This window comes from Aotus nancymaae, unplaced genomic scaffold (genome assembly GCF_030222135.1).
Source record: "Aotus nancymaae isolate 86718 unplaced genomic scaffold, 86718_ANA_hifiasm-v0.15.2.pri h1tg000065l, whole genome shotgun sequence".
NCBI classification, from domain to species: domain Eukaryota; kingdom Metazoa; phylum Chordata; class Mammalia; order Primates; family Aotidae; genus Aotus; species Aotus nancymaae.
The window spans coordinates 9,169,589-9,241,251 of record NW_026988480.1 but is presented as its reverse complement, the minus strand read 5'-3'; the positions used below and the strand labels follow the sequence as shown (position 1 = coordinate 9,241,251).

The window sequence follows — 71,663 nt, the reverse complement described above, 5'->3', positions numbered from 1 at the left end:
GGAAACTGATCCCTCTCCTTGTTTAGAGAATGAAGCTGCATTGGTAAGACAAGATTAGACTCATGGTAGGGGCTTGAACTTTGCTAAAGAATAGGCATCGTTAACAGTGACCTGCCGTTGCTTAGTTTATTTTACTATAGGTTGCTTCCTTCCCCAGAGTTGTGCAACCAGGGGTTGCAGGATTTCTAACTTCTCCAGGTACTTCTATAGAGAACATCACTATTGTGAAACCTAAAGAATCGCTCTTAGGCCGGGCGTTGTGGCTCACACCTGTAATCCCAGCACTTTGGGAGGCCAAGATGGGTGGATCATTGGGGGTCAGGAGGTTGAGACCAGTCTGGCCAACATGGTAAAACCCCGTCTCTACTAAAAATACAAAAATTAGCCAGGTGTGGTGGCAGGAGCTTGTAATCCCAGTTACTCGGGAGGCTGAAGCAGGAGAATCACTTGAACCCAGGAGGCGGAGGTTGCAGTGAGCCGAGATCACCCCACTGCACTCCAGCCTGAGCAACAAAGTAAGACTCCATCTCAAAAAAAAAGTTGCTCTTTAAGATAGTTTTCAGGGCCGGGCGCGGTGGCTCACGCCTGTAATCCCAGCACTTTGGGAGGCCGAGGCGGGTGGATCACGAGGTCAAGAGACCGAGACCATCCTGGTCAACACGGTGAAACCCCATCTCTACTAAAAATACAAAAAATTAGCTGGGCATGGTGGTGTGTGCCTGTAATCCCAGCTACTCAGGAGGCTGAGGCAGGAGAATTGCCTGAACCCGGGAGGCGGAGGTTGCGGTGAGCCGAGATCGCACCATTGCACTCCAGCCTGGGTAACAAGAGCGAAACTCCATCTCAAAAAAAAAAAAAAAAAAAAAAGATAGTTTTCAGATCTAGCATTTCAGTAGACAAAGATATACCACCTGGTCCGGGCATCACCTCCCCTCCTGGGAACTGACTCAGCTGCACAGACGGTTTTAGCTGCCCCTGTGATTTCATCCCCACCCAATCAATTGTCTCAGTTCCGCAGCTCTCTGCCTGTCGAAGTACTCATAAAAAACCCTAGCCTCTGAATTCTCTGAGAGGTTTCAGAAGTGTCTCCCATTCTCCTTGCTTTGCTGGCCCTGTGATTATTAAACTCTTTCTTTGCTGCAACCCCTGCTGTTCTCATTAGTTTTTTCAAGACAGCAGGCAAGAAGGACCTATTGGACTGTGACACTATCTCACAGGGTTGGGAGAAGGGATCACGAAGAAAACTCATCCAGCTTTCTACCCACAAATGTTTACTGAGCACCTACTTTGTGTATTATACTCATTGCTGGAAATACTGAAATTAATCCCTCCAGAAGCTCACCCTCTAGCAGGCTTTGCCTTTGCCCCTTAAGAGTTGAATGGCCTTGGGCAAGTGGCAGCCTCATCATAGAAATGGAGGTAAGAGTAGAAACCTACCTTCTAAAGTTTTGTGAGGATTTAGGGAGTTAAAGTTTGCACAGCATGCCAGGAGCTCATTGCTGGCTGCTGTGACCATCAGTGACAATGACAGATGTTATCAACAGGTCCTTACAAGGGCCGGCAGGATGTGCTGAGATGGAGAGCCAGTGACACAGGACCCCTGAGATCCAGGAGGGGTCTCCATGGAGGGCACAGGGGACACTTTGAGGGGGACACTTTGAGCAGTTAAAACTAGAGAGGCAAATCGATACCATGTGTGGAGACGGGGCCTGAGAGAGCACCCAAGTGTGGGAGGTGAGAAGGGTCGTGAGGCTTGAGATGGCCAGGGGTGGTGTGCAGAGGAAGGCTGGGCAGGTCGTGGAGGACTCTGGACCGTATTCAGGGTATGGACTTCCCTTTGTAGCCTATGAGGAGCTGGAGGGAACCTCTACATAGGGGGTGTGACATTCTGACACTTGAGTTTAGGAAGCCAGCATCAGTTGCGGGTGAAGGATACATACAAGATGCAGATGTCAGAGCAGGAGATGAGTTAGGAAGTGGGATCTGAGTTACACTCAGGTGGGATGCTCTCTGAAAACCTCCCAGAACATTTTGGTTTGTGGCATGCGGCGAGGGAGTCCCTGAAAAACCAACGGAATTTTTTTCCACCTGTGAAGACTCAATTTGTGGGTGGGTGGGTGGGTTTGTAGAATGCTCATTGACACCACTGGGACCCCAGACCAACCAGTGCAGACACTCGACCAGCCCACAGAGGCAGGTGCCTGAACCAGGGCCAGTGGGTCTATTTACAGTGATAAATAGGACTGCCAAATGGCCTGCATGCTGGACCTCAGGCCAGTGCAGCCCATCCTAGGGGAAAGTCCAGGTGGAAGCCAATGCTTCCCAACTCACCATGACTGGGGAATGAAAGCCAAGTCCAGGGAACAGGTGGGGCCATGGCCACAGCCAGGGTCCCTGAGTGGCTGCCCAGTCCTGGGGAGCTCCACTACGGGGATGGGCCTGCTAAGTGATCAGCTGTCCACCAGTTCCCACAGGCTGGCTCACCCCAAGGTCTCCTGCCCTAAAACCCAATGGAGACAACTCCCTTTGCTGTTCACCATAAGAACATTCCCTTCTATTTCTACTTTGCTGAGAGTTTATCATGAATGACTGTTGAGTTTAGTTGTCCACAGCTATCTGAAGTCCTACCTTTATTCTCTGAATGTGGTGATTGACATTGATTGATTTTTAAGGTAAAACCAACTTTGCATTCCTGGGATCAAACCCACTTGGTTAAGGTGTATTATTCCTATATATTGCTGGATTCAATTTGTTAACGCTTTGTTAAAGACTTTGCACCTGTGTTCATGAAGAATATTGATCTATAATTTTCTTTTCTTATAATTTCCTTGTTAGGTTTTGGTATCACAGTTATGCTGGATCTATAAAGTGAATTTAAAAAATGTTCCTGGGTGGGCCACAGTGGCTCACGCCTGTAACCCCAGCACTGTGGGATGCTGAGGCAGGTGGATTGCTTGAACCCAGGAGTTTGAGATCAGCCTCGGCAACATGGTGAGACCCTGTCTCTAAAATAAAAAAAAAAAAATAAGGCTGGATTTGGTGGCTCACACCTGTAATCCTAGCACTTTGGGAGGCAGAGGCGGGCAGATTGCCTGAGTTCAAGAATTTGAGACCACGCTGGGCAACATGGTGAAACCGCATTTCTACTAAAACGCAAAAAATTAGCCAGGCATGGTGGCAGGCACCTGTAGTCCCAGCCACTCAGGAGGCTGAGGCAAGAGAATTGCTTGAACCCTGGAGGCAAAGGTTACAGTGAGCCAAGGTATCTGTCTCCAATAATAATAATAATAATAATAATAATAATAATAAGATACAAAAACATTCTTTCCTCTTCTGCTGTATTAGTTAAATAATGGTGTTATTTCTTTCTTAAAATGTTTGATAGAATTTACCAGTGAAGCCATCTGGCTCTGGAGTTTTCTTTCTAGGAAAACTTTTTATAATAGCTACAGGGCCATTCAGCATTCAGATCTACTATTGCTCCTTTTTTTTTTTTTGGTCTTTTTTTGACATGGAGTCTCCCAGGATGGAGTACAGTGGTGTGATCTCAGCCCACTGCAACCTTCACCTACCACTAACCAGCTGTGTGGCCTTGGGGATGCTGCCTAACCATACTGAAGCCTGTTTCCTCATCTGCAAAAAAGGAGTAAAAATAGAATCTGCCTCGGAGATTTGTGGTGAGATTACAGCCTCTAGGACACTTGCATATGATTCCCAGAATGCAGTCCACACCCAGGATTTGCTATCATTGGTTCCAGGAAGCCAGGGTTCCAAGTTCCTATTCTAGCAACTTCATTGTCAGGAAACCCTTTAATTTCTGGTTAAAGATGCTGCCAAGATCCCTTTCCCGTCCCCAGACCTCCAGCACACGTATCCTTCTTTGTCCCTCCCTGCAGGCCCAGGCTCTCAGCCTGCTCCCCTCTCCTGAGCCACCTCACTTCCTCCATGGTGGGAACCGGCTGATAGGAATGGAAAGCTATCTTCCCAGCCCCACTTTCTGGTGTCTTCCAAATGTGTCCCATGGATTGAATAATTCATTTTTTAGAAAAGGAGCAAGAAAAAGAGAAAGAAGAAAAATTGTGAGTTTGGAATCTCCCCAGCTGCTTGGCATCTTTGTCCCTGACTCCTGAGCCCCTTCCAGAGGGTCCTGCTGCTGGCTTCACCTGAGGCTGATTCGGGTCAGGTAACAACTGGGATTAGGGGAGTCCTTCATCCCTTTCTGACCTTGGTTCCTAACCTCTACAGCAGGTGCTTAGGTCTCAAAAAGAATGTATCTCTGTCCACTGAGGTCTTCAATTGTCATTGGTATTTTAGTCATTTACTCTTTCTTTAAAGAAAAAAAAATGTAGCCAGGTGCAGTGGCTCATGCCTGTAATTCCATCGTTTTGGGAGACCAAGGCGGGCAGATCATTTGAGGACAGGAGGTTAAGACCAGCCTGGCCAACATATTGAAACCCTGTCTCCACTAAAAAGTACAAAAACTTAGCTGGGCCTGGTGGCACACACCTGTAATCCCAGCTGCATGGGAGGCTGAGGTGGGAGAATCACTTGAACCGGGCAGGTGGAGGTTTCAGTGAGCTGAGATCATGCCACTGCACTCCAGCCTGAGCAATAGAGCAAGGCTCTGTCTCAAGAAGAAGAAGAAGAAGAAGGAGAATAAGAATAAGAAGAGGAAGAGGAAGAGGAAGAGAAGGAGGAGGAGGAGAAGGAGGAGGAAAAAATATTATGAGCAGCATCCTTCACAAAGCTTCTGCAACTAATCTTTATCTATTTAGTGTATGGCTCCTTATTTCTCACCACTAGGTACGGGCCATGACGAGGGGCAAGAAACACTCCCTCTCAGTGTTCAGGATTCCAGAATGGAGCCCATTTCTCATGTACAGCCCATCTATCCTGCTGTATTACTGAAGAAGTAAAATCAGAGAGGCACAGTGACTTGTGCTAAGGTACCCTACCAGTTGGCCATGAGGGGGCCCAGAACCTGGTGGTGGCAGTGGAAGTAAGAGAGGGACCCTGCTCTGGCTAAACAGCCTCACTGTATCAGCCCCCTAGGGCTGCTGTAACAAATACCACAGACATTTACTTTCCAATGGGGCTGGAGGCTGGAAGTCCAAGATCAAGGTGTCAGCAGGGCTGGGTCTCCTGAGGCCTCTCTCCTTGGCATGTAGACAGTGTCCTTATATGGTCTGTGACCTTATATGGTTTTCCCTGTGGATGTGCCTGTGTCCTCATCTCCTCTTCTTATAAGGATACAGGATTGGATTAAGACAAACCCTAATGACTTCATTTTAATCACCAAATATAGTCACATTCTGAGGTCCTGGGAGGTAGGACTATAATATATGAATTTGGTTGTGTTTCCAACCAGATTCATATATTGTAGTCCTACCTCCCAGGACCTTCCCCTCCCTTTCTTCCCTTCTTCCTTCCCTCCTTCCTTCCCTTCCTTCCTTCCTTCCTTCCCTCCTTCCTTCCTTCCCTCCTTCCTTCCTTCCCTCCTTCCTTCCTTCCCTCCCTCCCTCCCTCCCTCCTTCCTTCCTTCCTTCCTTCCTCTCTCTCTCTCTCTTTCTTTCTGCCTTTCTTTCTTTTCAGACTGGCAGATAACCACATTTCCTATCACTGCACCTTGACTTCAGCATACATCCTAATCTGTTGTATTTCTTTCTCAGGAAAAGGATCCATCTTTTATTCAATCCTTTAACCCAGAGTCGGAGAATAATACACGACTTCTCCCTCTCCCACATTCCACACCCATGCAGTACCCAAAGTTTATTCTTTCTACAGCTTTAACCCTTTCTTTCTTTGTTCCTTTGGCCACTGGGCTAGTTTAGAAACAGGAGTCATTCTGATTTTTTTCCTTTATACTAAGCTCAATACCTAGGATATTTAAGTGTCGATAGGGATTATTTTATTGAAATAACTTTTACGCATGTGAAGAGATGTTCAATCTCATTAAAACAAGAAATATACAATTTAAACTGTATGAAGATGCCATCATTCTTCACTGATCAGATTGGCAAGAGTCTAAAGGTGTGATAATACGCTGTGCTGGGGAAGGTGCAAGGAAAAAGGTACTCTTATATGTTGCTGCTGGGGGTATAAATTGGGACAGTGTTTGTGGAGGGCAATTTGGCAGTATCTGTTACACAACATTGGGGGCCAGGTGCAGTGGCTCATGCCTGTAATCCCAGTACTCTGGGAGGCGGAGGCAGGAGGATTGCTTGAGCAGGAGTTTGGGACCAGCCTGGGCAACATAGGGAGACTGCAACTCTACAAAAAACTTTAGCTGGGCATGGTGGTACATGCCTGTAGTTCCAGCTACTCAGGAGGCTGAGGTGGGTGGATTGCTTGAGCCTGGGAGGTTGAGGCTGCAGTGAGCCGTGGTTGCACCACTGTACTCCAGCCTGGGCAACAGAGTGAGACCCCATCTCAAAAAACCCTCAAAACCAAAAACTAAACCACAAACAAAAACCATTGAAAATGAGTATACCTTTGACTCATCAACTTCACTTGAAGAAATTCATCTTATTGATATACTTGCACATATATATCTGTAAGGATATTTATTGCAGCAAAAGCTAGACAGCAGCCTAAATGTTCAGGAACAAAATTCTAGTTAAGTACAAATGCAGTGTGGTCCATTCAATGTGTGTTGAGTGGGGACAGTCTTCCTGGTGTTATTGGGTGAAAAGTCCCAGGTGCAGATGCTTCATGGTCCCTCCTAGACTCAGAGAGGGGACAGATGCCTGGGTTATGGGAATACTCACTCTTCGTGACATGCCTTTTTGTAGTCCTTGAATATTAAACCAGGTACATGCATTATCTATTCCAAAAATAATAAATATTTAAAAATATGTTGCTAAATCCTATTGAATTCCCCTAATAGCCCTCCCCGACTGCTACATTCAATGTCTTCAAGTCCTATTGATTCTTCCATCTAGATTTTTCTTAAATGTGTTCTCACCCTGTCTCCATCCTCTTTCCCATCTCTGCCTCCTACTCTGCTGCAAAGCCCAATTTAAAGATTTCCTCATCTGTAAAGTCTCCCTGACCTCCTCCCACCAGTATGAGTTCTGTTCTAGACACGTTAGGTTTGAGGTATATGGGGTTCACATCTAAATCTGGAGCTTAGGTGAGAGATTTAGGCTAAGAGCTAGATGTGGGAATCATTAGGTACACTTTGTGACTGCACTCTTGAGCACTTGAGTTGGCAGGTGGTTACTAGAAATGAGAGGACTTTTGCCTGGGACTGAAGAGTAGAAGCTGTTGTTTTTGGGGTACACTCTGTTGGGTGTAGCTGCTCCCAGAACTTCAATTTGATATTGGTCTTCCAAACAGCTGCAGGAGCTAGAAAACACACCAAGTTACATCTAGCAGGATTTCCTGTTCCTGCCCATGGGGCCACACTACATGTGATTCCCCTAAAGTTAAAGGATGTTATCCTGGAAGCCCCACCCATGCCTGGCAGCATGCAGGACTTGGCAGAGAGGAAGGCCATTGGAAGAAGGTGGGTTTCCCTTCATTGTCTCCTGGGACGGTCCCAAGAGCTTTCATTTGAAAATTGTCCACTCATGACGCAACTGCTGTGTGATCCCCGCAAAGGTCAGCTTGGACTGTGTAGGCAGCAGCTTTGAGGGAAAGCTCAGATGATCGTCTGACCTGGTGCCTTCACTCTGTGTGGCTCTGATGTCTTGACGTAGGAGAAAGCTTGGCACTGCCTGGGGATTGGCTGAAGGCCTGAGAGGATAGTGGTGTTTACAAGTTAAGGTGGAGCCATTCTGGGCATGAATTTTGAATGGAAAGTCCTCAGATTTGTCCTGCAGGCTTACCGTTGCTTCATGTGATAGTCATACTTTCTGCCCTCGGAATGAGAATGAGTAGAAGCCCTGATATCTGAAGCATCAGACTGAGGACTGGCATGGGAAGCGCTGCTGCTGAAGGAGTGCCGAGAAGCCACCTGTCTTGGGCCATTTGCTCATTTGGTTTCCTCCTTCCTTCCCCCCGGCCTGATTAACAGCTAATCCTCCTGTTCTGAGCTCCTCGCCTCCCCAGAAAACCTGACAAGCCCAAAGTCTCCTGTTTCACATGCCCCTTGTAGCATGAAGGACACTGGTGGTCGCTCAAAACGTTAAGCCAATGCATGTTTACTTCTTCCCAGTCATGTAGACACGTGGCTTCCACCTACTGATTTAATAACACTCAGATGGTGGGTAGGACACAAATGCCATTGCTTGGCTTTGAGTTTTGAGACTGACTAGGATTTCTAGTGAGGCCAGAGTCTGGCATGCCAGGCTTCATTGTGCTGGGACAGGGAGGTAGAAATTTCACACCTCCCGTTTTGTGTGGAGCTTGGAGGTCTGAGGACACAGGGCATGATATGAAGAAGGGGAAATAGGAACAGAGGACTCAGACACCGGCAGACCCTGGCAGATTGCCCTGTATGACCCCAGTCCTTCCCCTCTTTCTTCCCCGCTTGGGAGAGAACCCCAGGCTGGTGGTAGGAACTCATGGATGGGACTTTTGTTAAGTGTGGTGGAGTAACATTCATTTCACCAAATTCCACTAAATGAACAGAGAAGGAACGTATGAGGACAAAGAGAACAAAAGAGGGAATGATAGCCAAGGAGAGATGTCAGCAAGATTTTGGGAGACAGAAAGTGGCTGGACTTTGCAGAGTGAGGGAAGGTGAGACCTACAAACCTGGGTGGGCCAGTGGGGAGCAAGCCATGGGGCCCCAGGCCCCAGAGAGGCTTGGAGCTGGAGGGAAGCGAGGATGCTGGCCCAGGTGGACTGTGGGCTGGTTAAGTCCCTGAGCGCTCTCTCACCCTACACGACACCTGCTGCGGTGGATGGTGAATAAATGAGACTGTGGAAGGTGAGGCTCAGCTGCTTTTCCTGCTGGGATTCTAGAATTTTCCATTCCTCCATGTACAGACTGGAAAATCCCCCTCCCCACACTGAGAAAACTGACTGGTTCAGAGGACACAGCCATGGATGCTGCGCTCTGGGGCTCCCCTGGGAGGTTGTGGGGCAGGGTGTGATTGCCCCATCCAGCCCCTGGGGGCCCAGGCCCTGTCCTGTCCTGGGGAGCCTCCAGCCAGTGTTCTAATGTTTTCCCCTTAAATATTCGCATTCAGCCAAGGATCGGCTGACTTCAAGGAAAGCCTCCAAACTGAACAATAGAGGTGGAAGCAAACAAATCAGACTGCAGTAGCAGCACCAGAACTGCTTTCTTTGCGGGGCAGGAGAACACATCACATCCAAATGAGCAGAACGTCTTTGAAGCGGCATTCAGAGGACAAGAAAGAGATCATAAAAATGAAATGCCAGGGAGAGCAAACACATCCAGTTGAAGAATTGAATGTGAACACTCTCCCTTTTGTGGCTGTCCCCAGTGCCCGTGACCCCATCTCGCCGCTGCTGTGTGTGTGGTGAAGGGGGTGCTGTCAGCCGCCGAAGGAAGCAGAGCTTCCCCACACTTCTCAGCAGGCTCGGCAGCTGCCCCATCCTCATGAGCATTTGGAAAGAGGGGATATTTATGTTTCCCAGGCATCACAATGGAGGTAGATAAGGGAATGGGAGTGAGTGTTGGGTCCATCAACCATCAATCCTGCTGCACAGGCCTACAGGGCCTTTACTCGGCCATTCTCCTCCCTTTATCATCATTGACCTGGGCTGTGCTCAGTGCCCTAGGGCACAGTTAATCCTGGGATGAGCAGCATCCTCCACAGGCGTTTGAGTGGAGCTCTGTGAGAGTCTCTTTAGGATGTGTACCCAGGAGCTGAATTCCTTAACTTGCTGAATGCTGCCATATTGCTTTCCCAGATGGCTGAACCAGTTCCCTCTCCTCTTGATGGGGAGGAGGATTCCTGCTTCTTCACATCTTAGCCAGCATTTGGTATTATGTGCCTTTCTAGGTTTTTTGTGTGGGATTCTATAGGGTATAAAGTGGCTCCTCACTCTAAAAGTGATTATCGTGTTACTAGTAACTGTGATTTTTCTTCATATACTTGTTACCATTTAGGCTTCCTTTTCGCAGTTGCCTGTTCATCACCTGACTTTTTATTATCCGTTTACAGGAATTACTAATATAGTCCCAAAAGTCCAGATTTTACTCTCTTGTCAGTTTTAGATAAGGTTGTCACCTATTAATTTACAAATGATGTTTTTCACAGAGCCCTACTCCTTAATTTTTTTTTTTTTTGAGGCAGGATCTTACTCTGTTGCTCAGACTGGAGTGCAGTGGTGCAATCATGGCTCACTGAAGCCTCAATCTCCCTGGGCTCAAGTGATCTTCCTGCCTCAGCCTCCCAAGTAGCTGGGACTATAGGCACGTGCCACCAGGCCTGGCTAATTTTTGTATTTTTTGTAGAAATGGGGTTTCACCATGTTGCCTAGGCTGGTCTTTTTTTTTTTTTGTGATGGAGTCTTGCTCTGTTGCCCAGGCTGGAGTGCAGTGGTGCGATCTTGGCTCACTGCAACCTCCATCTCCCAGGCTCAAGCAATTCTTCTGCCTCAGCCTGCCAAGTAGCTGGGACTACAGACACCCACCACCATGCCCGGTGAATTTATTGTATTTTAAGTAGAGATGGGTTTCACCATATTGGCCAGGCTGGTCTTGAACTACTGATCTTGTGATCTGCCTGCCTCAGCCTCCCAAAGTGCTTGGATTACAGGTGTGAGCCACCATGCCCGGCCTTAGGCTGGTCTTAAGTTCAAGCTATACACTCACCTTATACAGTGTTACAGGTGTGAGCCACCATGCCTGGCCCATAGTCCTTAATTTGAATGTTGTCAAATCCATTTTTCTCTCACCTTATGGTGTGTGCCTTGATCATTTCATTTAAGAAGACTTTCTTTATTGTGTTGTTTGATTTAAGAAGACTTTATCTCTAATCACAAAGACAGATTCTTCTCATGGTTTTGTTAGCCGAAAAGTGACTGAGGTAGGTGTCTCAACTGATAGAAGTTTATTTAGCCAAAGTTTAAGTATGTGCCCAAGAAAAACACAGATCACAGGAGCATCTGTGCCCTTTGCTTTCCAGAGGGAGTTTGGGAGTATTTCAAGGGGAAAGAGAAGCAGGAGGAAAAGGGGGAGGGAAGGTAGAAGTGACACAAATGGTTATTTCTTGTGAGGCTCTCATTAGCGCTCAGTAAATCTACGTTTCACACATGAAAGGAGGGAGTAGAGGAAAAAGTCAATAATGCCTTCCTCTCAGGGTAAGTGGAGGGATGATTTCTGGTCTTTTTCCTGTACCTGTGAAGATAAGCTGGTAACTGACATTGTCAGGGTGAGATTTCAGAATTCAGCTTTAGGGCTATTTTACAGGGAGGGGGTATATAACCCGAAAGAGTGAGGGGCTCACAAGGAATTTACATGTGGGCAATTGTGAGGGAGGCCACCTGGGGAGATACGTGGCCTTCCATCCTTGTGGGAACCTGGCTTATGAATGAGGCTATGACACAGGGTTGTGAAATTACAGCGATCTGTTTGGGAACAAAAGGAAGTCTGTGTTGTATGACTCAGACCCCAAGCTCAAATCTCTTTTTGGCATAGTGAGTTTGAGGTGCTGAGATTCTATTTTCTTTCTCGTTTTTATAATTGTACTTCTCCTATTTCATCTTGAATTCTTATGGCATCCACCTCTGTAGGTGGTGTCATGTGTAGAGTCAGGCTTTGCTTATCTCAGGAGTGATTTCCCCATTGCCACCTGTGGAGCTGTCCTCTCTCCTCTGCTCACAGCATCTCTTGGCCTTACTCCGAGCTCCCCAGCCACCTGGGTCTCCTCCTTGTCTGTTCTGAACCCTGGAGAAGCTGCTCTCACTAAGGAGTTGAAGTGGTTGAGTGCCTGGGGGAGTGAGTCCTCTCCGCTCTTCCGTTTCAATCTGCAGATCTTTCTTGCTCCAAATGAACTACAGAAAAAGACTGTTCAAATCCTTGACAAATCCCCGTTGGAATTTTGTGAAGGTTGGTATGAATTTGTGGTTTATACAATTGCAGGTTTACATGTACTCGTGTGATGGTTTGATGGGTCTTACCTTCTGTAGTGGACTGAGCCCAGGAGGGCCAGGGATGTGTCTGCTTCCTACATCCTTGGCTCCTGAGCATTCACGCAGCATGTGGGTTGCAGAAGTAGCTTAACAACGATTTGTTGCTGAAAGCTGCCGAATTGAGTGTGGAATGATGATGTCTGTGACAGTACTCAGCAAACCAGGAGGTGGCTCAGAGAGCGGTCCAAACCACCTGCTCCAGCACCAGCTTGGGTTCACTTCTGTTTTTCTGGCTTCCCGGGAGGTGGGGGCCAGGCTCCCTCAGCCACATCAGGAGCTTTTGGGAGGCTGGACAGGGTGGTGCCAGAATGCAGGGAGCACTGTGTGTGTCGCTCCCAGTGCTATTGCTGGAGCCTGCCGGGAAGTAGAGGATGCTAATTTCACTTAGAAAACCACCTCCTTGATGGCTGATGCACATCTGCTGGCAGGGCCACCCCAGGCGCACTCCACATGCTTTGTTTGCCATCTGTGTTAGCTCAGGCTGCCTTCTCCCTGTGTCTTCACATGGGGGGAGAGGGAAGAGGGAGAGAGAGAAAGAAGGGGAGGGAGTGGAAGACAGAGGAGAGAGGACGGGAGGGAGAGAGAGAGATGGGAAGGGGGGAGAAAATGAGAGAGAGAGAGAGAGAGAGAGAGAGAGAGAGAGAGAGAGAAGATCTCCTTCTTTCTCTTCTGATAAGGGCACTCATTCTATCAGATTAGCACCCTGCCCTGATGACCTCATAATTTAACCTTATTTAGCTCCTGAAAGCTCCGTCTCCAATACAATCACACTGGGGGCTAGGGCCTCAATGCCAGAGTTTCGGGGGACACCCTTCGGTCCACAGCACTATCCTATAGCACAGGACACAGGAATGGAAATGTGTCCCTGTCAGTTTTGCCAAAGGAGGTGAGGGACTGCATGCACAGCAGAGAGAGGGTTGGAGCCTGTGCTGCTTCTCGCCCTCTCACACTCACGGAGAGCCCGATGAGCTCCTGCTGTTTGAGGATGCTGTGCTGGTGGAGGACCTGGGGAGTGTCCTCACTTGCTTCAGGCACTGCCTGGCCAGAGGACAGCAAGGCAGTGCCTGTCCCACGCCTTCTACCTGCATGCCCGCTGCCTGCAGCCTGGACAAGCTGGCAGCTCCGGGAAGCGAGAAGGAAGCCGAGCACCAGCCTTCGCGCTGCAGGCGGTGCCCACACAACACCATGCAGGGCGTGTTTTGGTTATTTTGATGGACCAGCCATGTTCAAGACTGGGGACTGTTTAGGACTAGTGTGACTTTTGTTATCTGAGAGTGACCAGAAAAGTGAGGGCCTGCCTCAGTGGGCCTCTGAGGGTGAGGCAGGGGTCCGGCTGGAGGGGATGCAGGGCAGTGGGGCAAAGAGAGGCTGAGTTTCCATTGTGCCCACACACTCACCACCCAAATGACTGCATTCCTTGTCTCCTCGGTGGGAAGTGCTTGTTGCCAGGGATCTGTGCAGGAGGGCTCTTTCCTGGCAGCTTTAGGAGGGTCTGAGCCATAGAGTTTCTGGGAGCCAAAAAGTCTGGTCATTTGGGGAGGTGGGTGTGTGGGTGCGATGGAAACTCAGCTTCTCTCTGCCCCATGGGGATCTGGCCAGCATCTCACAGCCCTTGGAGGGCCCCGCACACACCTTCACACCTGGCTGGTCATGAGTGACACCGGGAGCCTCTAAGCCGTACCAGCAAGTGCTCCCAGGCTTAGAGAGTGGGGATCTGGGCCCACACCTGAACTCCAGGAAGGAGTGTTCAACTGCTTTTCAGCGAGGGTTACCCTGTGGACGGCGCAAAGGAGGAGCTGTTAGCATCCTAGAAAACCACAGCAGAAATGGGCGCACCCTCCTCCTGTGGCAGAGGTGGGGAGGCTAAGGATCAGAGAGCAATGTGTTTAGGTTGGTACAAAAGTAATTGCGGTTTTGACATTACTTTCAAGGGCAAAACCAGCAAGTACTTTTGCACCAACATAATAGCATTTTCCCAAGTCCCATGGTGAGCTGGCGGCAGAGCTGGGACCAAAACTCCTACCCTCTGGGGCCAGCTCGCCTTGAGCCCACTGCCCTGACAGGGCCTGGCCAGCTCTCACTGGATACTATCCTTGTGCCCAGCAGGAGAGCAGCACCTGTCCACGCTGGGGGACTGTCTGGCCAGTTGGTGTGCTGGCCCCTCCCATGGCCAGTCCTGCCCGCCTGGCTATACTGAGATTCAGGGCTCCCCGCCTGGCTTCTGCCTCTTGCCTCCAGTTGGGGGATTGCGCTGCTGGGGAGAGCTGGGCTGAGCCTGAGGAAGTGGTTCAGTTTCTGGATGACGTTAGGGGTAGGCTAAGATATGCACCAAAACCTGAGGAATTTGGTCTCTAGGAGACCAAACAGAATGCACAGTGGAAAGGAACAGGAAAAAAGGTGGGGGGCTAGTGGGACAAATTCTGGAAAGAGTTTTTATGTCCATGTCCATGGGTCTCTCTCTCATCGGCGTGGGGTCCCTTGGAAGGTGGTTTTGCGCTCTGTCCTCACCCTCATGGTACCCCTGATGCCGAGAATGGGAACGTCTCCCCACGCCCGCAAGCACAGCAATACCACTTCTTAGAAAGTAGCCTTGCTTGACATAGACATACTGTAAGAACAACAGTTTATTCCAAACTTTGAAACAAAGATTATGGGAGTCCTCCATGCCACAGCGTTTTCTGTAAGCCCCACTTGGGGAAGGGAGGTAACTGATTAATGAAGGCCCAGAAGTCACAAAGCCTTGTGAGGTCAAGGGATCCCTGAGGAAATGATAGCTGTGTTAGAGTTTTGCTTTTTAGAGAAGCAAAAACAGAAAAGAGACGATCTCTCCACAGGTTTCATTATTTTTATTACCCTGTAGCGAATTGTCCACACTGGTGGTTAGTAAACACGGCGTATTTATCAGTCCTATAATATCTTGTTTTTAACTTGGCAAGACTGTTTTGACATTTCTGACTACAAACTTTTGTTTTTCAAATGCTCCTTAATCTTTTCTTGTCTTTATGTTGGTTCTCTTACTAATGAGTTACAGCAAAATTTGACAAGTGCTCCTAGATGCAATTGGATAAGAATTATTCTTCTCACTAACTTGAGGGTTGTGGATTTAATGTGAGGATTGGTTTTGAGACAGGACCTCACTCTGTTGCCCAGGTTGGAGTGCAGTGGTAGGGTCATAGCTCATTGCACCTTTGAACTCTCAGACTCCAGCCAGCCTCCCTCCTCAGCCTCCTGAGTAGCTGAGACTACAGGCATGCACCACCACTTCCAGCTAATTAAAAAAAAATTTTTTTTGTAGCGATAGGGTCTCTCCATGTTAGCCAGGCTGATCTCAAACTTCTTGACTTAAGTGATCCTCCCACCTCAGCCTCCTAAAGTTCTGGGATTACAGGTGTTAGCCACTGTCCCCTGCCTGTCTTCCCTTCTCAGCACCCACAGGACTGGATTCAGGCATTGATGCCGCTTCTATGTAACCCTGCTGTTTCTCTTTGATCCAGCTCACATTTCTGGGGGGGCCTGTATTAGTGTTCTATTACTGTCATAACCAATTACTGAACACTTGGTGGCTTAAAACAACACAGATTTATTATCTCACAGTTCCTGTGGGTCAGAAGCCTGGCACAGCGTGGCTCAGGGGTTCCTCTGCTCTGGTCTCAGCCACCTGAAGCAGAGGTGAAGGCTGGGTCATGTTTCTCCCTGGAGGCTCTCAGAAGAATCCTCCTCCAGACTCACTCAGGTCCCTGGCACGATGCAGCTCCTTGGGGGTGCTGGCCAGAGGCCAGTGTCATCTGAGCCGCAGCAGGGCTGCTCTTTGCCCTGGAGGCTGGTCTCTAGCCCTTGCGAGTGACGCTGCGCCTTGGAACCAGCCAGGGTACCTCAAACTCTCCCTACGCTTGGTGTCTCTCCTGCCTCTCTCTTTTCTCTCTCTCTCTCTCTCTCTCTTTTTTTCGGTTTCTATTGGGCCCACCTGGATAATCCAGGATTATCTTTCTATTTTAATATCAGCAGATTAGTGGCTTAATTACACCCACAAGTCCCTCGAAGCAACAGTGCCTAGATTTGTGTTTGAATCACCAGGGCGGCCTGGGAGGCTTCTTTAGATGTCCTGCATGGAGACATCGGCAGCATCTGGTGCCCCCAGCTTCTTGCTGAGGTCTGTGAGTGGGGGTGTGGGAAATGGGAGGGAGGGGGGATCATTGTGCCCTCTCCCCCATCTGCCTCCTGTGCCTGAGGTCCTGTCTCTGCAGACCGGCCTCTCCCTCTGGATCCAGCAGCCGCTCCCTACCCCCGACCCTCTGCCTGGCAGTTGCTCCCTAGGGCTCCCCTATACCTTGCCACACATTGGCCTTTGTGGAGCCTCCTCCCACTGCCCCCAGTTGTGCGTGCGTCTAGTCTGCTAGCACCCTGGCAGGGACATGTTTGCATCAGGCTGCTTTTGTCGTGAGCATCTGTCTTCTGTCTTATGGGGCTTCCAACCGCTCCTCCTGAAGCTTCCCCAGCCCTACCAGCCACCACCATCTGCAGATGTCCATGGGTCAGTTCCTGGCTCACTTGCTCATCCTCCCAGCTGCGTTCAGTCAGCAGGTCACTGGGATTCACCATGGGTTCGCAGACACTCTTTCTGTTCCTTGTTCTTCCTCATCACCAACTGAATGTGGGTCACTCAGAGCTCAGACGTCGGAGAACAAGAAATAACTGGGTTCCTGGCATTTTTTTCTCTTCTCTGTTACTATGAACTTGTAATTTCTTTCTTTCTTTCTTTTTTTTAAATTGTACTGTAGGTTCTGGGGTACATGTGCAGATCATGCAGGATTATTGCATAGGTACACACATGGCAATGTGGTTTGCTGCGTCCGTTCCCCCCATCACCTATATCTGGCATTTCTCCCCATGGTATCCCTCCCCAACCTCCCTACCTCCTGCTGTCCCTCCCCTATTCCCCACCAACAGACCCCAGTGTGTGATGCTCCCCTCCCTGTGTCCATGTGTTCTCATTGTTCAACACCCACCTATGAGTCAGAACATGCTGTGTTTGATTTTCTGTTCTTGTGTCAGTTTGCTGAGAATGATGGTTTCCAACATGAACTCATCGTTTTTTATGGCTGCATAATATTCCATGGTGTATATGTGCCACATTTTCTTTGTCCAGTCTATCATTGATGGGCATTTGGGTTGGTTCCAGGTCTTTGCTATTATAAACAGTGACGCAATGAACATATGTGTACATGTGTCTTTATAATAGAACGATTTATAATCCTTTGGATATATACCCAGTAATGGGATTGCTGGGTCAGATGGAATTTCTATTTCTAGGTCCTTGAAGTTGTAATTTCTTTGAAAATTTAGCAGATAGTTAAGGGTCTTCCAAGGACTATTCAAGGACTTAAAGCCAACTAAGGGTACTGGAAATTATACTGAATCTGACCTGGAAGCCCACATGCTGGCTGCTGATACCACGACTCTGTCAGAAAAGTGGCTGTGGGTCCCCAGCACAGTGTGGCACCGATAAGAACCAACGAAAACAAAATAAAGACATTAGTGAAGATAATTCCAGTGCGATTGAATATGTGATTACTTTCTCGTGGCCCTAAACATTTCAAAAATGCTAATGACTCATAAAATCAGAATAGGAAATGTAAGCAGTTCAAATTAATTAGATTTATTAAGAGAAAAGAAACACAAACTTGCTTTGAATTATATTCTATTAATACACTGTGTTATGCTAACGGAAAAGACAAATATTTTTTATATCAAAATTATCAAACCACATGAACTGTGATGTGAAATATGAAACAAATTGTTATTATTTTGGTAATCCTTGTATAATTCTCCTATGTTTTTGGAATGACACTAACACTTTTTAAATCTTGTTTAAAGGTCTTAGTATCTTAGGCTTCTTAGAGAGCTTTCCTTTGAACTCCTAACTGCGTGAAATTGCATTTCCTGGCTTCTTATCCTGTAGCTTAGCAACAACATCTAAATTCACGGGTGGTTGGCGGTGAGTCCAATTCCATTTGCCCCTGCCTGAGATGGAGTCTTTCCCATCGGCAGCACTGAGAATTTTTCTCAAAGAGTCGGCATATTTAAATTTAAAGCTTTAGGAATACTTTTTTTTTTCCTTTTTAGAGTTATTATATAAGTACCTACTAGGATCTATTAAGCAATAAAAATAGATATGCCTTTAAAGTTGAGAGGCTTATTGATCTCTGCAGGCAGTGGCCCTGTCCTTTGAATAGAATCTTCTGGGCAGTCCCTGTGCCTGGCTAATGGCTATGGGCACAGATTCACAGTTTCCAACCCGCCACTGTCTCTCTGGAAAAGAAACAATTTCACACTTCTAGAAACAGACCTGCAAAGGAAAGCAGGACACAGATACTTCCACCAACAGCCCCTGCCGTGGAAAACCACTGAGAAGGGTCCTGCAGGAAACATATTCCAGGGTTGGCAATTGATGCTTAGTTTATTTTTCAGTGATTATTCTTGCAGGAGTGAATGGGTCCAGGCCCACCTCCCACCAGCTCATGAGATTCCTTTACAAACCCAGTGACCAGCTCCTTTGGGCCAGGAAGCCCAAAGTCCCTCTCTCTGGGGTCTGTCACCCCAGCCAGAAACCAGGGCTGCCTTCCACTGTGGAATCCCCGGTGGTTACAAACAAAATTCTCCTTGGAATACCTGGTGAGTAGTTGTCAAAATTTTATTTAATTCATCAACAAGCAACAGGCCGGGTGTGGTGGCTCATGTCTGAAAAACCACCACCAACAGACGTTCCTCTGAATGCTGCAGGAAAAATTGTAAAATGATGGCAAGTAACATACACCCTCTGTGTGTGTTTCTGACAAAACCACATGCCTTTGCAAGGACTTCCCTTCCAGGCCATACAACAGCTGCCACATCCCTTTCTGCGAGCCTGACCTCTCAGCTGCCGTTCCCTTGTCCATCAGCCTCCTTGCTTCTGCACTGAGCAGTCATGTCCCAGACCCAGATCATCCTGGCTGCTGCAATGTGGGGCAACCTAGTTCAGCGCAGGGGAGGTGGCACCGGTACTTACAGTTGCTCTGGTCACAGACCGTGGAGTCATAATGCCTCTCTTTCTCTCTCTCTTTCAAACACCACATTTTCCAGTAAAGGCAGCTGATTCCACCTTTAAAACATATCCAGAATCCAGCCACAGCAGACAACCTCCATGGCCACCTCGTGGTCCAAGCTGCCTTCCCCTTTCCTGGGCCTTGTGCTTCTTCTGGGTTGCCCTTCATCAGGTACCCAATTCATTAAAAATAAAAGCCACCGTCTGGCCCTGTGGTCTCTCCCTGACTTCACCTGCCCTCCCAGGCTCCCTTCACCCCAGCCACACCCAGCCTTCTTGTTGTTCCTTGAGCAGGCAGGGCCTGTCCCAACCCCAGGGCCTTTGCACAGGCTCTTCTCTCTTACTCCAGTTATCTGGTGTGGAATGAGATAGAATGGTGTTACTCTGGTTCAGACCTCTAAAATGTGGTTGAGAAGCCATCCTTAGAAGGACTACCTGCACGGCTGCAACCCTGCCAAACAGGAGCTTGCTTGAATCTTTGCATTGGGTCCCACAGACACAACCATAGCATCCTGGAGAATTTGCCAGCGCTGCGACTCCGGAACAGCGACAGCCAACGAACTGTGGACTCATGTAGTACGCCAGCTGCCTGCACCAATGGCAATTCTTTCAAAGCAACTTGTGTAATCACCCTCAGTGTCCTTTTCAAAATCCCTACTCCCCTTCCTCTCCTGAGAACAGTTTCGTTTCTAGCTGAATCCGTGTCTCCTGAATGCCAATTCCTGAGACCCCCAAACACACCTTGTCTTACTGCTTTGCAGTCTGGTCCTTTGCTTCTTCTCGGTTGACAGGTGGCTTTCTCCCTGAACAATTCAGGTCTCTGCTCAATTTCACATCATTGAGGCCTTCCCTGAGTATCCCATTTATTACAGCATCTGCCCCTACTCCCAGGCTGTATCCTCCAATCTCATTGTTTTCTCTCTGGAGCACTTCACAGCACCTGATATGCTGTTTATCTTTACTTACGTATTTTGCTTAAAGACACTTTCATGTCCATTAGAAAGCCATTTCTGGGAAGGCAGAGAACTCTATCTGTTGTCTGGGATAAACCCAGTGCCTAAGACAGGGCCTGGCTCTGAGTAGGTGCTCATTAAAATTTGCTGAATGACTGAATGATCCTTGTGCTGTGGTGCAGCCTTGTACATTTCCTGCAAAGAGCAGAGACCTATGCAATGGGGGTGTTGGTAGGGAGCCTGTTTCCTCAAGAAGCTGAGGTGTCTCAGCTGGCCCTGAAGATTGAGGTGTTACTTGATTTGTTGAGAAGCCAAAAATGCCCAAATAGCAAACATGTCTGATAAAAAAAAGATGATTGCCTTCATCTTGCTCCAGTGAGTCCCTTTACTCTCTGGAAATTCCCTGCCTGCTTCCGCTGTTAGAAAAACAGGAGCCTGGGAGGGGCAGGGTAATGCCATTTTAAGTTCAGCTCCATTTTGAGACTAATGAGGTACATTCCTTGCCAGTCATGACCCATGGTGATAAAATGTGCAAAGCCAAGGAATCAGCCTACCGATGCCTGCAAGGACACACTTCTACGACAGCGGAACGTCCAGATGTCCCCAAATCCATAACAATTTTATAGTTATGCTTTGATGTATTTTGGCACTAAATGCTAAGGACAGTTTTCTTTAAATTAGCCCAAAGGGGCCTCTCCTATGGTGCCTGCCAGGCCAGGATGTCAGGGGTCTGTGGTCAGGTTGCACCTGGGGACTCAGGCTGGAGTGTGAATTGTAGGCAGGGGTGGGGAAGGAAGCTGGCACATTCGGGCCCCTGATTCATAGCTCAATGCCCCCAGGGACCAAGCAGAGACGGGCAGGACCCAGGCAGTCTGGGAGACACGGATGAGTGCCCTTTGCCTCTGAGCGGATGGGGTGCAGCAGCCTTTGTTGTTCTGTTAGAGATGGAGGGTTCTGCAGGCACCCCCTCCTTATCCATGCACACTCCCTGGACTTCAGATGGGCTTCTCATGGGGACCCCACCACCCGGCTGACGTGCTGTCCTCTCCTGTGGGGGCCTCATGGCAGGTTTGGGCTCCAGCTTTGCATCAAATGAAGTTCCATGCAGTCCTGGAACCTGCCCTGCCGTCTTGCTCTAAAATGCCAGAGTGGGTGCATGGGTGAGGCACTCAAACCACTCCGTCACTTGCACGACTTGGGGTCTACTTTGCCACGTAAAGCTTCTCCCAGCCTCACATTCGCCATCTTTCAGGCAGTGAGAAAGGAGTCAGGTGAGGAGCCAGCTCTCCATCGACCCCAGGCCTGGCCCACAGCCTGCTACGCCTTCCAGCTTGGCCCTGGCTTTGGGTTGACCCCTTGACCCAGAGAGTACTCAGAGCTGGTGTGGGTTTCTGGCCTCAGCCTGCCTTGGGAACCTCCTGCCCCAAAGCCCTGGGTGTCTGAGAGGGTGTGGCAGGGAGGACAGAGCCCAGGGATCTCCATGGCCATCCACTCACCCTGGTGCTGCGCTCCTTTGTCCCCTCAGAGCCCTCTGTCCCACCCTGCAGCTCTCCTTCCTGGCTTTCAAGGAGTGACCCGGTGCTCATGAAAGGACCCTCTTCCCCAGAGCACAGCTTCCCGTCCCCCTGGGTCTGAACAGGTCAGGGCTGTGGGGAGAGAGGAGGCAGCCTGGATGGTGTGCCCACCCAGGCCAATGGCTCTGCAGCACAGCTGCTCCCTGGACATGGCCACCAGATGTCCCCTGGTCACCTCAGTTTACAGCATCCCCATCCCCACCATGGGGAATCCCAGCCTCACACTGATGCATGGGTGTTTGTCCGTGGTCTTGCCTTGCAACTCCCCGCATTGTTGAAGCCTCTGCACTGTGTGGCCTTCTCCATGGCTATGGGCAGGGTGACAAGGAGCAGAGCCACCTCCCACACTCTGGTTTCATGGCCTAGGGTCATAGAGGACCCCGTCTTCCCAGCTGGGGGGACCATGGGATGAGAGGTTGGGAGTCTGCATGGGGTTGAGGCAGGTGGATGGAGGAGGCAGGAAGGGTGTCTGAGGAGGGAGGAAAGTGTCTGGGAAAAGCGAAATGAGGAAAACTGAGCTGGGGAAAGAGGCCAGGTGGGCAGTGGAGGCCTGGGCGTCAGTGAAGAGTCGCCTGATCCTCAGGGTGGGGCCGAGAGCAGCTCCCATCACAGCTTCCTGTAGGCCAAGCCTCACTCACTCTTTGCTGGGGCCGGGCTCCTCATTCACACATGGGGCATGGAATCATTCATTGCAGTGGAGAAAGGGCTCTCCTTGTTTGTATCTTGTGAGGTTTTGTTGTGACATCAGCCTATGTGGGTGGCCCTTTTATCTGCTCATGGGACTTCTGTGTTCAGGGGTGGGGTGTGCGTGTGAGTGTGTGTGAACATGTGTGCATGTGTGCATATGAAAGCATGGGGCATGTCATTGTGTGTGGTGCATGTGTGAGGGTAAGTGCACGTGTGTGTGCATGTGACTATGTGACTGCACATGTGTGGTGTGCACACGTATGAGGGTGTGTGTTCATCCATGTGTAGAGTGTGTACAGGTGTTCAATGCTCATGTGAGTGTGTGGACTGGGTGCGTGCACAGGATCATGTGAGTGTGCATACTGGGTGTGTGCATGTGGTGTGTGCATGTGGTGTGTGCAGTGCTCATGTGAGTGGTGTGTACATGTGGTGTGTGCAATGCTCATGTGAGTGGTGTACTGGATGTGTGCATGTGGTGTGTGCACACACATGTGTGTTGGGGACACAGATGTCCCTCCTGAGCTTGCCTGCCACTTAGGCAGTATCCACAGACATGTTGTCTTTACCTGCCCTGGTCTTTGGGGGCTGCTCTATCCTTCCCTGCCCTGTCTCTCCCTGCTCTTTCCTTGCCTGAGGCTTGGCTGAGGCCTGCCCAGCCCACCCGTCCATGCCATGTTGTCAGCCCTCATCCTGCAGTCAGGGCTGAGGACGTCTGAAAGCTGGACGCTCCCCAGCCCCACCTGGAGTGAGGCCAGCTTTCTGTCTCAGCCGCCTGGGCTCTGTGGTCATCTCCCATGCCCCTCTCCTCATCCCCACTGGGGAGTAGGGGCACCATGGTCCCCTCTTTCCCTGAACTAGCCTGTCCCCTCTTCACCTGTCCCCTCTTTGCAGGAAAGGCAAGATGTTACAAACCCTTATCTTTTGATATTCAAAGGATTCTGGATCTTGCTACTCAAAAGCTTGTTTCCTCTCAATACTAGAAAAGCAGAAGCCTGAACCACCTTCACATGATATGCGTTTGTCTGGGTCAGCGAGGGTGGAAATCCTGAGGTGCTCTCTGGGAGGACAGGTCATGGGAAATAATCACATCAATCAATATAGCAAAAGAATATATTACATTTATGCATAGATCTGTACGTGCCAGATTCTGACTTATTTCAAGCTGTTAAGCTTTACTGAGAACTATTTTCAAGAGGAGAACAAAAACTATAAATCATTTTTAGGCTATCCATGATGAGTCTCATCAATCCCAAAATTTAAAAGTCAAAATAGTGGCATAATAAGAACAACTCCATGTCAAAGGACTTTCTATTTGTGGTTGTTCTGACATGAACCGTCCTGCCCCGGTGAGTGGGGAAGTGGCGGCTGTCATGGAGCTTGGGGAGGGCCTGCGTGGAGAAGGGCCTGCTCTGTGGGGTGGGGGGAGTCCTAAACAGCCCACCCCACAGTGTGAGTGACTCAGTGCCGTGTGCCCCTGACACTGGCTGGCATGACTTGGGCAGCGCTTTTTTGGTGAAGGAAGCAGTGTATTAATTTACATTCCAGGTCCGACCACGTCCCCACCCTTCCCACCATTAGGAACCCCAATGAACCAGCGTGGCCTTCCACCCTGGTTTGAGAGGTGCTTCTGAACCTCCCTCTACTCAGTCCATGGGTCCACTCTGCAGCATGGCCACCCAGAGACTTTGTGGGTGTGGGGGAATTTGAAAACAACCTGCCATGTTCATCTGAGCTCAAGAAAAATAACCCAAACCTTTTCCTGAAATATGCTTTTATCCTCCAACTTCTATGTCTGTTATAAAGGCACAACAGACACTTAGCACATGTAACTCTTCGGGAATGGGAACCAATATGTTGTCTGAGAGGGGTTTTCTTTCCTGCTTGAAGATTCTAGGATTCTAGTATGCAGTGTTTTTTTCCTTGGGAGCTTTGTATTTAGGGTTGGATGAGCTGAGGCAATTTTTCTGAAGAGCTGACTATGTTTTCTGTTAGTGCAGGATGGTTTTGGGGATGAGGTGAGCGAGAGGGTTGTCCAGGCCCTGCTGCATTCCGAGGGCAGTCCAGACCTGTATGGCAGGGTTGTGTGGTGTCCCTGGTGGGCTAGACTCCTGGCCAGGCTGGCAGGGGTGGATCAGTCTTATTGCCACAGATGCCCACAGCCAGATGCCTGGCTCACACTTTCTCCTGAACCCTGCGGCTGGTCAGCCAGCTCATCCACTAGGTCCCCCTTCGACTGAGTCTTTGCTAAGCAAAGTCATTCTGTGTTTTCTTTCTTTCTTTTTTTGTTTGAGATGGAGTCTCACTCTGTCACCAGGCTGGAGTGCAGTGACATGATCTTGGCTCACTGCAACATCTGCCTCCCCAGTCCAAGCGATTCACCTGCCTCAGCTTCCTGAGTAGCTGGGACTACAGGTGCGTGCCACCACACTCAACTAATGTTTGCATTTTTAGTAGAGACGGGGTTTCACCATGTTGGCCAGGGTGGTCTCGATCTCTTGACCTCGTGATCTGCCTGCCTTGGCCTCCCAAAGTGCTGGGATTACAAGCGTGAGCCACCGTGCCCGGCCCATTCTGTATTTTCTTAGGGACTTGTGAGTTGGTCTCAGTGGGAAACTTGCATGTCCTTAGTAAGTTGAGCCCACTGAACCTTTGAAACACCTCTCAAATTTGTTCCAGAAGAAGATAAAAAATGGAGTAAGGGCAATGTTTGAAGAGATAGTAACTGAGAAATTTCCAGAATGTATGAAAGATGCCTGCCACAGACTCAAGAGACCAGGAAATTCCAAGTAGAACTGAAAATGGAACCCAGTTTGAGGAACCCATGGCTCAAAAGGTGGGGTCCGGGCCCACCCACCCCACAGCCAGGCGTGATGAGTCTCAGACCTGTGTGGAGCCCCGGCAGTGATGCTGGGGTACAGTCTTCAGCTTGGAGGCTGACACATTTGGGGTAGCCAGCATTCAGAGGGCTACTGAGATATGGCAGGGGTGAGGCCCCCTGCAGAGGCACAGATGAGAGTGAGGTGGGCCTGGGATGAAGCCCTGTAGGGTTCTGGCATTTAAAGGTAGAAGAGAGGAGGACCAGCTGGCAAAGTGCAGGTGGAGGAGGCCCAGAGGGGATGAAGCCCTGGAACCCAGAGCAGTTCCAGCTGCTGAAGCAGCAACGTCACCCGCTTCTGCCCAGAGGCCAGGTAAGGTGAGGCTGAAGGTGTCTGTTGAATTCAGCAACACCGAGGTCACTTTTGGCAGCACCATTTCTTACAGACATAGCAGCTCTAAGTGATCCCCTTTCTTTTGGAGATTTATTATAGCATTTGTTATTTTCTTTGCAATTTTCTTCTCTTTTACATCTGGGAATAGTTATTAAAGTGCAGCTCTTCAGAAAAGGCTGAGAATCAGCCTACATTAACATTTCCATAAGATCGCCCTCTCCGAGACTTATATGGGAGACCACGAGGGCCATTCGACCCTGGCTGCCCTCTTTGCACTTGTGAGTCACGGCATACTGAGGCCCTGAGGTCATGAGGCTCGGGGTCTGTGGGGGAAGTGGGACACACTGGGTCCATCGTCCACTCTGCTGTTTGGTAATTGAGTTGAGCTGGGCTGCAGTTTGAGTAAAAATAATTTTCTCTCTGGACTATCCCAATGCATAGGGCGTGATTCTCCAGGGATTTCCACTGAAAACCTGTCTTTGTGTTCTCAACACAGAGAAATTGCGAACATTATTTCTTTCCATTTTAAAGGTCTCACTTTTCTTCTTATTGCTCTGTTCCCCATAGCCTCAGAACGTGGGGAGAGGCTGGCTGTGTTTAAGGGTCCTGAAATCTACGGTTTGCCAGCCATTGGGCATTGCTTTTTCTGCTTTAAACAGTGGCCCTTCCTGGCCTGCCCAGGTCATCACATTCCCTCAAGCCTGCCTGCTTGTCAGCACTTCCTCCAGGGCTTCAACACCTGCCTCTTGTTCTTAGAGCCCACCCGGTCTGCCTCCTTGGCACCTGCAGTCGGGAGGAACCCTGTCCATTTTAGAGACTTTCCTTAGCTCTTTAGCCCCAGCCCGTGCAGGCTCATGGCCTCAGCCTGCAGCGTGTTTCCAGGGTGAGCAGCCCCTGTGCTCTGCAGCCCCATATCCAACACGGTGCTCGGCATCACGTGACCTTCAAAAGCTGTGCCCTACTTCTGCCCCCAGCAGTGGCCTCCACCTGGGAAAAGCCAGCCACCACTTACCTCTGGGAGGTCTTCCTCATTTTACCCGAAGTCCTTGCTGCCTTCATAACTCATAGATGCCTTTATGTCAGTGATGGCCGTAATTTGTTCTGTTGCTCCAGCTGCTTTCAGTGGAAGCATTTCTGCCATTAAACTGCTCCTTCCTAACAGAAATTGGAGGTCCAAGTCTCCTTTTTTTTTTTTTTTTCCAGAGGGCTACTGAGATGTGGCCAGCCCCTTTCCCTTAAAGAAGTTAGGCCTGGGTCAATGCATTTACCACATGTTGGGCGTGTTGCTCGGGTAAGGATACCACCAGGCAGGCTTTGTGTAAGCAACATGGCTGTTTATTCACCCAGGTGTGGGTGGGCTGATTCCGAAAAGAGAGTCAGCAGAGGGCGGTGGGATAGGAGTTGGCTTTACAGGTTGGAGCAAATGGTCAGTTAAAGGTGGTAATCTATTTTAGGGAAGGGGAGCATGTCACGGGATGCATGGTCACAAGCGTAGGGGTTATCTATTACAAGCAGGCATGATTATAAGGGTGAGGTTATCATTTGCAAGCAGAAGGGAGGGTGTGGTAAATTACATAGTTACAATGGAGGGGGCCTTGAGAAATCCAGCGTCCAGGGGGGAAACTTTGAAAGGCTAAGCAGGAACAGTGGTTGCAGGTTGCAGGGGGAGAGCAATTAGTTGAGGCAGGAGCAAGCTGTTTCACCTCTTTCTGTGGCCACCTGGTTACTTGTGGTTACTTCCGATTTCCTGGCTCCTGGGGACCATCCAGAGGTGTATGTGTGGGTCACCAAGGCTATAATGGCCAGACTTGACATTGGAGGCCTTACAGCACACATACTTTAATTATAAACCCCACACCCACCAATCCCACAAGACTGGCTTCCTCATCTCCTTTTCATAGCTGCAAAAACTGATAAGCAAATTGCTGGGTGCAGGTGTGTCTGTGAGCCCCGCTTTTCACCACGTCACCTCCTGGGAGACAGATGGAGGAGTGTCTCAGTGAGGGCCAACACAAATACATAGAACAGACATTTTCATAAACTATTGACCATACTGAAAGCTTTTAGGTGACTTTCTGGCCTTTATGCTACAAAGCCCTAGAAATGCATCACTTTAATTACATAAGGACAGCAGTCTAATCACATCTATGATTTCCATCGTCTCCTGAGAATTCACAATCACTTCTGCTTTCCTTATGGGTGTGGAGACAGCACAAAAGCAATTTCTTTCCCCCCTCTGCATTAACTTAAGGATTGTTATTCACTAAGAAAAGATGTTTGCTTAATTAATGTCACTAAGTTTTTTTTGGTAGTCATCTCAATAAAAAATTTATCTTATTACCGCATTCTGATTTAGCTAATATCACTCCCCTCATTTTGGGTTGGTGAAGGGAAGAAGAAACCTGGATGTTTATTTGGAAAGTTCAGGGAACGCTGGAGCAGCTCTTCATGGGCGTAAACACTCTGATGTTGTCTGGAGAGAGGACAGGATGTGGGGATGGTTGAGTTCCACTGTCAGTTCAGAGAGACTATATTGCCATCTTTGGATTCTCCTGTAAATCAAGTGACCATGCAAAATTATTTGTTTAAATTGAGCGTTGTTACTAAAAACAGTGAGACCCAGGCTTGTATTTGTGTCCTAAATTTGCCACTTTGCCAACCTTTGCTTTGTAGATGCAAACTCTAAATTCATTGTATTCAACTATTGATCTCCTTGGCATGAAGATGAAAATGAAGACCTTAAGACCTTCTCTTAAGCCATTCTGGTGAAGTAAATAGATATTTGCCTGAAGTAAGCACAGAATATCATCTTTGTAATGATTTTTATTGTTTTGTTTCATTTAGAGTTTGTTAACCCTAGTCTTTTCCCTGCAACAAAAGGAGAGAGAAGAGGAGGAGGAGGAGGGAGAAGGGAAAGGGGAAGGGGAAGGGGAGGGGGAAGAGGAAGAGGAAGAGGAGAAGAAAGAAGAAGAGGAAGGAGAAGAAGAAGAGCAGCAAGGGTGCTGTCCAAAAAGGGCGGGTGCTGGCGGGGGAGGGCAGAGAGAGAGGAACAAGAGCAAGGGAGCTGTCCAAAAGTTGCAGACCCCTGAAATCTGCCCTTGGCTTCATTTGGGGGATCTCAGCCCGCTACACTGGCCACCTGCCTGCCCAGAGTAGGGAGTGAGGGGATGACTCAGGTCTGCAGAATGTTGCGGGCAGGACCATGGCTGGGGCTTAGGTTTTGGTACCAACCAGAGAGCTCTTCCCTGCCAGGCCACGTAGGACTATAACACCCGAGGCAGGAGGATGGGGTGCAGCGGGAGCTGGAGATGGCAACTCTGCCTCTGACGGAGCCCACACTCCCAGGATAAACTCCTCAGCCAGGGAGAAAATGTTGCTTCCTGTTTAGGGCTCCCTGTTTCTATTTTCCACTTCCCAACTTCTGCCATTTTGTAGGAGGTAATAAACCAAGTCTCCCGGGGTGTCCCTCCCTAGAAGCAAACTGGACTATTACAAAGTGATGTTGGAGCAACCAGCTACTCACAGAAGGCTAAATTCTTTCCTTCCCTATGAAAGAGAAGAACTATGTCCACTTTTGACAGCCTTAGTCAGAACAAGTCCTACCAGACCTTCCACCTAGGGCTGTGCTTTGAAGTGGCCGCCTCCTAAGCCTGTCACCTCAATGTTGTAGCTGGAGCCTTGGACTAGGGATTTGATACCAGCACCTCCTCTGGGGGAAGAGTTACCCACTGTTGTCTGGGGCTTTGACCCATCCCAGAATCACTCTTGCAGTATTAACTCAATGAATTTATAGGAGAGGTCAAACTTACGGTGAATGAGAATCCAGCCAGTTTTCCCAGACCAAGTCCCCACATCTGATGGCGAATGAGTGCTGACGAGGTGTGGCTGGACTGGAGGGTGACAGCCACAGGGACCCTGAGGGAGGGCATCACTAGCAAGGTGGGAGGGCTGTGGGCCCCGAGCTGATAGCTTTCCCTGGCTAAGATGGCCCATGCTCCCCTAGCCTCCCTGTGGAGACCAGGCGCATCTCAAGTGTGGAGTGCTTCGGAGACACTGGAGTCTGTTGCTGGGACTCACATATCTGCTCTCTGCTGGTGTCTCTGCCATTTTGTTTCCTGAACTGTATCCTTTCTTAAAGTGAATTAAACTCGGTTTGGAGTGAAGGCTCTTCTTTGTCAGGAGTTCGAATGTCAACTCAGGATGATTCTAGGCAGGCGACCACCTTTTGCCTTGTGCCTCTCTAACTGATCTCTTGCTTGCCATCATTGAGAAACCTCTAACCTTCCAGCCGAAGACCTTCCCATCTCCCCTATTTTATCTGGCTCCTGGCCCAGCCATCCTTCACTTCTGAGGAGGTGCAGATATGTATTGCAGAAGCACAGAGAGGGTGCGGCTGTCTCAACAGGAATGTTTGGAAACGTTTTCTGAGGATCTATCCTTTTACCTGGACTTTGAAGACAGGGTCACGAGGTTTGAGTGAGACCTGGCTGAGTTATGGGGGTGCTCTGCCTGCATGGAAGAGTGTACCCCACTGTGGGAGGTGTCCTCAGGCCATTCTCTGATCAGGGGCCTTCCACTTTAAAGCATTTGGGATGGAACGTTGCCATGCTGAAGATTTTGAGCAAGGCTGACCTGGATCCAGTCTGCAGAGTAAATTGTATGTAAGTGTGAAATAGTACATGAAATAGGCACTTTCGAAGCTTGACTCTCCTATATGTTTCCAACAATTTACTTTCGGTTTGGTCAACTTAACCAAAAGAGAGAGGTTCTCTAAAGAAAATTATGTTTATTCAGGAGTAGGGCATTGCAAAGGAATACACACGCCATAATAAACTTTGTGTGTATTCTGGGGGGTAAAAGAAGACAAAGGTTTTTAAAGGAAAAATGAAGAGGATTACAGAATTATTTTGAAATAATTACCCTAGGCTACAAGAATCAGTAATAAGGTCACACCAGATCTGAGGCTGGACATGCAGTTGCTGGCAGATGTCACTGCAAAAGTATTTTTTTGTGTATGGTTGTGATAGCCTTTGTGCAAGGTTGGGGTTTTGCAGTCTTTTGCGATAGTTTTATCAGGTATTCAAGCTGAGAACCCTGCCCCATCTTCACAGCCTTCTCTGGTCCTATTTGTCAGGTTTTTTTTTTTTTTTCTTTTTTCATGCAAGTGACTCCATTTTGATTCTGACACATTTCACAGTTCTCGTATAGTGGGTGCTCTTTGACTGGCTTTAGAATGGACAGTTTTACCCCATGCCTAAATCAACAGTCACGGTTTGACGCCTTGGGTCTTATTTGTAATTCTACTTCTTGTGCTGCTTCATGGGTCACACCATGGAGCTGTGTAGTGAGCGGGCCATACCTTTTCTTTTCTCCCCAGTCATCTCATTAAGTTACTTCCATAAATCATAATTTCTCATTTACCTTCCTGGTTCCTCTGTCAGCACCAAAAGGAAGAGGAAGTGTCACAGGATTTACTGGGTTAACATCTTGTGCTTCTGTGTTCTCATGATTTCCTCTGAGATTAAATTTCTTGCTTACTAACAAACAAATTAGAGAGACTTCCTAGTAAAGAGGGTGTAATGAACCCAGTTCTTAGAATCTCCCTCCTTCAATTCCTGATGAAATTAGTAAACAGTAGAAACACTAGCAGAATTTCCATTATCAAATAAAGAGGTATAAATTCATGCCATAGCATTCAAGCATGGTAGCCAAGGAAAGAAACAGAAGATTTTCAGAAAGCAGGTAACTCCTTCACAGCTCTTCAGAGGCCATACGGGGAAGAGAGGCAGCAGCGACCCATCCTAACAGTCCTCATGTATGTTCTCCAGTCACGGGAGAAGCACACATGAGGTGATGTGCAGCCTGGAGGGAAGTTTCAGGTGTGTGAGCTTTCACCTACCCCTGTGGAGTCTCCAGAGCTCAGCAAAGGCAAGAAAACTACTAGGTTTTGACATTTTCTGGGACTGCACACTGAGTTAAGGAAAATGCCCAAACTGATATCCACCATGAAGCTGATACTGCCCTAAGGAACAGAGTGACATTTAGTGCAATTTCATGCAAAAGACAGCAGAACTCAGGAAATCCAATAAAGTCTAATAGAACAAGACAGAAGGCAAATTTTAGAGCTTATAATATCAAATGAGTACCAAAAAACAGCACCCTTATATAACTAAAAATATACACTAGGAACAGACTATATCCAGCTAACATTTAATCAACTCTTCTAGAGGAAAGTCTTGAAGTTATGCGAACATATAGGACTTATAGAGAGCTATGAAAGCAATTTGAAAAAACAAAACTATTTGGTAAATAGACATAGATAATCCAATATAAATAAAATTTAAAATGTATGAACCTTAATGAATAGAAAGTATTTTCAAAGTATAATAGAAAAAAATTCTTGAAATTAAGAAAGCCTGAATATAGATTTATATTGAATTTCTATTGAAACCTGAATATAGATTAATAGTTGTACATCTTTAATCTATAAGATGAACCTGAATATATATCTATATGTGAGTGTGAAATGGCACATTGAACAGGGACTTTTGAAGCTTGTCTCTCCTATATGTTTCCAACAATTTACTTTTGCTTCGGTCAACTTAAATAACCAACAGAGAGAGGTTCTCTAAAGAAAATGATGTTTATTCCGGAATAGGGCATTGCATTGGAATACACGTGTCTTAATAAACCATGTGTGCATTCAGGGAGGTAAAGGAAGATGAAGGTTTTTAAAGGAAAAATGAGGAGGATTACAGAATTGTTTTGAAATAATTATCCTAGGCTACAAGGATCAATAAGGTGATACCAGATCTGAATATGTATAAATCTATATTCAGGTTCATCTTATAGACTGAAGATCTACAACTAGGAAATACCCTAGAAAAAATATTAAATGGTTGTATTAAGATAACATATTTTTAAAAAATTATTAAACTTTAAGTGAAAAAAGTATTTAGGTTTTGAGGAACAAAATGCAATATGCATAGAGGAAAATGTCAGGCTGACCACGTATTTCTTAGTAATATTCAATGTGAAAAGACAATTGAGCAAATGTCTGGGGCAATGAAACTATTACTGTTAAATGTTAAACCCGGTAAAACTGTTATTAGCTATAAAAGCAATAGTAGACATTCTTAAAGATCTCACAAAATCTAGGACCAGTGAGTGCTTTCTTAAAAACAAGTCCTGTGAAGCAAGGCAGTGGACTCCAAGGTGAGTGAAGAGGTGGAAGTGGGTGAGCTGGGGCTGTGCTCAGGGATGAAGGTGAGGGACCAGTGGCCAGGGAAGGAAGGCAGACCCAGAACCTTACAGCCAGCCAGTGTTTCTTTCAAATACTAAGGCCACAGACAGACATTCTCAAGTGAGCAAATCCCAGAGAAGAGATCATCCGTGTACCTTTCCTAAAAAAGAGGTACCATAAAATCCAGCAACACAAGATGAATAAAAATGTAGAAAAGATGAATAAAAATGGATAAAATAAGAAGTACAAATGAATACAAGATGAATGAAAATGTGATTAATAAGAATGTAGAAATGAACAAAATAATGGGAAAAGTAAATTGAATACACAGAAACATAGTCCATATAGGGACATTTTGGTTATCAAATTGAATATAAATGCCTTAATCCAGGACAAAACATGAAATTTTCAAAAAATGTATAAGTACGTGGAGATAGGTGGAGTTAGTGCTAATTTTCTCATCACTCTTAACTCTTCATGTTTTGCATATTTAAAAGATCTTTTAGAAATCCAAATGATCTCTTCTGATGAAAAAACATTTATTTGAGACTTGGCATTTAATTGTTTCACCCCAGTTTCTTTTAAAAATATATTTCAAGTAAATTCCCAATTTAAACATTTTAAAATTAAAGTTAGTATGTTTAGGATGATTCTATCTTAATGCAATTTATCTATCTATGAATATCTATGTATGCACATGTGTATGTATGTATGTATGTATCAATCATCTATCTACCTATCTATCATCTGTCTATCTGTGAAAGTTGTCAGAATCAAAATGGAGTCACCAATGTTAAGAAAATCCTGACAAATAGAGCCAGGGAAAGCCATGAAGAGAGGGTTCTCACACTTATATGCCTCATAACAAAATGGACTCTAAAAAAACCACAACCTTGCACAAACACCATTGCAACCTTACACAAAACATACTCCTGCAAGGACCTCTGCCTAGCAACTGTTTGTCCAACTTTGGACTGGCATCACTCTTGTTATTTATCTTTGTAGCTAAGGATAATAATTTCAAAACAATTATGTAATTCTCTTCATTTTTCTTTTTTAAAATCTTTTGTCTTCCTTTACCTCCCTGAATATGCAAATAGTTTACTATGCCGTGTGAATTCTGATTGCAATGCTGATTCCCAAATAAATATCTTTTCTTTTAAAGACTCTTTGTTATTTAGGTTGACATATCTACCTACCTACCCACCTTCTACCTTCTAGCTGTATTTATGCAATATTTCAATTTTTGTGACATCATATCTCTGTAGCCTTACTTTTATGCATATGTATGTATGCAGAGACGGACTTTGGAATCACGCCAATTTTTATTGTATATTAGTTAGCTCAGCTTGCTCTAACAAAATACCGCAGACTGGGAGGCTTAAACAATAGACAATTATTTCTCACAGTTCTGGAGATTGGAATTCCAAGATCAAGGTGCCATCTGAATCAGTTCCTGGTGAGGGCTCTCACGCTAGCTTGCAGACAGCTGCCTTCTCATTGCGTCTGTCCTCACGTGGTAGAGAGAAAGCAAGAGCACAAGCCATGGTGCCTCTTCTTATAAGTGCGCTAATCCTTTTGGATCAGGGCCCCACTCTTATAACCGCATTTAACCTTAATTGCCCTAACCTGGAGCAAGTCAAAATAATGGAGACAGTCCTTCATTCCTCGTGCCAAGATCTATCTCAAGTTGGCGAATTCTGAGATGAGTCAAGGTAACACAGGCAGCTGTTTAAATAGATTTGTTGGAGAATTGAAGGCAGCTGTCCTGACCAAGCTGTAAATGAGATAAGATAGAACTAATCACTCCAGTACCACAGTCTTTACTAATTAGAATTTAGGAGACAGGCCTTAAAGGTACTGGGGCCCTCACAGCTTGATCAGACTTAGAAAGCGTGTTTTTGGCCTCTGAACTTCTAGTTAAAGCAAAATAGTTACTTGTAGACTTAGGCAAATGTGATACCACTCATAGACACATGATCCCAACCTCTATAAGCACTAAGGAAATTGTAACACTTTGAGTTGGTCTGGTGGAATTATCTCCGGCCTTCTCCCTGTATCTGGTTACAGCAATAAATTCCCTTCTTTCCTAGTTTGTCTGCTTGTCATTATTGGGTCGTGAGAAAACTCAGCCAGATTTAGTTTGGTTCCTGGAACAAGTCGACAGGGAACAACCTCTATTCCTGAAAGTGAATGGTGGGCCCAGCTGTGTCTTGCTGCTGGGAACATCATGGGGACTGGTCAAGTCCTCTCAGCGCACTGGCCTGGTTGAGTCTCCTCTTCTGGGCAAGGATGCCTTCAGCATCTCAGGAGAGATACATTCCATTGGTTACTCATTCCTGTGGAGTGGGTTCTTCTTCCTGACAGTTTCACTGAGAGTCTGGGAGTGGTGCCAGTTGCCACGGATGGGCTACAGGTTCATCCCTGAGTCAGTCCCCATGCAGAGCGAAGGGAGTTCATGGTGGGCACTGAGCCAGGGGATGGAGTCAGCCCTCAGGACACAGGCACTGGGAATGCCAGGTGGGGAAGAACATGTCTTAACTTCGAGTGGGAAGTGTGAAGTGGACAACATTTTTTGTGCATAATCCAACTTCTTTCTTAAATCAGCCCCCTAGTACTGCTAATGTATACTCTTTTTTCTTTGCTTAAGAAGATACAGTCCAAGCACTGTTGGGAAAATATTTTATTTCTTTGATCTTCGCAAGAAAATTTCCTTTTGCACGTACAAAATATAAAGTCAACAGTTCTTTTATTCATATTTTTAGAAGTCATGATGTTTTCTTATTTTTATTTTTTAAGGAGTGAATTTCAAAATGTTGAAAAGCCATGTTCTCATGGTCGTGAGTTTTTTTTTTTTTTTTTTTTTGAAGCAAATAGGTTTATTTTATACACAGGGTCAGGCTGTGGATCTGGCATGTGACTAGGGTATTTGGACCCAGGGAGAGGTCAGTCTCAGGCCAGGCACATGGAAGAAGGGAGCGCTGGCTCACCCCGTCCTAGTCCCGGGGGCTCCCAGGTTCGTGCTGAGAGTTCCTGTTGGGCATGCCTGGGGTGAGGCCACCACCACGTCCTTTCTTGAGGACCCGATGCTGCTGGGAAAAAACTCAGTCACCAGTGAAGAGAGCTGTCCATGTCTGGAGGCTCACTTTTGCCTCAGCTTTTTGATGAAGGAAACCTAGTCTCGATTCCGGATGCCGTAGTCTCGGAGCTTCTTCCTATCTTCTGTGAGTTTCTCTCCTGCAGAGGTCAGATGGTACGTCCTCCACACGTAGGACCAGCTGATGTGCTGAATGCCCCCTTCACGCTCCTGCTTGGGCTGCACGTATCTCTGGATGGCCTTCCTCAGGTCCAGGACTGTGGCACTCTGCACTACAACCACAGGCATTACTTCTCCGTCCATCTTGCACACTCGGACCGTTATTGCCTGGCCATATTCTAGGGCTATTTGGGAGTTGACTTCTTCCAAAGTAACCTGGGTCGGCAGATCGCAGAGCAGCGGGTCCTGCACCACCACGGCCAGACCCTCCTGGAACACGTGCACGGCCTCGGAGTGCGGCAGCGCCTCCTCTTCGTCCTCATCGTCCTCTTGCGCCTCGGGCCGACTCGCGGCCTCCGCCTGCTCCAGGACTGCGCGTCTCAGCAGGTCCTGGTTGTGAGCTCTTTAATCAAATATAGTAATTTACGGAGGAGGAGGTCTTGGAAACCATCGTTCTCAGCAAACTGACACAAGAACACAAAATCAAACATCGCATGTTCTCACTCATAGACGGGTGTTGAACAATGAGAACACATGGACACAGGGAGGGGAGCACTACACACGGGGGTCTGTTGGGGGGGCAGTGGGGGGACAGCGGGGGGTGGGGAGTTGGGGAGAGATAGCATGGGGAGAAATGCCACATATAGGTGAAGGGGAGGAAGGCAGCAAATCACACTGCCACGTATGCACCTATGCAACAATCTTGCATGTTTTTCACATGTACTCCAAAACCTAAAATGCAATAAAAATAAAAATTCACCCAAAAAAAAAAAAAACCAACAAAATTAATACAAACTTATTTCTTAAACATTCCTACACTATGCAGGACACAATAATCTCATCTAAGTGCAGGCGCCACTAACCCCAACTGGTCAGGACTCCTGGGCCTAAGGCTGTCTTTGTCAACTCCTGTCTTGTTCCCGGGGGGCCCCACCCTCAGCGGTTGTCCAATAGATGTAAATACTATATGCTCTATTGTTATATCTATTTTATTAAAAGCAAAACTTCCTCGGTTTCCTACTAGCTCGTTTTTTAAAACAAAGTTTCTAAAATTCATACAACATTCCATTTAAGAGTTCTTTTCTGAGTTAGGAACGGAAGTCTCCTCTTCCGCTTGGCTCAGAATTAGACACTTCCCTGCCCCACCTCGCTGAAATCCATTTGTTTATCTCATTATTTTCTAGAGATGTGCAAACCACCAGAGTAAAAATTATTAAATGTCCCCCAGCAATTAAGGGGAGCAACGTGGGAGAGGGGTAAGTGCATTCATGAGGGCTAACAGCCTGCCTTCCTACGACAGCAGGAAAATGACATTAGATAGTCCCTCCCAAGCCTTGTTTCTGGGAAATATCAATATCTTTGACACTAAGCTTGTTGGCTTCTACTCTTTACCTCTTAGCTTATCTTTCTTCCCAAGATTTGTCCTTAAACAAAGCAGATAATAAAGTATACACGATACAATGGCAGTGTGAGCAATTCAGGACGTGCAATTGAATTCCACCATCCAGGTGAGCAAGGCTCATGACTGAAGTGGCGCTTAGGCAACCCCAGCAGCTGGGCTGGGGTGAGCCTGAGAGGAGCAAGGACCCTCAGAGAGTCTCCCCGTGCCCAGGTGGGATGCCCAGGGAAGAAAGGGTGTCCCAGAGGCGCTTGAGCTGAGAAGAGAGTACAGAGACAAGACCATGTGGGCAGGTTTGGAGCTTGCCAGGAAGAGAGAAGACCACCCGAGGATGCTTGAACAGAGAGATGAGCTTGGAGATCAGACCATGCTTATGGGCTTGAAGTGGGCAGGCAGCGGTGGAGAGTATTCAAGGCATGTGTGAGCAGAAGGTGAAGGGAGAGCAGCCTTAGAGAGGGATCCTAAGCAGCCTTAGGGTCCAGCGGTCAAGAAAGGAGCATCCCTGAGAAGACAGGCAGAAGTGCAAGGTGGAGACCAGACAGTGTGGATGGAGCAGGGATGATGTAACAGAGTTGGTAGGAGGGCCACATCCTGCCCAACGGTGGTGGAGGGGAAGGGAGCTCCCAGTCTTCGATTGTACTCCAGGGACATGGAAAGACTTGTTCTTGGGTCTTTGTTGGGGAAATAGTTATAAGGGCCAGCATGGGGCAAAGTGGATCCTGGTGATCCCTGGTAGCAAGTGACCAGTGGGCCAAGCCTTTGGAGGAAGGAAAGAAGCTACTCTAGGGGAGCAGGGGTGTCAGGAGGTGCCTGACACCCTGGCATGGAGAGCAGGTGGGGCACTCCATGCCCTGTGAACTGGGGTCCACACGTTGAGGATGGCTCTAGAAGTGAGCAGGATGGAGGAGGGGTGTAGAGTCCCCTTCTGAGAGGCTTGCCCTGTGGCTTTTCTCTTCTGTTTACCTGCTGTCTCTGAGTGCTGTCTGGCCCCAGCAGGTGCCCTGCTTGTCTCTCTGTTGAGCACAGCAAGCCCATTCCCTCATCGTCCACCTGGCCACCTCGAGTCACTCTGGAGCCTAACTGAGTGGCCACTTGCTGGGGTTCCTGGTGGGACCCAGCTGGTGAGGCCCCACCACAGCCTCCTCCTGCTGCTGATTGTAACAGAAACTACTGGCAAAATAAAAGTACAGTTATCCGAGGACTCAGAGAAGTAAACAAAGTCACTGAATGTGGAGGAATCAAAACTTGATTTAGAGACCCACAGAGTGAGTTCATTTCCCACCATTTTTTCTTTGCTCTCTCATTCCAAATCTAAGGGCTGGTTCCAGTTGCAGACATGTGCGGTGGCAGCAGAGACCAAAACTCCAACAGAAAGCCCATCTTTCTGGCCAAAGGAAGAAGGAAAGTGCCCCTAGTTCCCGTGAGTGTGGAGGATCTTTGCTCCCCCTCTTTGCTGGAGCTGTGGAGCTTTGTGCCGAGCTGATGTTAACAGCCACAGCTCTGAGAGAAACCCTGCTCTCTCTATTCAGCCAAACTAGGAAAAGGAGACCCGGAAGGAGGGTCCCTCACCTTTGTGTAGGGCCCCACACGGGCTTACCTCTGAGCTGTGCATATGTAAGACAGAGCAAAGGCTTTGCAAGCTGAGCAGAGATCAGAGCCAATGAAGGAGGTGAGGGGAACTGATGTCTGGAAGCTGCTTGGGCTGGCTGCCTGAAAAAAAAAAACAGCATCCTCTAGGGGACCTAGAATCTAGGTGACATAATGTTAAAACGTCCAGGACTCTATTCTAAGGAGGTGATATTGATGGCTACACATAAAGCTCAGAAGGTGAAGGGCGTGCTGGTCAGGCACACAGCCTGGACAAAGACGCTGCAGTGCTAAGGTCTCTATGACAGACAAAGCTGAACAGGGCCTGCATTGCGCAGCCCTGTGGGTGTGGGGAGTGGGTGCTGCTTCCAGGCTGCGGCTACCTACCTGTGACCTGCAGGGCCGGAGGGTGGTGCCCACCCTCTGCTCTAGGTAAGGGCGTACTTTCTGGTGTGTTACCCTCCAGTTGTTTGCTTTTTGTAGACAGGCTGTTCTTGTCCCTGGAGTGGTAATATGCAGAGAGCCCATTGAGGCTGGGGGATGGAAGGGAGGGGGCCACCTGTCCTGCTTGGTTCCACACCCTCTGTTGCTGTGCCTGGACAAGTGTTCCCTGAGGATTACCAGGCTCACAGGGCTAAGTGTTCTGATCCAAAACCTCCTGGGAAGGACAAATGTCTGCTGTCCTCACACTTCCCTGGGACCTTACAGAAAAGGTGCTGAGGGATTCTAGGTTCCTCATGTGTGTGCATGTGTGTCTGTGTGTGTTTGAGTGTCTGTGTATGCATGTCTGTGTATGCATGGATTTTTTGTATGTGTCTGGGTGTATATCTGTGTGGATGTTTGTGTGCATATGTGTCTATGCATGAGCATGGTGTGTGTCTTTGTGTGTGTGTGTGCATGTTCATGTGCATCTGTGTGTCTGTGCCTACACACATGCATGCCTCTGTGTTTCTGTGTCTGTATTGCACGCGCATGTATGCCTCTGTATGTAGGACTCAGATATAGACATTTGGGATTTATAAATAAACCCAGCTCACAAGCCTTCTGCCACATTCAGTCTGTGTTAAATCAGCACACTATCCTCATAGTAAAATTCACCTGCTGCCTTAGCCTGGGATGACTTTACTCCCATCCCCCATGTAGTTGTGCATGTGTGTTGAGCTCCCTCTGAATGGACCAGGGCTGGATATCAGGGCTGAGCAGAAACATCAGTGGAGCAGGTGTGAAGAAATGTTGGCTGAATGGAGTTTTCATAACTCAGGAATTCAGTCAAGGGAGAAACTAGATATGGTTCTTAATGAAACTTCAAATTCACGTTTTCTATCATACCTGCTAAACTGCCCTTGCCACACTCTTAGTTTTCTCTCCTCAGTGGCTGGCACATACTGGTACTTGGTAAATGTTTCTATAAGTGGATAAATAAACAGGGCTCCAGGAATGGAGAGCGGAGCTAAAGTCCAATAACACGAAGCCACAAAAGCAGCCAGGAAGCAAGGGGAGCCCGCAGAGGAGCAGAAGGCTTTTAAGCCTTAGTGCCTGCTCTTGTGGTCAGTAAATCACATAGTTGGAATGCACACAGTCTTAGCAGTTATAGTGGGAAAAGGTCAGACTGAGCTCTGAGTGATCATGACCTGACCATTCACCAGGAGATTCCTGACTGCCCTAAGCCTCGAAATTAATGAAGTGACACAGATGAGAGCATGCGTGATAAATGCTGGTTGGGTCTGACTCTAATTTCCTGTTGGCTGAGTAATGTTTCGGTTCCAGTTCCTCTTCATCTTTGGTGACACCCAGTTTTTTCTTTGTGAACAATATCAAGAGCCTAATAATCCTTCAAATCATTACTCTAAATGGCAGCAAGAGAGGGCCAATGACAGATGGATATTGGTCCCGGAAATGTACAAATCCTTTGACTTGGGCTGTCACTCCTTATAAATTCTTAAAAGCAAGTCCATCATCTTGGAGATATTCAGAATTGCCAATCATAATAATGGAATTATATGAACAGTGAGAGCCTTCTTATCAGCTGTTTCCAGACTTTCATTTCTATTTTTAATGGCCTCTAAAAGGAAATGTAGAGTTAGTTCCACTAGGGTGTTCATTAAGCATCTTGGTAAGAGTAGCTTCCAAGGCACAGGTGTGCTAAGATTTTCTATCCTGTTACTTTAATCAGACATGGGATATCAGTGGCTTGCATTTGCTCTTACATTGCTTGGCGGATCTTTGTTTATAAGCATTTGCTTCTGTCATATGGAGGAGATCTTAAGATAGTAGCCTCTTGATGAGGTTTAAGGGGTCTTTGGAGTCAGATTCACAGACAAAAGTCTCCTATGTGTCTGGAGGTGTATATTATCCTGAATGTCATATCAAGTTCTGTTGAGAAGACTAGAAGTATTTAAAGTAGAATAGTGCAGGCTGAAGATGGAACTTGCAGAGTTCTAACCTTAGTGTTCTGGAAACACTCCCAAATATTTCTATATATTGACAATATTTTTAAAGGATAGTTTTATTAAGTCTTATAGGATTATAATATATGTTACAATATCTTTCTATGCTTTACACTTCAACTACTTCCTAAAAGGTTTCGAGGCAGCTTAAAAATAAAGGCTGTTGAGAGGATTGACTTTTAAAACAGTGGGTATTGTGAACCTGCTCTCCCATAAAAGCAACAAAATAATGGCAAAACAATAGAAACCAATACATTTTAGAACTCTGGAAGTTACCTAGAGGTACAGAACAAAGTGAAAAAAGTATCCATTCAAGAAAATAAACTACTGAACCTCAGTAAGAACAGCAGAGTATGTGGGGCTTAACTTGAGGCTCTTCTTACCTGCCCTTCCTCCCAGCTCAGTGGCATGAGCATGATAGCCACACACACATATGCACACACACATATGCACACACACATATGCATGCACAAACATGCACACACAACACACATATTCATGCACAAGTATGCACATGTGCATGCACACACACCCAGCTGGTAGCCTCATAACCAATAGAAAATGATTATTTTGGGATCTCAAAAGCCCTATCCTCAGAATAGAGTCAGTAGTTCAACTAAACTAGAAGCAACATGGAAAATTTCTCCCATGGAGTAGATGTTCCTTGATTTGATTCAGAATTTAGCTCTGGAAAAAAAAAAGCCCTATCCCATTACCGAAAACAATAGCCATTTGTTGGCAATATTGCAGCTAGGTGAGGTTGTGATTTCAGTTAGGATAAAAACAGGCTGTCCAAATATTTAAAAGGAAGACCTGAAGAGCTAGATGACCACAGGGAGCGTGTGCAAGTCTGTGTAGATGCTGGGGAAATCTCTGGGAAATGAGAAGACCTTGTCTACCTGACTTCAAGATCCCGTGTAAGCAGGAAATGAAAACCGAGGTTGTCTTGTAAGATGCCTAAAATTGTAAAAGGGTGGCTTAAGTTATCAAAGAACATCTTCTGATTGATATTTGACTGGCTGCTAAATTATACTGAACTTAGGGTAATTTTTAGGGATCCAGGCTTATTTTTATTTTTAAAAACTAAAAGCTTAAAAGAACTCTAGCATAGGGAACCTCAATGACAGCATATTGCAAGGAATATAGAATGTATACAATTAATCCTAGAAAGTTGCTAAAATAAGCAGCATCGAAAGCAAGAACCACGAAACAGCAGCAACAGCAAATTCTGGGCTGAGGTGGATAATCTGACCAAAGTTGTTACAATATGTTATCTAAGATGCCCACTTTTCAACAAGAAGTAAGACATAAAAGAAGCCCAAGGAATGTATGGACCATGCACAGAAAAAATAAAAAGCTGCCAATAAAAAGTGTTCTGAGTGGCCCAGTTGTTGGACTTTGTACACAACAACTTTGAATCAGCTGTTTTGAATATTTTCTTTTCTTTTTTTTTTTTTGCCAACTGAAGAAGACATCCAATATAAATATTTTCAAAGGACTAAAGGCAACTATGTTTAAAGAGTTAAAGGAAAGTATGGCAATTATGTATCACTAAATAATGAATATCAATACAAAATATAAATAATAAAGAGCGAAATAGAAATTCTGGAGTCATAAAATGTAATAACTTCAAAATAATTTGCTAGAGAAACTTAAGAACAAATATGAGTTGGCAAAAGAAAGAATTAGTGCATTTGAAGACAGACCACTAGAGGTTATCTACTCCAAGGAGCAGAAAGAAAAAAGAATGAAGGAAAATGAACAGTCTCAGAGATCTACGGGACACCATCAAGTATACCAACATAGTGGTAGCTTCAGAAGGAAAAGAGAAAGAGAGAGGAAGAAAAACATATTTGAAGAAATAATGGCTGAAAACATTCCTATTTTGATGAAAAATACATTTATTCATCCAAAAAATTCAGAATGCTTCTATGTAGAATAAACAAAAAGAGATCCATATCTAAATATCATAGTCAAACTGAAGAAAGTCAAAGGGAAAATCTTGGCTGGACACAGTGGCTTACACCTGTAATCCCAGCACTTTGGGAGGCTGAGGCAAGTGGATCGCCTGAGGTCAGAAGTTTAAGACCAGCCTGGCCAACATGATGAAACTCCATCTCTACCAAAAATACTAAAACTAGCCGGGTGTGGTGGCATGTGCCTGTGCCTGTAAACCTGGCTACTCAGGAGGCTGAGGCATGAGAATTGCTTCAACCTGGGAGGTGGAGGTTGCAGAGGAACCAAGATGGCACCACTGTACTTCAGCCTCGGCGACAGATCATGTAAAAAAAAGAAAAAAAGGAAAAAAGAGAGAGAGAGAAAGAGACAGACTGACAGAGAGAGAGGGAGAGAGAGAGAATCTTGCAAACAGCAAGGGAAAAAGATTTATCAATTAGATTAACATTTGACTTCTCATCAGAAACCATGAGAGTGAGAAGACAGTGAAATGACATATTCAAAGTGTTGAAAGAAAAAGACTGTCAACTCAAAATTCTATATCCAACCAAATTATTTTGAAAAATGAAGGAGAAATAAAGACATTTTCAGATAAACTAGGACTGAGAGAATTCATTGTCAGGGGACATGCCTTATAAGAAATATAATGGAAGTCTTTCAGCTTGAAAAGAGAGGACACTGGAATAGTAACTCAGATCCACAGGAAGAAATGAAGAAACCAGCAAAGGTTATTGTATAGGTGAAAGATAAAAGACAAAGACAGTATAAAGATATATTTTAAAACTCTTTTCTTCCCCTAACTGATTTTAAATGACAATTGAACAAAACAATTGTAAAATGGTATTATAGGCTTTTAGTGTATAAAGTTATATTTATATGACAATTATAATACAAAGGAGTGGAGAGAAGATACTATACTGAAGTCAAGTTTCTCTATACTATTGCGATAAAGTTAAGATTAAGTTAAATTATGTAATATAATCCTCAAAACTAGTGCCTAGAAAATGACTTAAATAATTAGTAAAGATAACAAACAAAGGAAAATTTAAGAAATAATAGAAAAGAATAAAAATCCCAAATCAACAACCTAGGATTTTACTCTAAGAATCCTAAAAATAAGAGAAAACTAAATAACAAAGGTTATAACTGAAACCAGTGACATAGAAATAGTAAAACAATGAAGAAAATCAGTAAATACAAAAGGTGTTTTCTTTGAGAAGATCAACAAAATGGGCAAACCTTTATATTGTTGAAAAAAGGAAGATGAGACACAGATTATCAAAATTAGTAAAGAAACAGTGGTATTACCATTGATCTTTCAGAAATTAGAGGATTGTAAGGGAATACTAAAAATAGCTTTATGCCAATAAATTGAACAACATAGATGAAATGGATGAATTACTAGACAGACACATATTACTAAAACTGACTCAAGGAGAAATAAAAAAGTCTGAATAGAGCTATGAGAAGTAAAAATATTAAATTAGTAACTTAAATTAGTAATTTATAAACTTCTCACAGCAAAAGCCCAGGCCCATATGGCTTTATTGGTAAGTTCTACTAAACACTTAAATAATTGACGACAACTCTTCACAAACTATTCTAGAAAATAGAATAAAGAGAAATAGTTCCTAACTCACTGTATGAGGCCCTGACACAGAAATCAGTCAAAAAACGTCACAACAAGAAACAAAACAAAACTACAAACTCACATCTCTTATGAATATCGATGAAAAAATTATCAACAAAATACTAGCAAGGTAAATCCAGCAAAAACTAAGAATAGTTAGACACTATGACCAAGAAGGATTTATCTTAGGACTGCAAAGTTGATTTAACATTCAAAAAATCAATTAATATTAATAGAAGAAAGGACAAAGCCACATGATCACTTCAATAGTTTTAGAAAAAGTATTTGACAAAATCCAACATCCATTCCTGATAAAATACTCTTCATAAATGTGGAAAAGAAGGGAATTCCTCAGCTGACAGAAGGCATCTACCAAAAACCTAAACTCATACGAGGGAAAGATATATACACTTGCCACATCGTTTCAAAATTTGCTGGAAAATTAGCCAGTTCAATCAGGTAAAAAAAAGGAAAGAAAGGAAAGGTATCTAGATTTGAAAACAAGAAGTAAAACTGACTGCATTTGCAGAAGACATTATCTTGCATGGAGAAAATCCTAAAGAATATACACACACACACACACACACACACATACACACATACACACACACATACACACACATACACACACGCTGTTAGAACTAATGATCGAGTATAATAAGGATGTAAGATACAAGATCAATTTATAAAAATCGATTGTATTTTTATATACAAAGAATCTGAAAATGAAAGTAAGAATACAATACCTCTTACAATAGCATCAAAAGAATAAAATATGTAGGAATAAATTTATCAAAAGAAATACGAAAATCGTATACTAAAAATTATGACGCATTGTTGAAGATGCCAGTGAAGATAAAGTTAGATTCTTTCATTACTGTATACCAAAATGTATCATGGGCTTAAATGTAAGGGTTAATAAAATAAAAATCTTGAAGAAAACTGAAGAGAAAATCTTTGAGACCTTGGGTTAGGCCAAGATATAACACCAAAAGCACAGTTTGTGTAGGAACAAAAACTATAAATTGGACTTCGTATTAACTTATGTGCTTCAAAAGAAATCATTAAGGAAAGGAAAAGATAAGCAACAGATTTGGAAAAATACTTGAATAATAACGGCTGTTCAAAAGAAATTCAAATCAAAAGGTTGTTTAGAAGAGAAGAAAAGCTAATGTGATAGTCCAATGAGTTGTGGAAAAAGGAAGCTTTGAAGTTAGAAATATGCATTCACATTTCAGCTGAGCCATTTCCTACTTTTTGCTTTGGGGCACAGGTTTCTGAGCCCAGGGATCATCAGGTCCACAGGATTGAAGTGTTGCTTGAAGATTGTGGTTAGAGGTAAGCTCTTAACAATTGATAACCATTATTGTCATAATAATACATGGCACGGTCTTATTAAGTAAGATAATGCATTTTGTAAATCACCTCATAGTTCCTTGTGCATATTAAATATTCAAAAATGTTATCTATTATTAATCACTAAGTTATTATATCAGAATCCAAAAGGAAAGCTAAATATGATCATGCCCTATTTTAATTCTCTGAGCACTGTAAACAGAAAAATATAAGAACGTCCAAGTTTTAACCAATGGAACATTTGTTTTAAAGCAATAGTCAGCTGGGAGTGATGGGAAGATCGCTTGAGCCCAGGAGTTCGATACCAGCCTAGGCAAAATGGTGAGACCCCGTTTTTACAAAACAAAATAATTAGCTGAGGTCAGGTGCAGTAGCTCATGCCTTTAATCCCAGCTCTTTGGGAGGCCAAGGTGGGTGAATCCCCTGAGCTCAGGAGTTTGAAACCAGCCTGGGTAATGTAGTGAAATCCCATTTCTACCAAAAATACAAAAAATTAGCCAGATGTGGTGGTGTGCGCCTGTGGTCCCAGCTACTTGGGAGGCTGGGGTAGGAGAATTGTTTGAACCTGGGAGGCAGAGGTTGCAGTGAGCCGAAATTGTACCACTGCACTCCAACCTGGGTGACAGAGTGAGATCTCATCTTAAAAAAAAAAAAACAAACCTTAGTTGGGTATGATGGCACACACCTGTGGTCCCAGCTGCTTGGGAGGCTGAGACAGGAGGACTGCTTGGAGGAGGAGGTGAAGGCTGCAGTGAGCTGTGTTTGCACCACTACACTCCAGCCTGAGCGATTTAGTGAGACTCTGCCTAAAATAATAATAACAAAGCAATAGTCAATCACAGTAAGTCAGTAATATGACAGGAGAAATTGGAAATCTTCCAGGATGAAGATTTTATTTTAGTACCATGCTTTATTTAGCTCAAATGCATACTGTGGACTTGCTGGGGATGAGTTGGGGACGGATGACACAGTCATTATAGAAAATCATATCATGTTTTATTCATCATCCTCATTTGTTCATCACATGGTCACTTTGAATTCTTACCGTTCCTTCTATTTCCAAGAGCAAATTTGTTTCTTATTATGCTAATATCCCTATAAATCCCCAGTCTCCAGGAGGTCTGTGTTGGTTCTGTTATGACTTATTCCACCTGTCCAGGGAGAAACTATTCCTGAGAAAGGAAGGGCCTTGCCCAGGGCTGCAGGGTCAGAGAGTGGCTGGTTTTAGACAAACTGTCCGGTGCTCTTTCCATGCCTCAAGGGGCATGTATATGAGAAGACCACGTCCCCTGCTCACATGTGGGGCATACCCCACAGTGCAGCTGTATGGGGCTGCCTGGAAACCCCCCATCCCAGATAGAGAAGTAACTGACTCGATGACGCCTCCAGTGTGCAGGGAGGAGAGGCACTGAGCAACTGTGCCTGTCCCTGGCATCTCATCCTGAACCCAGTCCCCAGGATGGCAGTGCTCCAGGCAATAAGGAGAGAAAAGCAGTGAAGTTAAACTCCCCAGGGGAGGCTGGGGCACTGTCTCAGCCAGCTCGGGCTCATATAATGGAATACAATAGCTGATGTGGCTTATAAACAGTGGAAATTTATTTCTTACAGTTCTGGAGGCTGGAAGCCCGAGGTCAGGGTATCAGCACTGTGGGGTGACTGGTGGGGACCTGCTTCCAGGTAGGAGACAGTCACCTTCTTGTGGTGTCCTCATGTGATGGAGGGGACAAGAGAACACTCTCGGGCCTTTTTTATGAAGGTGCTGTGTGTGTTCATGGTGGCTCTGCCCTCATGACCTAATTGCTTCCAAAGGTCCCACCTCCAAATATCATCACCTTGGGGGTTAGGATTCTAACATAGGAATTTTAGTCCATAACAGGAATTTTCTTTGTGTGTGTTTGTGTGTGTGTGTGTGTGTGAGAGAGAGAGAGAGAGAGAGTGAGAGAGAGAGAGAGAGAGAGAGAGAGAGAGAGAGAGAGAGAGAGGCATACAGGCAAACAGAGATGGAGAGGGACTGGGAGAGACTCCTTCCCATTGCATCACTGATCAGCGGACAGTCTTGGCTCCTATTTAGGGGAGCAGAAGTGTTTGGCTCTGCCCTCCTTTCAGGAAGGTGTAGTTGCCTATTGACAGTAGGTAGGGCCATGTGGGCTCCTCCCTCCCCTCCCTTGGCTGTGGTGCCCAGGTAACCAGGAGATGCCCTGCAGGTCTGGCCCTGGCACTCCCTGTTTGTTCTTTGCTCTGCCACATCCTTTGAGGCCTGAGGGACACTGAGGTGGAGTTTGGTTCTGGAGTGCACCTGATCACCTTCTCCTGTCCTTTCCTCTGCACTTTGCTTCCCTGATCTCCTGGGAGAGCTCTGCCATCTGCACTCTTTTTCTTTGTCCCTTTCTCTCTCCCAGCTTTTTTCTCTTCTCTCTCAGTCTTGTTTTTCTGTCTTTCTCTTTCCTCTCAATCTCTGTCTTTGTCTCTCTCTCTGTCTCTGTCTCTGCCTGTCTCTGTCTCTCTGTGTCTGTCTCTTTCTTTGTGTCTTTTTCTCTCTGTCTCTCTCCATCTCTGTCTCTCTCCATCTTTTCCAGGAAAGACATCCTGCTTTGCCATTTCCTGAATGTGTTTATCTTGTCCATTCCAAGTTCAGAGCAGCCAGAAACAGCAGCCACACCCCAGTGCTGACCCGCGCAGAGACCAGGCATGGACTGTGGGTCAAATCCTCGTGGCTCACATCGTAGACTAGGTCAGGAAAATACCATTCTGCTGTTTCTTTTCCAGGATTCTCAAGGATTGTGGATGGTAGGTGGTGCCGCCCGGGCACCAGAATAAGAGAACGTAGGTACCCTCCTGGGAAGGTGAACAGACCTTAAATAATAAATCCATGTGAACTTTCCAATTTCCCTAAGCTTTTGAATCCCTTCCTTTACAGCAAATAAAGGCAGGTCCAGCATTTCAAGCTCACTTACTGTGGGCCACCTTGAGGCCCATGTTGCAGTCAACCAACCAAACAGAACCTTTTCTAACTACCTGAGCTGCAACATTAAATACAGAATCACTGCTTAGGGATCTCATATCAATAAACTCAGCCTGACCTAATCCAAGTTTTTGTTTCTTCTATTATCCAACTCCTTTAATATCCACTTCCACACATGCTTCCCAGATTTCTGCCTGTATAAATTAGAAAACTGCAGTGTTTTTTTTTTTTTTTTTTTTGGAGTCTCACTCTGTCACTCAGGCAGGAGGGCAGTGGTGTGATCTCAGCTCACTGAAACCTCTACCTCCATGGAGGTGATTCTCATGCCTCAGCCTCCTGAGTAGCTGGGATTACAGACACCTGACACTATGCCTGGCTAATTTTTGGATTTTTAGTAAAGACGGGGTTTCATCATGTTGGCCAGGCTGGCTTCTAACTCCTGACCTCAAGTGATCCTCCCGCCTCGGTTCTCAAAGTGCTGGAATTACAGGTACGGGCATGAGATACTGTGCCTGGCTAAAGTAGTTCTTTTGGTGTGCAGCATGCTTCCTCATGGGGCACACTTTGACCTCACTTTTTTTTTTTTTGAGATCGAGTTTCACTTTTGTTGACTAGGCTGGAGTGCAATGGTGCGATCTTGGTTCACCCTAACTTCTGCCTCCCAGGTTCAAGCGAACCTGGGATTACAGGCATGCACCACCATGCCCAGCTAATTTTGTATTTTTAGTACAGATGAGGTTTCTCCATGTTGGTCAGGCTGGTCTCGACCTTCTGACCTCAGGTGATCCACCCACCTTGGTTTCCCAAAGTGCTGGGATTACAAGTGTGAGCCATGGCACCCAGACTGACTCTCACTTTTAAAGGCATCCTGGGATTCGGGTCTAGTTCTAGGTCTAGAAGCAAAGAAGGGCGTTGGGGTTTGGTCCTGTGGAGAATCAGCACTGTCTGGCATGGCAGCTGTCTCAGGGGAGGCCTTTGCAGCAGCTTCCCTGGCAATGCAGAGTAATTCCCTCAGTCAGGGATGGAGAGGCTGCTGCTATTGGCAAGGAAGACTTACTAGAACGCAGAGGACTAATGTCTCCGGCTTCATCGGGGTCTTCCCACATGTCCCCATGAAAAGCCTATGTTGTCTGGGGTATGTACCCCGGGTTCATCATCTTGCACCAGGGAAATTAGGACACGTACACACACGGGGAGTTTAGGAGTGGAGGTTTAGTAGGCAGAAAAAAAGAAAGAAAAACAGCTCTCTCCATTGAGAGAGGGGACTTCCAAGTGGAAAGCCTGGCTGGCGGGGCATGTGAGGGACAGTCTGGCTTGAGGAGTGGGTGTCTGATTTACATAGGGCTCACAGATTGGTTCCATCAGGTATGACATTTACATGGTGTGTGGGGAAGGCTAGTTGCCCCACCCTGATCTTATTATGCAAATAAAGTCTCCCCTTGGCCAGCAGTCATCTTGTCTGCTCCTTACCATACACATGGCTGGCAGAGAAGGGGAGATGGAGCCGCCATCTTGAACATGTCTAGTCCCTCGTTCCTGCCGGCATTCACCCGTGCAAGCTCCCAGCTTGCTTGCCTGTGTCTGCAGCTCAACTTAACAGGCTGCTCTTTGTTAAAAAATGGTTTGGAGCTGCTTTTCATTAAAAAGAAAATCTTACCGAGGACTCCTATACCCTCACTATCTGCCTAAGTGATTTGTTCTTCACTCCTGTATCACACATACCAATTTTCAGTATCCTTTTCTTCCCAATCAATTTCTCACTTTAAGAGTAGACACCCTGTTGGCTGGTCAATTCAATGTGTGTTGTAATTCAGCCACTTGTAGGTATGATTCTATTATAGTTCTGGTTTTCAGCAATCTCATCTACGCAGCTACAGGAAATAAGGGTCTCTTTCAGGACAGGGATAGAAGCTTTCAGGTCATTTATGTGGAGCTTCAGTTGAACACTTGATTTCTGAGCTCATCTTTTTCTTTCCCCACTTCGCCTAGTAACATCAGGTGCAGTCAACCTATCTCATTATACCTGTTAGTTTGATGAAAAATGTTTGAAGGTACCATACACATGACCACTCAGATCCTTGGCTCTTAAAAATTTTTGATTATGATTATCCCACAGTGATATTTTGCCTATCTCTACTGTTACATCACACCATGGACTATATGCATTCTCTCTACTATTAGCAGTGGTCATCAGTGCCTTCAAAGGTAATCAGATTGGACAGCCAATTCCAGAAACCCACAAGCAAATCAGCAAGCTCCTTAAGATTTAACATCTTAAGGATTCTTAAAATCCTTAAGATTCTGTTCCTCTAGAACCATCCTTGGTACTAAAATCTGTACTAGTCCAGATAAACAGAATCAGTAGATTATAGACATATATCTATGTCTGTATTTCTCCAGCTCCATCTCTATGTCCATCTATGTATATTTATCTATAGCTAAAGGAATTGGCTCATGTGATTATGGAGCTCGCAAGTCTGAAATCTGCCAGGCAGGCCAGCAGGCTGAAGACCCAGGTAAGAGTTGATATTGCAGTTTTGAGTCCAAAGGCAGTCTGGAGGCGGAATACCCACTTCCTCAGGGGACCTGAGTTTTTTCTCTGAACACGTTCAGCTGATTGGATGAGGCTCACTCACACTGTGGAGGGTCACCTGCGTTACTTGACGTCCACTGGTTTCAACGTTAATCTCATTTAAAAACATACCGTCACAGCAAGTTCCAGACTGGCATTTGACCAAACATCTGGGTGTCATGGCCTAGCCAACTTCACACACATCACAGCATAATTTGAGATGGGAAATAAACATGGGAGAGGTTTTGTTGAGGGGACAGGTGGCCACAGAGTCCCAGTTATGCCCTGTTCATACCCACTTCAGTGCCCTTGGGGGATGGAGGAGGCATCATGAAGAAGGAGTGGCTGGCTTTGGGAGGAGGCTGCCTCACAGCACTGCTCGTCTCTCCCGAGGGTCCAGCCACCCCTGAGGAATCAAGCTTCAGGGTGAAGACCTGCAGATGAGCAGGACAGAGAACTGCTGAGTGTACGAAACTGTTCTCTCTCCTCCTCCACGCCTGGGCCTGAGAACTGGGCACTGGCTGTTTTTGGAGTTACAGAATTGGAAAAGAGGCCTTGGCTTCTCCTGCTGTTACTGACTGATGACATGAGGAACAGGAATGGGTAGGAGTCCTCAGACCCTGTTCCTTCCAGACCTGCCTGGGGCAAGTGGTGGCTCTGCTCTTCCCATCCAGCCGTTCCTTCTGGAGGGTCAGGAAGCCTGTCTCTCTTTTCTCCTTTGTCCCTGGCATGTCCTTCTGGGTAAATGTGTCTGCTCTGCACACTTGAAGCTGCCCATGGAGGGGGTGTGTAGGTAGGAAGCAGTCCAGCTGCTACTGCAAGCCAGGCTCCAGAGTTTCCAGGGCACCTCACCAGTGGCAGAGTTGAAATACACAAATGTGCACCCATGTACACACACACATGCACATACACATGCATACTCGTGCACACACATACACAGCCACACACGTGCACACACATACATGTTTCCTAACAAACTGGCCTGTTTCCAGTTGGCTCCAGCCCACTAGGTGGGCAGTGAAGGTATGCTTATTGTCCCTAATACTTGCCCTAGGGGCCGCGTCAGTGCTATTAGCAGCACCTGTGACTTTGTTGCCAAGAGAAATCAGATAGTTCCATATCCCATTACATTTGTGGCAGATACTCTGAAATATGGTTTCTCACCAGTGCTTTAAAAGCTCAAAAGCTCCTTGTCTTATGGTGCTTTGTGGACACAGGGAGGGGAACATCACACACCACGGCCTGTTGGGAGGTTGGGGGCAAAGGGAGGGAGAGCACTGGGACAGATACCTAATGCATGCGGGGCTTAAAGTCTAGATGATGGGTTGATGGGTGCAGCAAACCACCACGACGCATGTATACCTGTGTAACAAACCTGCGTGCTCTGCACATGCATCCCAGAACTTAAAGTAAAATAAAAATAACAAAATAAAATAAAATAAAATTATGGTGCTTGCTACACATTCTGCTGGATCTCATTTAATGCATAATGAAGAAACACACACATCACAATATTGCAACTCCATTGCCTCTCAAATCTTAAGGGTTTTAGTTCATGCATTGGAAAACATTATTCTGCTCCTAGTCACATCTTTGGACACTAGGACTCTTCCGACATGCCACAGGATAACTGTCCAAACAAGATTCTACCACAAATGGTAGACACAGTCACACTAGATTCTGGGAACCAATAGAAAATCCTTAGTGATGCTCTCAACCAGGCTGAAAGCAGGAGGAGCAGAGGACACAGGCCGTGGGGGTTGCTGGGTGCTGGGTTAGCCTCTGAGTGAGAAGGAAAGTGCTGGAAGGTCAAGGAAGCTGACAGGATTTAAAACAGTGGTTCTGAAACATTTGCACTTGGTGTTCTTAAAAATATTGAGCAGACAAGGAGCTTTTGTTTATATGTCTGTCTATATTTAACCTAAGAAACCCAAACAAAGGAATTCAAAAAATAAGAATGCAAAGCAACTATTCCATTCCATTAGTCATGGAGGTGCCAGAAAGCTCCACTTGGGAGAAACTCCCAACCAGAACTCCTCATTCACACAGTGCTTTTGTTCTGACGTCCACTGCCATTCTTTCATTCATCCATTCACTGACTCAACAAATAAGGAGCAACTGCATTCCAGGCTCTGGTTGTGGCTGTGGCAGGGTTCAGGAAGCAAAGGGACGCAGTGAGAGTGAAAAGGCAATTTTTTTTCTTAGTATTGTTATGTCACAGGTCTCCCAAAGGAGGCTGGGGCCACCTGCAGGAGTCCTCAGGGAGGCTGGGGTTGGGGAGGATGGGGAGCCCCGATGCTGTTTTGCATACGGCTGGTGAGAGAGGCCTATGGACGCCCAAGTGGAGATGTCACAGACAGACTGGAAACATGAAATGGTGTTGAGGGGGAAGTCTCAGCTGGAGGTAAGTATTTAGGGGTCGTCCACACAGAGGTGCATTTGGAACCGAGGATGGAGGGTGAGGAGGTGAGAGAAGAGGCCCCAGTCTGGGAGCAGGAAAAGTTGGCATCAGAAGGGTGGCATGAAGGTGGAGGGCAGCCGGGGATGGGAAAGGATGGCAATCAGTGTATGCCCTGGCCCAAACGTGCCACGTCTGTGCTCTGCTATCTAGCTATTGAGCTGTTGGCAGAGCCCTGGCTCTTGGATGCAAACAGCTCACCAGGACCAACGTGTCTGGATGGTGGGGAAACCACTCCTTTCCCATGAGCAGGTTCCTGTCCTCCCTTGTGTGTCCCCTGTGTAGGGAGGTGTCCTATTCATTCTTGCAGGGACTCCAACAGAAAGACCTTGCATGTGGGGAAAGGAATGGAGGTGCCTGAGACAGTGCCTGGAGCCCCAGCTGCTCCCTGCTCCCCACATCCTGCCCTCCCCAGGATGCGGTTGAGCTCCCAGCCTTCTCCTCCTGATGGATCTGTGGCTCCTGCCTGCTCCTCCCAAGGTAACTGGGGGGACTGTCCAGGCCCCCATGGGCGCCTCTGGTGAATATTAACCCTGCTGCTCCCTCAAAAAATCCACGCAAATAGAAGAGGGCAAGGAGGGCCGTGGGGTGAGTGTGTGACTGCGGGCGAGGCCAGTCACCTGCTCAGAGCCTGTTTCCACATGAGAAATAAGATCCACCCGGACGGTTTCTGGAACTTAAAAACATGCAGTGGCAGTTGAAGGGCTTCTCAGTTGTGACCTGAGGACATGTGTAGCCCCTTCCTTGGTGACTGCCTGTGCCACCTTCACTCGCCTGGCCGCCTGGGTTCATGGCTCACAACTGCCCCTTCCAGGCTGCGGCTCCCTCCTGTTGCAACAGATGGATCCTGCGGTGGAGGAGTCCGGCTTTATCTGGACACCAGCACAAGATAGGGCCCCTGATTTCCCGGACACCAGCTCAGAGCGGAGGGCCTGGCAGGGAGGTTTTGTTTTTGTGCAGCGCCACAGAGCAAGGTAGGAAGGCTATTTTCAGATACTCTCAGCGGAACTCCTCATTCACACCAGATTATGTTCTGACTCCCACTGCCATTTATTCATTCATTCACTCCACAAATAAGGAGCAGCTGCGTTCTAGGCGCTGGTTGTGGCTGTGGCAGGGTGCGGGGAGCAGAGGGACGCGGTGAGACGGTTCCTGTGAGTGCAATCAGACCTGGGTTTGCAAGATGCATCTTTGCGGTCCCCAGACCAAGACACCTGCACGGACCCAGCATCTCGGGCGCGTCCCAGACGCCGTGGATTGGCCTCTGCCGCCCCCTGCCGGCGACGCGCTGCACTGAGGACACTGAGGACACTGAGCTCGGCCGCCGGGTGCGCTGAGGGTGAAGACCTTGGCCCTGCTCTTCAAACCTCAAAGGGCAGTTTCTTCTCAGTGACGAAGGAGCTGGTTGCTGTCTTAAGCATGTAAAAAGGAGGGCCATGGCTCTGAGGAGTGAACCGGGTTGTCTCACAGATCGGCTTAGGTTTGATTCAGAGCATCTCCAGCGTTCCTGTCCCTGGTGCATTGTAGAGACAGGAACTGGAAGGGCCGGGGGACGTGCAGACCCAGTGTCCCCTGACCACACCCTTACACATTTCACATATGAGAAGGGACACAGAAAAGGGCTTCGCACATTCTGGGAGCGTTAGGGGTAACACCAGGCATGGGGCCCTGATCTCCTTTCAACCCAGGGAGTCCTCAAGGAAACCCTGGGACAGCTTTCTGGGAGGACTGGGCTGGGGACCAGGGCCAGGGCAGGGGGCCCTTGTGTGGTGATGGTCCTTCTAGTCCCTGTGAGCTTAGCTATGACCTTGTTAATGACCTTGAGAAAGCTCTGAACCTTTTAGGCAAAGGCAAGACAGATTATAAGCTACAAGAGCAGAAAAATCAAAGGAAGGTGAGGAAGCAGGCTTTCTGGAAGGTCTGGCAAAGGCAGAGCCCAAGCCTCCGCATGGCAGAGCCAGGCCTGGGTGAGTGGTATGGTTTGCCGTTTGCTCGTTTGGGTCCTGGAACTCCTCATGTGGACCCCACGTTTCCCTCTCCACATCTGGGAGGTGACCAGGCTGGGCAAAATGCAAATTCCTCAGGAAGGCAAGACCTCAAATTATGAAGTTACCGGTAGAAAGTTTTAAATACATTTCTTTAAAAGAGATGTGTTAAGGGGATTAGAAGAAGCTGGGAGACACGGGCTGATCAGTGATTATTGTCCCCAGGGAGCTGACTTGCACATTTCAGGTGGGGTGAAGGAGGTGGGCCCTGTGGGAACTACTTGCTATGTACAGGCTGCGGGGGCGGATCTGATATCTGGGAGCAGGTGACACGGCCTCTCATCCTGATAAACTGTGGGAGGTACATAGCTGAGGAGAGGGAAGGGAGTGAAGGAGGGCAGGCCCAGTGTCCCAGGACTTTGTTGGGATAGGCAGTGGACCGTGTTTCTAGCTCCCCACAGCAGAACATGGCTGTTATTAATCTTTCCTTTCCCAAACGGTGACATGGAGGCACACACAGACTGAGCGGGCAGGGTGAGTCAGCTGCTCGTTTTGCCAGCTCGTGGGATAATTTGTCTCAGGGAATGAACTAACTCTGTTTAGGTGAGTAACTAAGGGGATAGAAGGCAAAGTCCAGAGGGCATGGGCTGGGCAGAGGGAACCCAGAGATGGCTAAGGAGGCCTGCAAAAGAGTAGGGACTCTGCTGCCTGGGAGAGAGGAGAGACCGCGAGAGAGGGAGCTGGAAGAGAGAGGGCCAGGCCCATGGCCTTGGTCAGCAGAAAAGGCTGGGGGACTTTCAGGCGTCCAAGTTTTACAATGACTTTTAATTCATTTGTGCACATACCCACTTAGCTACGTCATTTCATTTAAATACACACATTTGGTCATATCACATTTAAAAACCTTATTTATTTATTTTAAATAATTTCTAGATAATACTTTCTTTTTTTTTTTTTATTCCTTGCCTTCTTCTCCTCTCCCTCCTCCTTTTTGCTTCTAGGGAGACTCGTGTCAAAAACACTGTGGGTGTCCCTTTCCAGTTTCCTATTGATTTGTGTATTACCTTACGGCATTTCTCCCCATTCAGCTGTGCCTAGTAGAAATCCTTTGGTTAAGCTGGTACCGCCGATTCATTGTCTCTAATGGCTGAATAGTAACCCACAGCAGGAATGTGCTACCGTGATCGATCCAGCCATCCACCACCGAAAGGGTGTTCTCTGCGTTTCCAGGTCTTCGCCACTGGAATAACTTTGCATTCAATGTCTCGTGCATAAATATGCCTTTTTACTGGTGCTGTTCTTTCTTTGGGACGGTCTAAAATCTTATGATATATGTTAAAATGTGTGTGCATTTCAGAAAGGTAAAATCTCTAGCTATAGAGCTTTCCAAAAAGGCTGTTACTTACATTCCCACCAGCCATACATGAGGGCACCATCTTCCTCGGACTGTCACTCAGCGGATGTTCTCACTTTCTGTATTTTTCCTAGTATAATTCATATAAAGTGATATCTCGTTCTTTAAAGCTTTTAACGTCCCTGGTAATTTTGAGCATTCTTTCACATTTGTCAGCTGTTCAGATTTGCTCCTCCGTAGATTTCTTTTCTTATCCTTTCTCCATTTTGACTTTTCCTTATCAATATGATAGAGCTCTTATATATTATAGATATTAACTCTGTCATCTCATTGCAAATATTTGTTCCCAGTTTATCATGTGTTTATAATGTCTTTTGCCATATGAACGTCTGTTACTCTTTTGTGAAAATTTTTAGTTAGAAAAGTTATAGACTCATAGGAGATTGTAAAAGTAAACACAGAATCCTGTGTACCCTTCGTCCACCTGCCACATTTGTGATATATTACATAGTGAAGTCACCAATGTTACGTGTGCACAGCTATGGAAAGCAGTACATTGTCACAATCAGAAAACTGATGTGGGTGCGTTACTGTTAACTAGGCTATAGACCTTACTTAGTTTTCACCACTTTTGGGGACGGTTGGGGGGGTACAGAGTCCTGCTCTGTTGCCCAGGCTGGAGTGCAGTGGCTTGATCTCACTGCCTCCTGGGTTCAAGCTATCCTCCTGCCTCGGCCTCCAGCATAGCTGGGATTACAGGGGTCCGCCACTGCCCCAGGCTAATTTTTGTGTTTTTAGAAGTGATGGGGTTTCGCCATGTTGGCCAGGCTGGTCTCAAACTGGTCCTGACCTCACGTGATTTTCCAGCTTTGACCTCCCAAAGTGCTGGTATTACAGGCGTGAGCCACCATGCCCCACCAGTTTTCAACATTTTTTAAAAGCTGCATTTGGTCGGGCGCGGTGGCTCAAGCCTGTAATCCCAGCACTTTGGGAGGCCGAGGCGGGTGGATCACGAGGTCGAGAGATCGAGACCATCCTGGTCAACATTGTGAAACCCCGTCTCTACTAATACAAAAAAATTAGCTGGGCACGGTGGCGCATGCCTGTAATCCCAGCTACTCAGGAGGCTGAGGCAGGAGAATTGCCTGAACCCAGGAGGCGGAGGTTGCAGTGAGCCGAGATCGCGCCATTGCACTCCAGCCTGGGTAACAAGAGCGAGACTCCGTCTCAAAAAAAAAAAAAAAAAGCTGCATTTGTGTGCCCGTTGTGTGTATGTGTGTAGTTCTCTGCAAACATAGATAACTACAGTAGTTCGATGTAGTTTCGTCATGCATGTAGATTTATGTAACCACCCCACAGTCAAGATACAGCGTGCCCATCGCCACAAAACAGCTCTCTGGTGCTACCCTATCTATCTATCTATCTACCCTACCTAACCACACTCCCCCTTTTCATCCCTTGGCCACCACTGATCTGTTCTCCATATCTGTAGATTCTCCACATCTAAAGTGACTATAGTTTAGTGACTTTGAGAATGTTTTATAAATGGAATGTTGTGCTATGTGACTTTTTGAGACTGATTTTTTCCCCATCCCATATACATGTAATATATCGCAGCTGACATTTTATTTGTGAGGGGTTTTAATTGTAGGAAGCAAGACGCTGGAGGAATGAGGCTATTCCATCTTGGCTGGAACTGGAAACCAGTTTTTCATGTTTATGGATTCAAGCATACATGTCTTTTATTCTATAGCTTCTGACTTCCAGACTTGGTTAGGAAGTTCTCCATGACACCTAAATAGTAGATGTAGTTTCTTAGATTTTTCTTGTGTTTATTTATTATTTTGTTTTTTCACACTTGAGTTTTTGCTCAAGTTGAATTTTTTTATTTTTGAGATGGAGTCTCTCTCCGTCACTCAGGCTGGAGTGCAGTGGTGCAATCTCAGCTCACTGCAACGTTGACCTCCTGGGTTCAAGCAATTCTCTTGCTACAGCCTCCTGAGTAGCTGGGACTACAGATATATACCACCACACCTGGCCAATTTTGTATTTTTAGTAGAGATGGGATTTCACCTTGTTGGTCAGGATGGTCTTGAACTTCTGACCTCAGGTGATCCACCTGCCTTGGCCTCCCAAAGTGCTGGGATTACAGGCGTGAGCCACCACTTCCGACCAATTTTTTAATATAGTGTAAGATGGAGGGCCATTCAAAAATATATTTATTTCTAAAATTATGTGCACATAGTTGTGCTTGTCAAACTTTAACGTCTGCTTCTGAATAACCCCGAGGCTCCATGTTTTTGAGAAGCTACTCGTGATCCTGCAGCTGCTGGTCCACAGGCTGCAGTTTGAGCAGCATGCTTTCATGTAGTTTCTTGCCTTGGTCGCATGTTCTCAGTCTTTAATAAAAGTGCATTTATTGCTCATCTTTGCTCTGTGCAAATGGTATTTCAAAGGAAAGACAGTTTCAAGGAGGAGGAGCTTCAGGGTATCACCCTTTTGGTAATCTCCTCTGGTTTGTTGAGTTTAAATCCATTTATATGCTACAATCTCCAATTTTTTAAATCCCCAGTCTAGATTTCTCCTTGGAGCCGTGGACTTGTGCACTCAATTTCCTATGAGGCATCTCAACTTGGACTTCGAACGGTGCTCCACATCTCAGCATGTCCCAAACCGAGCTCCAGGTCTTATCACTCCCTACAGTTGCTCCTGACTGTCTCCTCAACGTTACAAATGGTAGCCCTATTTTTCCAGGTAAGAAAGAAGCCTTGGTATCCACCGTGGTTCCCTGCTACGCTCACAATCCTCACTCAGTCTGTGAGCAAATGCGGGGCACTCAGCCTCAGAGCATGTCCGGAATCTGACCACTTCCCTGCTGCCACCCGACTAAGCCACCACTGGCTCTTACCGACAACGTCCTCTGAAATTACTTCCAGCCTCTGCCTCAGCAGTGTCTCTATGTAGACACTAAAGTGACCCTTGCACATGTCCCTGTTCTGCTCAAAACCCTGCCATGGTTCCCCCGTCACTCAGAGCAAAGGTCAAGGTCCCTTCCAGACCCTATGGGGATCCTGCTACGTCTCTGGCCTTAGCACCTCATCTGTTCAAAACCCACTATCCAGACATCCAGGAGCACTCATTTCAGTTTTTGGTCGCTTGGCCTGTCCCTTCTTCTCTTTCAGTCTTTGCTCCAAGTTCACCTTCGTGGTTGGATTTTCCCTGGTGAGGAAGTCCAGCCTCCTCTCCCCACCCTGTTCTCTCCTCCACGCTCCCCTGATTTCTCTACTGCACTCATCACCCCTGCAGTAACTTCCTAGGGCTTTTGTAACCAAGTGCCACAAACTAGGTGTCTTCAGCGACAGAGGTTTACTGTCTCGCAGTTTGGAGGCCAGAAGTCTGACCTCAGGGTGTTGCAGGACTGGGTCCTCTGAGGTTAGAGAGGGAAGGATGAGTTGCAGGCCCCTCTCCTCGGCTTGGAGATGGCCGTCTTCTTTGTGTCTTCACTCATCTTTCCTCTACGTATGTCCCTGTGCCCAAATTTCCCCTTATAATGATGCCAGTCATACTGGATTAGAGCTCACCTCAATGACTTCATTTTAACTAGATTACCTCCGTCCGGACCCTATCTCCAAATAAAGTCACATTCTGAGGTCCTGAGTGTTAGGACCTCCACATCTGAGTTTTGAGGGAATGCAATTCAACCCGTAACGCCATCTCACATACTCTGGATTTTGGTTATTTTGTTTATTTTCTGCCTCTACTTACCAGAATGTAAACTGCATGAAAGAAGGCATTTCTTGCATGTTTTATAGACTGTTTTGTCGCCTAGACATAGGGAACAGAAAACAAATGAAAGAAAAGTCACACAGATGTGATGAGCTGGAAATTCAGAAATTTGGAGCTAGAACCAGGAGAACTTGGAGGCCAGGAGAGATGTAAGTCCCCTAAGATTCAGAGGAGTCTTGTGAAGGCTTCCATCTTCCTGCAGAATTTAGTGTGGGCATTTGAGGGATTGTTACCTCTTTCTTAGGGGCAATACTTAGCACAGCTGCGATCTGAAGCGCATTCCTTGAGTCCAGAACTTCCCTCCAACATGTTCTCAACTCTTCGGGTAAAGATCTCTGTCTCTCTCTCCCTTATCCAGTTGGAATCCCACACTGAAAAGACTTCCCTCAACACCTGTAAGAAAATGAAAGCGTGAGTTCCTGTTTTAGGTAATTTTAGGTAAATCCCATGCGTCCCTTCCCTGGGGATCGAGATCAGACCTAAGCTTGGATGAAGTGTGCCACAGATGACAACAGGCAGGGCATGAGGAAGAGGCTTGACAGCTGTGAGAGAGGAACTGGGAATTCTGACGCCCATCCTTGAGTAGGTGGCGGGGGGCGGCTCTGAGGACCATGAGTAGCCGCATGGGTAGTTTACCTCCTGCCTGGTCAGAAGAGTGGGGCTCCCTCATTTCCAGAGTGGACTTATCTACATTAGTAGACCCTTAAAATTTAACATGCTGTTTTCAGAAGATTTTATGTAACTGTATTGTTACAACAGTAACAGATTAAATCTGTTAAGAAGAAATCCAGAATCCCACTACCCTATCAAATCAGCCATCCTTGTACACATCTAAATATAGCATGAGTGTAATTTTTTACTTCTTTTTATCAGTTATTAATTTTTTTTTTTGAGACAGAATCTCACTCTATTGCCTAGGCTGGAGTGCAATGGCGTGATCTCGGCCACTCACTGAAAACTCTGCCTCCTGGGTTCAAGCTATTCTCCCACCTCAGCCTCCTGAGTAACTGGGATTACAGGCATGCATCACCATGTCTGGTTAATTTTTGTATTTCAGTAGAGACAGAGTTCCACCATGTTGGCCAGGCTGGTCTCAAATTCCTGACCTTGTGATCTCCCCACCTCGGCCTCCCAAAGTGCTGTTCTGGAATTACAGGCATGAGCCACCAGCCCAGCCACTTATAAGCTTTGTAAATGCAGTTTTGTTAAGCAGTCATCATAATGGTCCCTCTGGAGGGCTGTGTCAGGTCCCTTCGTGCTGACATACCGTGATATCGCCATGTCCTGATTGGATGTTCCACTACAGCACATTGTCATGAAAGTGAAGGTATCAGCAACATTCATGTATCTTCATGGATTCAGCTTTCCTTTTGGGGAGGACTATTGATTTATGAAAACTGTCTAGGAATGAAATTATTGAGAAGACTTTTTACGGCTATTTAAGCATGACTGGCAAGTTATTTTCCCTAATTGGTTTTTGAGAACCTTACTATTGCAGTTAATGTGCAACCATGATTGTTCCACCATATCCTTGCCAAGTGTCAAGTGCTTGTCTTCAGCAAACCTGTCCATTGGAGGCTCTCCTCCCACACGGTCTGCCGCCAAGTGGGGATGACACTGGGCTGGGGGCTCTAGCTGTTTCCTTATCAGAAATGTGCTGCTGCCTCAGGTCTCCATCCTGCCTCTTCCAAGGCCACTAAGATCACGCAGTGATTTCAGTGCACCCGCTGTTTTTCTGACCATGCACTCTAATCAACTGCTAAGACAAAGAATGTATTTCTCCATTCCTCTAGTCTGAGGAAAGTAACAAGTTTGTGACTTCTTCGCTCTCTCCTGATTAGTCTTGGTGCTTGGAGTTTGCAGGGGGAAAGACATTCAGCTTGTCTTTCATATCTGGTTCAGGCACTTTCTCAATGGGATTTGTTTGCTCTTTTTCTTTTAAGGAACCTTAAGAACTTGCAAAAATTATCTGAGAGTAAAACGTGTGTTCCCAGAGTGGGAACAGAGAAAAAAAGTCACAGCATCACCACATCATTTTAGCATCCATCGGTGCCATTGAAGGACAAGAAAATGAACTTGGATGAGAAAGAAGTAGTTATCCTGGTTAGTAACTGACTTGGAGTGCTGGAATCCTCTGCTGCTGAGAAGTGGTCCCGGTTCCAGTGCTGGGTATTTGAAACCCTGAGCTGGACTCTGACGTCTTGGTCATCCACCTGCCATAACCATGCCTGTCTTCCAGGGCTATCTGCCGCTGTCTGTCAGACCTCCCTGGAGTCCTTTTCTCCAGGAACACAGACCCATACCTGCCCTCCATCACTGACATGACATGGTATCTGGGACCCTCACTGCTGCTGTCACTCGTCCAGGAAGTGACTGATTGAAGCTTCTCCTCAGGAGTGTCTCCCAGAAGAGGGAATATGGAAGCTGCGCAGCTCAGGGCGTCACCCTCCAGACTGAATTGCTCTGACCTCCACACATCCAGGACACATCTCCCTTGGGAATTGTGGTGGTGACTTGTATGCGTCAACATGACCAGGCCGTCGAGTGCCCAGACATTTGGTGTATGATTAGGTTGGGTGTTCTAGATGTGATTGACGTCGACACTGGTGGACGGCAGGCAGCAGGTTCCCTCCCTAATGCGAACGGAGGCCTGAATGGAACAAAATGGCGGATCCTGCCCTGAGCAAGATAATTCTTTCTGCCTGATGGCCTTCAAACACAGAGGTCGGCTTCTTCCTGCCTTCAGACTTGAAGGGAAACATCAGCTCTTTCTGGCTCTCAAGCCTGCTGACCTTCAGACTGGAGCTTACACTACTGACTTCTCTGGGTCTCCAGACTGCAGCCAGCCCTGCAGAGCTTAGAACGTCTCAGCCACCATATCACTTGGGCCAATTCTCTATCTATCTATCTATCTATCTATCTATCTATCTATCTATCATCTATCTACTAATCTTTCTATTATCTATCCTATTAGCTATCATCTATTATCTATTTACTAATTGATTTATCATCTATCTCTATTATCTATCATCTACCAATCTATCATTTATCTATTAATCTTTCTATCAAGTATCTATCTCTACTATCATTTATGATCTATTATCTATCTCTCCATTGCCATCTATCTATATCTATCTAATCTAATCTAATCTAATCTATCTATCCATCCATCCATCCACCCATCCATCCATCCATCCATCTATCCATCTTGTTGGTTCTATTTCTCTAGAGACCCCTAACACAGAAGTTATTCTTCTTATGTGACAGTGTCTGCTCCTAGGGGTCACTGTGTACAGTATTGTGGCTTATTGTTTTCTTAGATCCCAAAACTGTCCCCAGGCCCTTTTGAGGATTGAGGGACAGTATATATGTGTGGCAGGAAAGGTATACATAGTCCAGCCAGCTCCTCAGCAGGCAAAGTGGCTGAGTGGTAGGCGGCTGCTCCAAAGGAAAGGTGGGCCAGGAAATTTGGGAGGGCACAGACTCAGTGATGCCCCAGGAGCAAGGTTGAGAGGAGGAGTGAACCATGGTCAAGCAAACCCCCAAACTCACTCACATTTCATTAAGACAAATAAAAGATGCAACTAGAGGGTGCTGACGTCTACCCAGGAGGAGATGTAAGAAAGACTGATGGGGAACAATACTTTAAGAAATCATGAGTGATAACAATACACTAAGATCTGTCGAGAGATGCTGAGCCTCCTCCTGAAAGAGCTAGGAGTGTCAGGGACGATACATAAGAAAACACCACTTGCACACACCTCACGAGATGGGAGACCAGGGAACTGGGGAGAAGGCTCTAGAAGCCTCTAGTGAGGAACATCTTCCACCTTTAGAGAAATAAGAGATTAACGTTATATCGCCCAACAACAAAGTTGAAGGAGTGTTTTCTTCAAAGGTTGATGGAAATGTTCTTTGAACCTATAATTTTACATCAGATAATTTTTATTTATAACTTAAAAAATTATTATCATTGTTTTTCAGATGATGTCTGACTATGTTGCCTATGTTAGTCTTAAACTTTTGGGCCTGAGGGATTCCCCTGCCTCAGCCTCCGGAGAAGCTGAGAGCACAGGAGTATGCCACCACACCCAGCTAAATTTTTATTTATATATGATAGCAAAATACAAATCGTTCAAAGAATATAAGAACTTAGAGGATTTACTGCCCTGAGGACCTCTGGGGCAACATTTGGGGAAGAGGGAGCAAGTTGGAAGACATTTATTTGTTTTTTTTTTCCATTCATTGCTTCAAATATTTTAAAGTACTTAGCATTGTGAGACATTCTCTTAGGTGCTAAAGATAAATCAGCAAACAAAGCAGACAAAAATCTTTGCCTTGTTGAGTTTATATCCTGGGGTAGAGGAAGACAGTAAACATCGTAAGTGAGCTGAACTGTGTGCCAGCTGGGCAGAAACCGTAGGGAAAATGAATAGGGAAAGGTGGGGTTTGGGGGAGCCTGTGTTTTGGGCAGGGAACACGTGAAGACCTGGGACAGAACATTTCAGGAGGCCAGGAAAGCAGGAAAAAGAAATGAAAGGAAAGCATGCTGTGAAGCTGCCACTTCTGAGATGCCTTAAAATACAGCCTGACCTGTAGATAGTGGCAACTCCAGTTCAGGATTCAAAACCTTTGCCTTAGAAGGCCTTGGTGTTAAGTGCAGAGGGCAGAGGAGAGTTGAATTCTGGATGCCTCAGTGCTGAACAACTGCCTGTCCTCTGCAGAGCCCAGGGCACACTCAGGATTGGAAGTTGGGGTCCACAGGAAGTGGGGTGGGGTAGGTGAGATTTCCCAAAGGACCCAAGGCACCTTCACTACTGAAGGTCATCTGTGAGGCAGACAATTTTCTCCAAGTCTCACAGGTAAAATGCAAACACCAGCAGTGCCCTCTTCATAGAGTTTTGTGAGAATTAAATAATAAAACACCAGCAGAGCACCTGTCTGTGTCTGGCACCTGGGAAATAATAAGAGATGTGTGTTTTCATCATTGTTGTGTGGGGTCAGAGGATGCATGGGTCTACCTTTCAGTTTTCTCCTCCGGGGATGCTGGAAAGGTTGGTTAACCTCAGTTCCTTCATTGTAAGTGGGTTAATGCTAGCGCTCACCCAGGAGGATTGCTTTTTGGATTAAGCCATTTAATACCTGCAGACGTGAGTGGAGTCTGGCACAGGATGAAAGCACTTTTGGTGGATTTTGTTATTATGAGCAGGGCAGGACCTGTGTCGGATTCATTTTTGTGTCCACAACTTTAGAAGTGACCCAGGGGCTAAAGCGATGCTCAGTGAAGTTTTTGTGAATGGATTTGTATCAAATAGAAATCAATCCAAAGTTGGGCCAGCAGTGGACACCTGTTATTTTTGTCCACCGAAAGAGCCTCCCCAGTTTCTAGACTGGCCCTGATCTTTTGGGAAGCACCCTGCTTCCTGCTTTTCTCTCCTGTCATTCTTACAGAAGCTGCCATGTTCCTTCTTGACCCCACTGCTGCCTGGTCACAGCTGGTTAGCCCAGCTGGGCACTTGACCCACGTGGACAACTGGAGGCTCTCCTTCCAATCCTCCTTACCATTTCTACATTATCATCATTATTATTTTTTTTAAGAGACAGGGTCTTTCTGTGTTGCCCAGGATGGACTCACACTCCTGGGCTCAAGTGAGCTCAGCCTCCTGAGTATCTGGGACTACAGACATAAGTCACCACACCTGGCTTAAGTTCTTTAAATAATATTTTGTATTTCATCAAAGTAATATATGCACATGATTTGAAAGGCCAAATACTCTAGACTTTTAACTTAAAACAGGAGTCACCTGCTCTATCTGTACCCATTCCAAATTCTTATTCCTCCGTGGCAACCACTTTCAACTTTTCAAGGACTTATCTGTCCTTTATCTCCCTATTCATAAATAATAAATTTCTTTTGCATTGTTTTGGTTTTCTAGGTTTGGATGTTATCTGCTATTCCTGTGGCGGAGATGAAGATTCAGGTCTCTTGCATGACTTCCCATGCATAACTTATACCTCCCCGGGCCCCACAATGCTGATACAGTTTTATTGTAGAGTTTAGATTAACAGCTAGTTAATATGGTTAGGCTTTGTGTCTTCACCCAAATCTCATCTTAAATTGTAATCCCCAGGTGTTGAGGGAGGAACCTGGTGGGAAGTGATTGGATCATGGGGGCAGTTTCCCTCATGCTGTTCTCATGACAGCGAGTGAGTTCTTGTGAAAGCTGATGGTTTCATAAGTGTTTGGCAAGTTCCTCCTTTGCTCACGCTTCTCTCTCTTGATGCCTTGTGAAGAAGGTCCTTGCTTCCTCTTTGCCTTCCACCATGATTGTAAGTTTCCTGAGGCCTCCCCAACCATGCATAACTGTGAGTCAATTAAACTTCTTTCCTTTCTGAATTACCCAGTCTCTGTATTTCTTTATAGTAGTATAAAAACAGACGAATACACTAGTGATTATATTTTCTAATAGGCAAATATTGTTTGCAGCTCTAACAGGTAGAATACTATAATTTTATTTTTGTTCTTGTACAAGTTTTTATGTCCAGAAGTCAGTAATTCCCTTACTATTGTGTTTACACAAATTCCTGGGTATCTGAGGCAGAGATTGTTAAGTATGTACCAATCACATCTGTCCTCTTCTTCTGGGCATATGGCTTGACTACATTTCCTAGCCTTCCTTGCAGGTAAGTGTGACTGTGCGATAAGCTCTTCCAGTGAAATGTGAGCAGAAGTGATGAGGGACACTTCCAAGCCAAGGTGTTCGCAGTGGGCATGATTTGTTTAGCCTCTTCTCTAACTTCCCACCAGCAACATGAGAGATGTCCTGGACCCTGTTTTGGCAATGATGGAGGCCTTTGCAGCAGAACACAGCTCAGAGGAAGCTATGTTACCACTGTTTCCAGCCTGCCATCCTGGAATGCTCAACTTGACCTGTTATATGAGAGAGAAATGCATTTTTTTACTCTTTGAGGTTCTGCATCTTGGGGTCTTTTTGTTACTGTAGCTTAGCTTCACCTTAACAGAAGTTAGTTCCTTGAAGCAGGAAGGTGCCATAACCGAAGTGAGTAATGTGTGATTGTGGCATAGCAGTCTGGTGGTTGTTGGTGAGCAAACAGATTGCAGTCTGGAAAGCTATCTGCATTAGTCAGGGTTCTTCAGAGAAACAGAACCCACAGCATGTGTACATTTAGAGGAAATTTATTTTAAGGAATTGGCTCACATCATTGTGGAGGGTTGGTTCATCCAAAATCTAATGGAGGAGGCCAGCAGCGTGGGACCCAGCGAAGAGCCCATGTTGTAGTTCAAGTCTGAAAGCCATCTGCTGCTGAACTCCCACTTGACTGAGGGAGGTCAGTCTTTTGTTTTCTTCAGGACTTCAGCTGGCTAGAAGAGGCCCACTCCCATGAGATGTCAATCTGCTTTGCCCAGGGTCTGCAGATTTAATGTTAATCACATCCAAAGACACCTTCATGGAAACATCTGGAATAACGTTTTACCACATATCTGGGCACTGTGACCCAGTCAATTTGACACATGAAATTAACCATCACACTGGCATTAATTCCTCTTGAACTGAAAAATCTCTCCTCAGTACATTCAAAACAATGTACTGAGGTTTTGTGGCAGATATTGCTGATGATGGAGGTGTCTCTTCTGGAGGTCTCTGCCTTCCAGCTTCTGTGTGGAGTGGCTGCTCTCTAGGCCTTCTCAAAACTGCCTTACTGGAACTTCTGTCTGCTGGTAAATTCCTTAGCCTCTTTCCTGGGTTTGCGCCTTAATTCTTGGAACTTCCATCTTCTTCCTTCTTGGTACTTCCATCTTCTTCCTTCTTGGTTTATTCTCTTATTTTTGGTGGTTTGCTGAGAAAATTTTGAAAATATTTTCTCCTAGTTTGTGGCTTCTTTTTAAATTATCTTCAAAAAGTCTTTATAAGAGCAGAAGTTTTAAATTTTCATGAAGATCAATTTATCAGTTTTTGCTTTTATGGATCATGTCTATGCCTTGTCTAAGTAATTTTTGCCTAACCCAAAATCAAAAAGATTTTTTCTTGCATTTTCTTGTAGAAGTATAATAGTTTTAGGCTTTGAAGTCTGTAGTTAACTTTAAGTTCATTTCGTATATGATGTAACCTATGAATTAAAGTTTATTTCCTCCCTTTTTCCCTTCCTTTCTTCCTCCCTTCTTTTTTTCTCCCTTCCTCCTTCCTGTCCTTTGCGTGTGTGTTATATATGAAATCTCCAGTTATTTCAGATCTATTTTTCAAAAAGGACTTTTTCTTCTCCACTCCCATCTGAAAGCCACTTATTTCTTGTCATTTCGCACTGACCAGAACCACCCATACTATGTTGCATAGAAATGGCAAGAGTAGAATTCTTGTCTTGTTCCTGGTCTTAGAGGAAGCATTCGGTCTTTTATCAGTCTGATGTTAGCTGTGGGTTGTTTATACATGCCTTTTATCAGATTGAGGAAGTTCTCTTCTATTTCTAGTTTGCTGAGAATCTTTAGTAGGAATCAATGCTGGATTTTGTCAGATGTTTTTCGGCATGCAATGAGATGATATTATGGATTTTTCTATCTAATAATATGGTGAATTACATTGCTTGAGTTTTAAAATTTTAAACCAAACTTGCATTGACCCAAAATTGGTTGTGATTTATTATCTTTTTATATATTGTTAGTTTCAATTTGCTAAAATTTTGTTAAGGATTTTTCTACTTATGTGCATGAAATATACTGTAATTTTCTTTTTTTTGGAATGTACATGTGTGGTGTTGATAACAGAATAATTCTGGCCTTTCATAATGACTTAGAAAATGTTCTCTACTCTTCACTTTTCTGGCAAAGTTCATGTAGAATTGGTTTAATTTCTTCTTTAAATATTTGATAGAATTCCCCAATGGAGCTATCTGGGCCTGGAGTTTTCTTTTTTTCTTTGTGGGGAGTTTTTAAACTGCAAATCAATTTGGTTAATAGATGGTAGGGCTTTGGGTTTCTCGCCTCTTGAGTGAGTGTGCACTTTGTGTCCTCTGAGGAATTTGTTGAGTTTGTCTAAGTTGCCAAGATTATTACCATGATTTATTTTTAGTATTCCCTTATTACATTCTTAATATCTGTATTACTTGACTTGCTGCCACCTCTCTAGCTCCTGATGAGAGTGACTTGTTTCTTCTTTCCCTTTTTTGACCAACTTGGCTAGAGGCTTATTAATTATACTGATATTTTCAAAGAACCAGCTTTTGATTTCTTTCACTTTTTGTTTTCTATTTCATCAGCCTCCCAAAGTGCTGGGATTACAGATGTGAGCCACTGTACCTATTCGCTAAGAATATGTTTTTATGACAGAGTCTTTTTAAATTTATTAAAGTTGGGAGTGGTAGTTCACACCTGTAATCTCAGCACTTTGGGAGGCCAAGTTGGAGGAGTTCTTGAGGTCAGGGGTTTAAGAACAGCCTGATCAACATATTGAGGTTCTGTCTCTACAAAAAAAATTAAAAAATAAGCTGCGGTGGTGGTGTGTACCTATAGTCCCAGCTACTTAGAAGGCTGAGGCAGTAGGATTGCTTGAACCTAGAAGTTCGAGGCTGCAGTGAGCCATGATCACCTCACTGTAGTTCAGCTTGGGTGACAGAGTGAAATCTTGTCTCAAAAATACAATAAATAAGTAAATAAACAAATAATTTATGAAGTCTTGTTCCATGGCTCTGGATGTGGTTGCTCTTGGTAAATGTTCCATATGCATTTGAAAAGAATGTGTATTCTGCTGCTGTTGAGTGGTGTGTTCTATAAATGTTATTTGAGTCAAGTTAATTGATGCTGTGTTGTGTGTATCTCTAAATATCCTTGCTGATGGTTTGTTTACATACTCTGTCAGTTATTGAGGGAGTGATGTTGAAATCTCTGAGTCTACCTGTGGATTTGTGTATATTTACTTGCCTATGTCAAGTTTTGCTTCTTGTATTTTGAAATTCTGTTTTTATGCACATACGCATTTAGGATTATTGTTATATCTTCTTGATTAATTGACACCTGTATCATTATAACAAGATTCTCTTTATCCCTTGTGATAGCCTTTGTTCTGAAATCAACTCTGTCAGGTATTAATATGCCATCACTCTC

At 45.9% G+C, this 71,663-nt stretch overlaps 1 protein-coding gene across 1 annotated transcript; it reads right to left on the bottom strand.

Annotated features, from left to right (window-relative positions):
- Positions 1 to 35,670: 35,670 nt before the first annotated feature.
- On the bottom strand, positions 35,671 to 52,694 carry LOC135270730 (uncharacterized). Its single transcript, XM_064366650.1, has 4 exons — positions 52,599 to 52,694; positions 52,259 to 52,397; positions 40,370 to 40,445; positions 35,671 to 36,457 (listed from the first exon to the last, which is right to left on the bottom strand). The coding sequence occupies exons 1-4, from the start codon at positions 52,692 to 52,694 to the stop codon at positions 35,974 to 35,976; spliced, it is 795 nt and encodes a 264-aa protein (XP_064222720.1). The 3' UTR covers positions 35,671 to 35,973.
- Positions 52,695 to 71,663: the final 18,969 nt, after the last annotated feature.

Coding starts and splice junctions, on each gene's coding strand:
- LOC135270730 (XM_064366650.1), bottom strand. CDS start 52,694: ATGCCAGGGACAAAGGAGAAAAGAGAGACAGGCTTCCTGACCCTCCAG. Junction 40,446..52,258: donor CCCCAAGGGCACTGAAGTGG/GTATGAACAGGG, acceptor ATCCACTTATAG/AAACATTTACCAAGTACCAG. Junction 36,458..40,369: donor TGGCAAGGGCAGTTTAGCAG/GTATGATAGAAA, acceptor ATTTGATTAAAG/AGCTCACAACCAGGACCTGC.